This window comes from Condylostylus longicornis, unplaced genomic scaffold, assembly GCF_029603195.1.
Source record: "Condylostylus longicornis isolate FDR11 unplaced genomic scaffold, ASM2960319v2 ptg000194l, whole genome shotgun sequence".
NCBI classification, from domain to species: domain Eukaryota; kingdom Metazoa; phylum Arthropoda; class Insecta; order Diptera; family Dolichopodidae; genus Condylostylus; species Condylostylus longicornis.
The window spans coordinates 13,296-75,008 of NW_026578162.1; the positions used below are offsets into that span (position 1 = coordinate 13,296).

The 61,713-nt window shown below is 28.1% G+C and overlaps 4 protein-coding genes across 7 annotated transcripts; 1 reads left to right on the forward strand and 3 right to left on the reverse strand.

The window, feature by feature from the left end:
- The first annotated feature begins 1,759 nt into the window (after positions 1 to 1,759).
- Positions 1,760 to 18,818, forward strand: LOC129616398 (calcium/calmodulin-dependent protein kinase kinase 2). 4 transcript variants are annotated; one of them, XM_055532022.1, is made up of 7 exons: positions 1,760 to 2,994; positions 3,502 to 4,139; positions 5,052 to 5,409; positions 16,701 to 16,888; positions 16,984 to 17,217; positions 17,302 to 17,594; positions 17,905 to 18,818. In XM_055532022.1, the coding sequence occupies exons 1-7, from the start codon at positions 1,971 to 1,973 to the stop codon at positions 17,987 to 17,989; spliced, it is 2,820 nt and encodes a 939-aa protein (XP_055387997.1). In that variant the 5' UTR covers positions 1,760 to 1,970; the 3' UTR covers positions 17,990 to 18,818. The 4 variants fall into 4 exon arrangements, with proteins under 4 accessions (XP_055387997.1, XP_055387998.1, XP_055387999.1 ...); XM_055532023.1 differs by having other exon boundaries at positions 1,760 to 2,517; XM_055532024.1 differs by having other exon boundaries at positions 1,760 to 2,141.
- A 2,003-nt stretch (positions 18,819 to 20,821) lies between these two features.
- LOC129616384 (ionotropic receptor 93a) lies at positions 20,822 to 34,474 on the reverse strand. Its single transcript, XM_055532007.1, has 17 exons — positions 34,453 to 34,474; positions 33,557 to 33,598; positions 33,326 to 33,478; positions 32,431 to 32,567; positions 25,931 to 26,039; positions 25,113 to 25,474; positions 23,260 to 23,427; positions 23,078 to 23,180; positions 22,888 to 23,021; positions 22,632 to 22,744; positions 22,527 to 22,575; positions 22,403 to 22,474; positions 22,190 to 22,345; positions 21,806 to 21,956; positions 21,507 to 21,727; positions 21,147 to 21,327; positions 20,822 to 21,078 (listed from the first exon to the last, which is right to left on the reverse strand). Exons 1-17 carry the CDS (start codon positions 34,472 to 34,474, stop codon positions 20,822 to 20,824), a joined length of 2,430 nt encoding a protein of 809 aa, XP_055387982.1.
- A 6,654-nt stretch (positions 34,475 to 41,128) lies between these two features.
- Positions 41,129 to 42,250, reverse strand: LOC129616386 (uncharacterized). The gene is made up of 2 exons (XM_055532009.1): positions 42,043 to 42,250; positions 41,129 to 41,933 (listed from the first exon to the last, which is right to left on the reverse strand). Exons 1-2 carry the CDS (start codon positions 42,248 to 42,250, stop codon positions 41,338 to 41,340), a joined length of 804 nt encoding a protein of 267 aa, XP_055387984.1. The 3' UTR covers positions 41,129 to 41,337.
- Positions 42,251 to 51,661: 9,411 nt separating this feature from the next.
- On the reverse strand, positions 51,662 to 52,144 carry LOC129616389 (general transcription factor II-I repeat domain-containing protein 2-like). Its single transcript, XM_055532011.1, has one exon. It carries the CDS (start codon positions 52,142 to 52,144, stop codon positions 51,662 to 51,664), a length of 483 nt encoding a protein of 160 aa, XP_055387986.1.
- Between the last annotated feature and the right edge of the window lie 9,569 nt (positions 52,145 to 61,713).

Genomic DNA, 61,713 nt, shown 5'->3' on the forward strand with positions numbered 1-61,713 from the left:
ATATCCCAAAAGTTGATCATTCCGTAACAAAGCTAAGATAAACTCACATATAAAGGTTAATCAAAATCATTTCAGCCGAACTTAAGATACGAGCGTGCACACACGAACCGACAGGCACATAGACAAACAAACAGAGCGACATCACTCTAAAATTGTAAAATTGTAATTTGTTTACGCTTCCCTACTATTGGAAGCGTGTTTCCAAAGGAAACTCGACATCCAAAGTTTGGTGCCATCACATAATCTCCCTTGTTGTATGCAATATGGCCGATAAAAATGACGATAATGGATAAAGACAAAAGCCGGAAACAATAAAACGTAAACTAGTTGCAGAATAATATGCAATAATTAATAATTTTGTATATAAAAATATGTTTCTTTACTGAAATAGTGAATTATGAGTTCTAAATTCTGCACAATCAGTAAACAAAATATAATTCAACACCAAACCTCAAAATTATTTTGTTCTTATCGCTTTTATTATCATATCTGATTTTTAAATTTGGAATTTTTTATGAGTTTAATTTTATTGAGAGCGCAAAGAGTAACGCTTTATAGTTAAAATAATTAATACATACACCACCTGATTACGAAACTGCAAATAGAAAAGTAATGTCACTGAAAATAGAAACTTAAGATTAACTTCTGATGTTATACTCAATTTGAATTGTTGTTATTCAATGAGCCGTACAAGAGAGCAAAAATTCAATTCCATTTGAAATTTGCTTCAAAAAGTGTAGGATTTAGCTGCTTCATGAAGTTAATTAATGTACATGACCAACTTAAAAGCAATTACATACAAAATAATAATAAAACTGTCAGTTAGATCCTTTTTAATTTTTAATTCTTCAAAAAGAATTGAAAAGATACGAGAAGAAAATCGAAAATTGTGCAAAGAATTGATTTCCATTTAGCGTGCTTTAATTTTACCAACGTTAACCATTTTGAAATATTTGTGAATTCAATGTGATTATAAGAGAAATTTTTATATTGTTTTTAAATAAATAAAATATGATATTATTGAAAAAGGAATACGTGAATTATATGACAAGTTTTAGAAGAATGAAATACGGAAACACGCTAGCGGTTTTTAAGGAAAAAAAGTTTTAAAAAATCATGTAGTCATTTTTGTATTAAAAGACCCATGTTTATGTGAATGCATTTATATATACATTTATATTAACCTTATAAACCATTTTTAATATTCGAAGTGATGTCTTCGGTTAAAGAATACTCTTATTTGTTTTATACTGGTGGTATTGTTCTTGTTAAATGATAGGAAGTTGTAATATTTATGGCAATTTGTTGCTTAACTGTCTATTTTGGTGCCAACCTGGGAAAGGAGAATATAGGAAAAGTAAAACTAATTAATTAAAGATAATTTTTGCAAATTATTTAGCAATCTTCACAGTAATGAAATATATCTTATATCATATATTTGGCATCACTATTATTTTAATGTACTTTTTGTTTCAATTGAATAAAGCATAGTTTCAATGAAATAAATGCTAAAAATTTATATTTTTGATTTAATAATGTTTCAACGAACTTAACTATTTTAAAGGATATGTAAAGCAAATGGAAAATTTGCGAGATTTAAAAAAGGGTATCGTGTATACAATATATAAGAATCTGCTTTATAAAAATTTGTTTAAACAAATCGTCTTTTCTTTATGAGTAATTTTGTGTTTCTACTTATATAAATTATAATTTTAACCAAAACATTTTTTCTAGATCAATATACTTTTTTTCATTTCAGATCTCAAGATACGTGCCAGATAACAAAAACTCAATATATTTATAAAGAATCTCAAGTTCAATGTTGAAAGCTCCTAAGAATTTCCAACAAAAGTAGTTTTTTAATGTAAAATACGGCTGTTTAATTAAAAACTTTAACTCAGTAATTTTTCGCACAAAAAATATTCAGGTTACTCATATACGCAATTTAAACTAATAAAACTAATAAACCAATGAGACATCCAAAAGAACAGTTGTATAATCACAAACAATTAACTATAAGATATTACAATATGGAAAATAACCAACAAATGACTGTAGAAAATGATGAATTTTCAAATCAAAAAACAGCACCAGCAGTAGAAGTTTTAAATATAGGATCAATAATTGAAGAGAATTCAATGGTGACATGTCAACAATTATTTTTGTCATCTAATAGTGGTTTAACAAAAAAAATCGAATCCATTCAATTGAATGAATCATCATCACCAACTTTAGTACCATTATCATCAAATTCATCATCATTACAATTACAACAAAATTTAACAAATAGTGATATAAATCAACAATCAAACTTATTAGAAACTATACCAATACCTGGTGATAATTTATCTAATTTATTAAATAACATTGAATGCGATATTAATATTAAAAGTGATACTAGTTCTAAATTATTAAACTTAAAAATAAGTAAATCGAATCAAGATGTTGTAGTAGTTAATAATGATGAAGTAGTCAATAATGATGGAGTAGTTAATAATGATATTATTGTTGAAGAACGTAAGAAATCAAAAAATTCTACTGAAGATATTATAATACCACCACAACCATTACATCCAGATACATATTTAAACTTCCCGCATTATATTGATTATAATAATTTTTCAACCAATTACAATAATCCATCATCACAAAATACTAATATTTCTGATAATAAAACTATTAATAAAAATAATGTTGTTGCTTCCGCTTTGGCTTTAAACCATAAAAATGGTACTAATTCTACTTTAAATAATATAACTACTACTAATAATACTAATATTAATAACTGTATGCAATCATTGTCATTAAGTATTACTAATGTCAAAGTAATTACCGAAAATTCTGATACTAATACTATTGGAACTAGTGTTGGCACAAATATAAATGATAATCATAATATTATAAGTTCAACTTCATCAAATCAAAGTACATTTAATGATGAAAACAATGATAATTCTCTAACAACATCTCCTTCATCTTTAGTAAATATAAAAGGTCATGATAAAGAAATTTGTAGCAAAATAACACCTAAACTATCATCAGATGATAAAGTTACTAAATCAACTAGTATTAATTTAACAGATAATAGTAGTATTAATGATGATATGCTATGCTCTGCTTCCCCACCTAAAAATATATGCTTGCAAAAATCCTCCACTAATATAACATCTATTCAATTAACAGAATCATTTTTACAAACACCATCAATATCTGTAACAATCCATCATCCACAACCACAATCCGTTACCATATTTCCAGCACAAACACATTTAAATTCCCCATCATCTAGTTCTTCTTTTACTTCGAGTACAATCAGTTATTATGAAAATGATCCTTTTGTTAATCCTGCATCTGTCACTATAGCAAATAAAATACAAATGCAAAAAAGTACTTCCCAACAGCTTAATGCTTCTAATGCGTCAAATGCTTCTTCATTAAAATTTCAAGATAATATTTTAGCTTATAAAAGGTATTTATTTTCACCTAAAACTCAATCATTAGATTTAGGAAGTGATCCCGACCATCCAACTGTATTAAGATACCGTAATCCTAGACTTCAACAAGAGGAACGTTTTTATGAAGATTCTCTTACATTGAATGATGTTAATGATGCGATATTAAAAAATCATGGCCAAAAAAATAATATTAAAGCAGAAAATATTTTAAATAATATATTACCAGTTTCAAATTCAACAGCAACGTCAACTAACATATTAGGAACATCAATGGCGTCCCCATCAAATTGTGATTTAAGACGTGAGCTTCTTCAAAAGAACGCAGATGAAGCACTAAATGCTGGTAGATTATCACCGCCAATATTATGCACAATATCAATGACATCAACAAATAATTCAACAATGTCTAGTGAAGAAAGCGATACGGTAAGCTATAATACACCAACCTCAGTCTCATCAACATCCGATAATTCAGCAATAAATTCTTCTACATCAATACTGAAACCAAAATTACAAACAGCCTTAGAATCAAGACCAATTTATCCTAATGTACCATATAGCCCTTACAGCAGTCCTCGTACTAGACGTAGGCCTCCATTACGAGAATCCAGAAGAGTATCAATCGACAAATCGGGTAGTTTTTTGCAGCTAAATCAATATAAACTAATGGATCAAATTGGACAGGTAAAAAATATTTGGGAAAATATATTTTGTATTAAAAAAGAAAATTAAATTAGATTGTAATTAAAGCTTGTTTATTTCTTCAACTTATTCAGCACTTCGTCTTTTTTTAAATTTAATCATTTTTCTTCTAATTTAAAACGAGAATATTTTGCTCTCATACACTGTGTAGGTCAAACCCTGTGATTCACTCAAGAGGATTAAATTTAATTTAAAAATTTATTATCTTAAATTTATCTTACTGTTGTATGTCAAAAACTTAAATCTAGCTAATTTCGTTTACCAAAACATACTGTTTAACAAGTTTATATTGCAGTTATATTAAACTATCATTTAAAATTTTTGTCAGGAAATTTTTATTACTCTTGTCTCGGTATAAGTACTTCGAACTAAACCAAATACACAAACTCTTCAATCATTTGAATCGCTTTCCAATCAAAATGATCTACCAAAATTTAAGAAGAAAAGCTCATACAGGACATAGACGTTCAATTTTTCCATTAAGGAAATTTGCACTGTATTACAATATCAACTTTTCCTGTCTTACTGCCACTAAAATTTTACGATTTTCATTATATTAATTTTTCAACTACTAGTTTTCTTAAAGCAAAAACTGGAAAACTATTCAAGGATTTTGAATTGGATAACAGTAAGAAAAAAGCATCAAAAAGGTTTATATGCCCTCCAACTTTTTACTGAAATATACCTCAATACCAAAAATCTGAAACTGAAATTTCATTTTCAGATTTTTGGTTTTGAGGTATATTTCTCTTTAACTATTTCCTGTATTCCACGATTTTTACTTCATAAACTTTCTACTGAATTTATTTTTTTTATAAAGAAGAACAAAACATTACCAACACCTTGATATGCGTTTTTAATTTTGTTTTGCCTTCATATTTTATTTATCCTTAGGGATCATATGGACTTGTTAAACTTGCGTACAATGAAGAAGATTCAACTCACTACGCAATGAAAATTTTATCAAAACGTCGTTTATTACGTAAAGCAGGTTTAATGAGTCGTGGACCAAAAAAAACAACACAATCGCCTTTAGACAGGGTTTATCGTGAAATAGCAGTACTTAAGAAATTAGATCATCCTAATGTTGTTAAATTGATTGAAGTTCTTGATGATCCTTTAGAGGATTTTTTATATTTAGTTTTTGAACTGGTACATCAAGGTGAAGTTTTATGTATACCGGCAGATAAACCATTAAATGAAGAACGTGCATGGTCAGTTTTTCGGGATGCGTTACAGGGACTTGAATATTGTGAGTATAAAATAAATTCAAACATATTATGTGTATTAGCTTACAATAATAATAATAAAAAATAAGAATAAGCTTTTAATCTTTACATCCGGATTTTTACAACAGTTGAATATAGTTTCGATATCTAAAATAAAACGATACTTTAAGAATAAGTTTCTTATAATATATTGATTTTAATGACAGACGATTTTGTTCTGCGTTGGCATTTAAAAATCTGATGTAAACAGCACATAATCGACCGCATTGTTAAAGTGTTGCCTAGGATTATGACAATTAGCTTCAAGTATTTATTTCAAATTCGATTTTCCTGGCAATTTTCCCAGTTATTTTCGCTAACAACCAAAACTTATTCTATTAATATATTAATTTCAAGAAATTCTGTCAATTAATTCCTGAAATATGGTCAAATATGTAAAATCGGCTCTTAGTGAAAATTTTGTTATTTTTTGAAGAATCCGGTTCTGGAAAGTTACTGGCTCACTGTTTTAATTAGATTTTAAATAAAAATTTTCCAGGAAATCGGTCGATTATTTCTCTGTATATGAGAAAAAATATCAATTTGGCCCATTGTGAAAATCTACTTGCTATCACGTGACTTCCTCAAAAAGTTATATATAATTTCAGGGAAATCTGCTGTTATTTTCTTAAAAGTAGTCAAAAACGTGAAATTGGTTGGCGGTAAAGATCCAGTTTCAAATACCTGAAATATCCAAAAAGTTACTCAAATAGTCTCTCAAATAAGCTCAGATATAAAGTTTCATGAACATCGGTTCAGCGAATACTGAGATATAGATCTGCACAGACAGAGTGATAGACCGAGATATACCCCTCTAATAGTTTATTTATAACCTCACTTAAATGTGATTACTTCCTAATTGTATGCAATGCAGTTGGTACAAAAACTAACGTGCAATATTATAAAGTTGGGATATTTAGACATACAGGATGCTTCAGTTAATATCTTCAAAAATTATTCAAAATCCGTTTTGTGTCTGTTAATCAATTAATAACGTTAGAAATAAATATTTAGTTATATCAAACTGACTAAGTGCTATTGATGTTTACTAGAAATCTCAGTTATCCGCGATACAAATGTTTAAATCAAAAATTATCTTAGTCCTAAAGAAGCAGGACTTTTCCAAAAAAAAGATAAAAAGCAGAATTATATATATGAATTGGTCTTCTCTTCACTAAAAACTTATTTCCATAGAAGAAAATTTTTATCTATCTCCCTCCTTATAATAGTTATAACCCCCTAAAGTCCTAAAAATGCCATATTTGACTATTTGTTGTAACGAAGCCACAAACGTTTGTTAAATGCAAACGCAAAAATGTATAGTGAGATTTTTCTCCCGAAAAAAAAGCCCACCGAAATTTGCAAAATTTCTATTTTTCGGCGCCTTATATTTCTAAAACAGTAAGCATCTCTATATTCCTATAAATGCAAAACGCTAAAGCTAAATGTCTTGCTAACAAAAAATGTAATTATTTTTCCTAACTCACTTACTTAACCGTTCAATTATTATTTTAAAGCTTCTTTAATTTTTATATTTTTGCTTATCCTAAATGCAAGCAATTATTTATATAAATTTGCCATAACAATTAAACTATGTAATTTAAAAAATGTAGCAGATTACTTTTACAAGGAGTAATTTCACTTTTGCAAGAGAAAAGTGCTTTCCATTGCAAACATTGTTACCTAATTACTCGTCGAATGACATTCAAACAATTCATAACTTTTTATAAACTGATTGCAATTTTTATTTTACGCAAATTGTTTTTTATTTTGTTTTTTAAAAGTACTTGCATTTTCTCAGGGGAATTTTTCGTTTGTTTCGAATTCGTTGGAAATAAATTGTAATGCTATATCTATACTAAATTTTATTTGAGAATAATGCTATTTATTATTGATATGGATTATATGACTTATCTGCAAATATTAAAAGTGAATAAATTTTTTAAAATTATTATTTCGATTATTTAATTTATTGTGTATTTATGTTATTTAGCTAAGCTTAAATAAATTTAGTCCTTCGCAGCCTTTATTTGAAATAAATTTCACGAAATAATGATGAAGTTTACTAATATATGAATTAAAGCAAATTGTAGTGATGTCATTGAACTTCAAAATTCAATGAATTTTAAATAAGTTTTTTATGAGTTTACAAAAATATTAAGCAAAAAATTCGATTTTAAATATTATGGTAACATTAAAAACATCCATAAATTTAAAAGTTGAAGAAAAAAATATTGCAAAACTATTATTATTTATAAACATATTTATGTACATACGTATGTTATATTGGAAAACCACAATATTTTATTTCTTTTCCGTTTTGGGAATCTGCCAAATAATAAAATCTCTACAAAATAAGGCCTAGGAAGACGATTTCAAATAAAAATAAACCATGAGGTTATTATAGCGCACAACCACATAAAATAAACTGGTGGCTTTTAAAGTAAGGGGCAAAAAAGTTAATTTGATTTTTACATTTTAATTACCTTTCTCTTTTTGATGATCGAAACTAATACATGAATTATATAAATCCGTTGATATTTTTCTGAAATAAGGTTGATCATATTACATTTATCCTTTGTAAATACTAATTTTGCGAACCTTGGTATCCCACCAAATTGCAGTAGTCATAGATACTTTCTTCTTCAATTATATAACTAATAGACGAACACCCTGTCTGTAAGGTTTTATCAAATATTTATACATTGTGTATGTACGTTTGTTTTTTATTTAACTTTCATAAAATAATTTTCACACAATTTCAATTTAAATTTTGGTGTTTTTTTTCAGGGACTCTCAAATGTAATTATAAAATGCCATTTTTGAACGAAAACGAAAGTTTTTTGAATGTTATAATTATACTTGTTTTAAAAATAGAATTTAATAATAAGAAATACCTACAAGCTATTAAAATGGTTTTAAAAAATTTTCAAAGGTCTTTTTTAATTTGTGTCCACATTTATGTCATGTTCATAAGCTGAAGTGAAAAATTCCTGTAATAATTCTTATTTTCGCTTGAAAAAATTATGAACTTTGTTTATTGTAAAAAATAAAGTATATTGTAGGTGCGCTTGTTTTCTTTCTCAATTCTTTCAATTGAAATTATATGAAATTCAGTAGTATTTGGTACTAAACGTCTACTTATATTAAAATGTTTGTTACAGTTTGGAATCAGTATTTGAATAGAATATATCTTCGCACTTATATTTTTATTTTTTTCTCTTAAACTAAAATAAAATCTAGGAAAATTTTTGAATACAGTGCTTTTGCATTAACAGGTATTTAAAATATTTTTTTTCCTTTTCAAGTTAAACCCTGAATATACTGAAAAAACCGGTAAAAAGCTTTTCTTAAAAATCGACACATATTTTAAGATAAGGTCGTTGGAGACACAATTTTCGGCTACGAAAATTTTTGTTCGACTAAAAAAACTTTTAAGAATAATATATCGATAGGGTTCGCAAATCGGGGTAAATAAGTCTAGTTAATATGATAAATAAGCATATGCAGATAAACGAACAGGCGAAATATGTACATGTTTTTCAAAATTTTTATAATTTTCTTGAAATTATGGCACAGGAAATATATTTGAAAACGCAACATAAATTAAAACTAATTTTCAACAAGTTATAAGTGATGGCACGTACTTGTGAACACGTGCATATGCAGTTTTTTGACCTTACTAAATTTAAATATGCATTTAAAATGTATGTACGAGGGTAATATAATTTTTGAAATATTTTATAACTTTATTTGCTTTCAAATGTAAAATAATAATTAATTTGACCATTTCAGTCTTTTTTTTGTTTGGTATTAAAGTTTGACAAATTTTTTTCATAAAAAAGGTTTTAGTAATTATTTGAATAATTCATTAAGCAAGTAGATTTCTTAATTTTATAAAACTTATATTTTAATAAAAGTTTATTTTAAAAACGATAAATTCTTTCAATGAATTATTGAGTTTTTAAACGCAATCACTTTGAAAATACACAGTAAATATTCATGTTCCAGGTTATTAAAAAAATGCTATTAAAGGGTAAAATAAGTAAATTTTAAATATAATTGAAATACAATTACTAAACTCTTATTTTCTTTAAGCAAATTTATTATTTCGTAAGTGCTTATCAAAATTATTGTTGAAAATTTCTGTTTCTTTACCCTGTGCGTACCATAGCTAAAAAAAATTAAAAGTTTCTTCTGGAAATGTAAAAAAAAGTAAGTATTGAAAATAAATCTAGATGTTGCTTATTTAAAGTATTACCTCCTTACCAATTTCTTTCATTTATTTCTGCACTAACAACTATGGCATAGAAAATTGTGGATATTCTCTTATTTTTCCTTTGGAATAAAACAAAGTTAGTAAATGGTGTAAAATACCCACTTCAAATATATAAACACTACGAATTTCACAGAAAAGTCCTAGAAACAACTAAATAAAAAAAGCATTTTTGCATGACGGGTCTTTTGAATATAACTGAATAAAAAACGACAAGAAATTTAAAAACAACAGAATGACTTGATAAACAAGGATATGAAACAAAAAATGAAGTTAAAGAGAAATACATATCTGTTTACATATATTTACATAATACTATAGTATTCTTATGAAAAAAAGTGCTTCGTTCTAATGTTAATCAAGTCTTTAGAAAATAACCAACTGTATTTTTCCTTAAAAAATTTAATTTTTCTTAATTTTGTAAAATTCGCATTTTATAGGCCAATGCATATAATAATATTCCTGTTCAAAAAATGAAACAGTTAAAGTAACACGGTTTTCTGTAAATTCAATGACGTTTTATTTTACTAACCATTTTTTATACCCTGCACTTCGTGAAGGGTATATTAACTTTGGTATGGAGTTTGTAACTACTTGAAGGAGTCATCTGCGGTATGGACATATATATATATTCTTGCTCAGCGTAAAATTCTGCGTCGATTTAGACATGTCCGTCTGTCCGTCCGTCCGTCCGTCCGATCGCACGATAACTCAAAAACGAATAATGCAATCGACACCAAACTTTCACAAGTTTTTTTTTTGTGCCAAGGACGAGCCCTATTGTTATTGGACTAATTCGGGCAACGGGTTCGGTTAGCTGCCATACAACTCAAAGAGTTTATTTTGAATATTTCAAAAACTATAAATATATAATTTATATATATAAATATAAATATATGTATATATAAATATAATATATATACATATATATATAAATATATATATATAATATATATATAAATATAAATAAAACTATAAATATAAATATATATATTACAAAAGCTATAAATATAAAATTTTGTATACATGTGTCCAATTATATTCTACACATGCTTTAAAAATTATAATGGGATAGCTGCACCGGTTCGGGTGGCTGCCATACACTTCCAACAGCAAATTTTTTATATTCGGAAAAATAATAAAGTCAGATTCATGAAACTTGGCAGTCATGTGTCCAATTATAGGTCAAATATGTTTCTGAAGTTTTAGAGGAATTGCTTGACAAGTTCGGGTTCCTGCCATACAACTCCAGAAGCTAATTTTAAATATTTGGAAAAATAATATAGTCAGATACATGAAACTTGACAGTTGTGTGTCGTGTTATAGGCCAGATATATTTCTGAAGTTTTGGTTGAATTGCTTGACAAGTTCGAGTAGCTCCCATACAAGTCTAAAAGCTTCATTTGAATATTTGGAAAAATAATAAAGTCAGATTCATGAGCAGTCGTGTGTCCAATTATAGGTCAGACCTATTTTTGAAGTTTTGATGGAATTGCTTGACAGGTTCGGATACTTGCCATACAACTCCAAAAGCTTGTTTTAAATATTTGGAAAAATAATACAGTCAGATTCATGAAACTTGGCAGTTGTGTGTCGAGTTATAGGTCAGATATATTTCTGAAGTTTTGGTTGAATTGCTCTACAGCTACGAGAAGCTCCCATACAAGTCCAAAAGTTTAAATATTTGGAAAAATAAAGTCAGATTCATGAAACTTGGCAGTTGTGTGTCCAGTTATAAATCAGACATATCACCGTGGAATTTCTATAGAACAGTTTCACAGGTTTGAGTAATTGCTATACAACAACGAAAGGTGCAGGGTATAATTCAATCGGTTTATACCGACTGAAACGTTTTTACTTGTTATAATTGTTTTTTATATCAAACATCCATTGCTTAGATCAAGCATTAAGCATAAGGTCAACAGGCGCAAATAAAAACATAATTTAGTCGCATGTATGCAACTGTTAGTTACCAAGCAACAGTGTCATCATTTATAGGAAAGGGAGGGAAAAAGAGGGGAATATGTAGGGAAAAAGAGGGAAGAGTAAAAGGACAAGTAAAATAAAATGTCGAGCCCAACTTAAAAATAATAATAACAAGAAAAAACCATAACGACTAACAAAAAAGCCGACCACCAGGCAATATTATAGATAATATAGATAATATATTTAGATAAATAAAGATGAGAGAGAAAGACAAGAACAAGAAGAAACGAAAATATTACTATAAATTTAAATTACACAAAAGTATAGGTCTAAGAGTACCCTTACTAATAGTAGGATCAAATATTAAAGAATTAGAATTAACAGAACGAAACATTCTAGTGACCGGCTACCATAATTAGTAGAGTGATAGTGAACATTGTACAACTCAACAAATCTAAGATTCCTTACGTTATCCCTAATAGAAACCTGTCCTAACAAAGAAGGAGCCATAATGGCCCCCGACACGAGCTGATGGATAAACACTATGTCAGCGACAACCCTACGTGCCCTCAAGGACTGCAAATCGATCAACATCAACCTGGCCTCATACGTTGGGAATTTAAAAGGATCAGACCATCCCAAACCCCTCAAAGCAAAAGGCAAAAATTTCTTCTGAACAAATTCAATACGAGAAACATCCACAACAAGAAACCTGACAAGCATAATCAAGAATTGGCCAGCAAAGGACACATACAAATGCTTCGCAACATACGGATCAATAAACTCTCTAGCCCATCTCATTACAAAACCCAGCTCCGAATTAGCCCTGCCAAGGACCATATTCAAATGAGCACCAAAATTCAGCGTGCGATCAAGCATAACCCCAAAATCACAAGAAGAGCTCACTCTCTCCAATACCATCCCGTTAAGGCAATAGTCATGGCGGACAACAGAAGACTCCCTCCTCCGCGAAAAACTCATGACTCCACACTTACTAATGTTATGTTCCAAGATATTGACCCTACACCAGTCCCATAAACTATCCAAATCCCTCTGCAACTTTAGACAATCAACTTCTGACCGAACTGTCCTCACAATCTTGGAGTCTTCTGCAAAACTATAAAGCGCGTAACCCACAAAAGAACCAAAAGCGTCGTTAGTCGCAACTAAAAAAGTATAGAACCCAAATGGTTATCCTGCGGAGCACCAGACCAGGCGCAGTAGACATCAGACAGAGTAGAACGGAAAGAAACCTGATAAAAACCGAGAGACAAATAGGAGTAGATCCACATCAAGATACGGAGAGAGAAAACCCACGCCAGCCCACTTTCTCAGTATAACTTGATAAGGAATAGTATTGAAAGCCTTACTACCATCCGTAAAAATAACATTGGCCTGACCACCTCCTCTCCATAATATTAATAGTATCCGAGACAAACCCAACCAAATTGGTAACAATAGATCTGCCCCTCTGAAAACCATGCTGGCCGGAGTAAATAAAAGGACTACAAAAAGAGTAGAAGTAATCAACCAAAATACCCTCAAATAGCTTCGGAATAGCTGACATCTTAACAATAGACCGACAAATACTAGCCGAAGAACGTAAACCCTTCTTATGAACCGGAACAACGTATGACTCCCTCTAAGCCGAAGGAAAAACAGAAGACACCAACGATAGGTTAAATAAAGAAGTAAGAGGACCAACAAGGCTACACAACACTACAGCGCACCTACACAACACTACAGCCGGAATCCCATCAGGACCAGGAGTCACCACCCAACCTCTATGGCCCGCAGAACGCAATCAGACAATAGAGGTTGGGTGTACAATACTATCAAGAACAAAATTATCAACAGGCGCACCATCAATATTCACAAATCCAGCAAACTCCGGAGATAGACCAAACACAAAACCGGAGCAAACACACTCGAAAAGTGCCAGTCAAACAAATTTGAAATGACCAGAAGATTACTAGAAGACCTACCAGAAAATTTGAGCGAGGATGGATAACCATCAGATCTATTCTTCGAATTAATAAAATCAAAAAACTTTCGCGGATCGCCAAACATACTACGCCGAACATCATTAAGATATGCCCCATACAAATCACTACAAAGAGATCTAAAGTCATTGTAGGCCAAGTAAAACCTAACATAATCCGTCGAAGACCTCGAAACCACAAAAGCACGGCAAGCAGAATTCCTAACATTCCTAAGACGCCGCAACTCAGGGGTATATCAAGGAGGAGAAGACATACGTGACCTATCTCTAACTTCTGGCACAGAAGCACACAAACAGTCGAAGACACACAAACATAAAGAAAATAAAGAAAAATAAAGCAAAATACTAGAAGGCAAAAGTAGGAAAATAAAAAAAAAATCGCACAATACGATAAAAATATGACTTACAAACCAACGAGAAAAACGAATCCAGAAAATATTCAATAAAACAGAAATGAACGCAAAAAAAATATATTTTAAAATTATCAAACACATACGTTGACACAAAATAATAAAATTAAAATTCAAAAAAAAAATCACAAATATTAAAAAAAAGGACAAAGTTATAATTAAATAACATAAAAATGAATGTAAAAAAATAAAACGATAAAAAACGCAACACTAGAGGAAAAAATTTTTGTTTACATTAATAATACTAAATAAAACAACTCAAAAAAAAATACGAAATAAGAGCAACAAAAAAAAAATCTACAACTTGTCACCACTAAAACCAAAACAAGACTGATCAATTACTAATGTTGCATTCAAACACTCTCTGCTGTTAAGCTAAAAATTCATACAACTTTTATTTCAACAAAACTAAGATAAATGGGATTTTGATTGAAACCAAGATATTTTCTTAGAAGAATCCGAATATAGGATTATTTTAGAAATGGATGTATTGCAACTACAAACCTCTAAACAATATCAATAAATTGTTTTCAAGTTGCGCAATAAAAAGAGAGCAAAAATATAATAATTTACTTTATTAGCAAATATAATTTCATAATTATTTTAATATTAAAAAAAAGTGGCATGTTTCAAACCGCTTGAATTTGACATAAAAGTTCTAAACGAAAGCAAATTAAAAAAAAATCGAACAATTAGGAACAATTTTTATAAAAACAACGCAAATATGGGGAAATGAGTTTATTTTTTTTATTGATAAACTTCTTACCTTCCTATAAAAAAATCTATATCTACTACTTTTACCTTTACCAATGAAAGGAGATTTTGTCTTCGTTTCCTTTTCTTTTCACTGCCTTATTTTTTTTGGTAATTAAATTATGTAAAATCTTCCGGATTTTGGTTTTTTAGATAAAGCTTTTCCTTTTGTTGTTAATTTCTGCTAAACTTTCATAATTATAATTTTGCACAAGAGGAAATTCCTTTTAAAATAATATTTAGATTTTACTCATTGTAATATGAAAAAAATATCCCAAAATATAACAATCATATATAATAGATTTTACGGCCAAAATATTTAAATTCGTAAGAAATTATGTTTCCAGAAAATTTAGCTAATTTCACAAAAGTTTTATAATAGTCGTTTCCAGAGCTCTGTTTAACATGGGAGCAATTTGTAGAATTGCTTTGAGTAGAATTCGAATCTTTCTATTCGCATTCGCATAAATATGATGTGTAAGTTTTATGATAATTGCTTTACACAATTCAAAAAGTAATTTGGTAATATTTTGGTTATTATTGAAGTCGTATTATTTAAACTTGGCTTGTACATATAAAGTAGTAGGACCGCCACCTACGCGCAAAAAATAAGTCGGCTTTGTGATGTGATAGCCGATATGCCTTCAGAAAAGATTTATTTACAAGGCCATGTAGGCTATTAACATATACTGAAATTGTACACAAATAAAGCTGGCAAATTTATTTGAGTTTTTATGATATAGGGGCCGTATAGCTTTAATAATAATGAAACATTTTAATGAAATTATTAAATATTTTAATCAAAATTAGAAAAAAGGAGTTATTTCAAAAAACGAATTGGCTATTTCAAAACATTGCATTCGAGATTATATATTTTTAGATGGAAATTTCCATACAATTCTTCAGAGGCAATTATCCGACGAATATTAAAAATTTGTCATGGTTAAGTCAATTTGTTCTCGTTTGTTAATGTTGTTAATTATTTTTTACTTCCGAAAACTTCGAGATTTTACTTTACGGAAACTATTTACGGAAACGGAATAAAGGTAGCCCTTTAATAACCTTCAATTACTCTATTTTTGACGCAAAACTCCTTTTGCTTAACTATTAATTAATAATAAGAACAACTATTTATTTATTATAAATTTTGTTCTCAAAGAAAGTTAAATTTATCTTTCAATTTTGTTTGTGAAATAGATACGAAACCTATTTAAAGAATACATTAAGTTTTTTTGCTATTTAGTGTTCATATGATAATTTTCTATATCTTTATTCTAGTTGTTGAACCAGATGATTCTCTTCCATTTAATTCAACTTTTATTTTAATTCAACTATAATTTTACAACAGGTTCATTAAGTTTTCAATTTTTATTTTCTAATTATATTTACGCCCATTAAAAATTTAAATAAATTTTCACTTAATTTTTCAATTTCCTAAAAGAAATTTCTACAATTTCCTTTAAGTGCTTGAGAAATTATAAGAATTTCATTTTACTTTAATATTTAGAAAGTATTCAACCAATTAAATTTAATGGCACAATTCAAACAGGTATCGCTTAATATTTAATATGAAGTTGTTTAATTATTTTCTTTTGCTTTTCCATTATAAAATGTGTACAATAGACAATCGATAAATAAATTTTTTTCTTCATTTTATTCCATTAAAAAAGAATGAAAATAAATTTTTTCCAACATTATCTTGAATCTTACGTCCTTTGCACCTTTCGTTCAATTGTCCTCACAGTATGACATTCTAATGATAATTACTTGATAATAAAGTCAGGAAGTCAATTAAGTAGGAATATTTTTAAATCAAAAAGTAAATTTTCTTTTATTTTGTTTTCACTTTTTATTCTATATACCTTACACAATTACCAACTTTAACAACATTGCTGTTATCATCACCAGTACATTATCAACGTATTATTCATGCTGATATAAAGCCAGGAAATTTATTACTTGGTGAAGGAGGCCAAGTAAAAATTGCTGATTTAGGTGTATGTAATGAGTTTTTGGGTGAGGATGCTGCAATGAATAATGGTTCAACAGCTGGCACGCCAGCATTTAGAGCTCCAGAGACGTTATTTCCAGGACAGGTAAAAAAATTCTGTTTTGTTTTTATGCATTTAAGTATATTTTGGTATTAAATTTTAATAAGTAACAAATATTAATTTTTATCTTGCGTTCATAGTATATTTATAGTGGCAAAGCAGCAGATATATGGGCTCTTGGTGCTACATTATGGTCGTTAATATATGGAAATGTACCATTTGTGGCAAACAACATTCCGGCACTTTATGAGCAAATAAAAAATGATCCTTTGGTATTTCCAAATAATCCAAAGATATGTGATGAACTGAGAGACTTATTAGAAAAAATCTTAGATAAAAATCCAAATAAACGTATTACTTTACCACAGATAAAGGTAATTACGATTAACTTACTAAAATTCATTATAAACTTTTTTTTTTTTAAACTGTATGAATATTCATTTATTTTTATATTACAGGAACATCCGTGGGTGACTTCAAATGGTAAATATCCATTACCATCAGAAGAAGAAAATTGTCGTTTAGTGCAAGTTAGTGATGAAGATATGAGCTGTGTTGTTAAAAGCATTCCGAAATTAGATACGTTGATATTAATAAAGACAATGTTAAAAAATCATTCTTTTCAAAACCCATTCGCAAAAACTGGAATTTCTGGACGTGCTCCTCAACGTGGTGGATCGAGATTAGAGCGTTTTACTCGAGCTGGGAGATCAAATTCAGCACCAGGCGCATACCATTCACCCATAGATAGGTAAAATTTGGGTATTTAAAAAATTTAAACAAATTTTGAAACTTAATAAGAGTATCAAGTTTGAAGTAAAGTACTTACATATTATTATGTAATTATTAAAATTTAAATTTGAAGTAGATCAAACAATTAGACACATTAATAAAATTAACATAATTAAAATAAACATAACAAACAAACACTTAAAAATTAAACACATAAAATTAAACACTTAAAACAAACACTCATGGTTTCTTAAACTAAACCCAGCATTTTTTTTTTAGTTTTTCCATCAATTAAATGTTGTAATAATTTTTGTTTTCCCTTTTTGCAGACAATTGTCATCTGAAAATACTCTTCCTTCACTGAGTGAGAATGTAGTCAGCCCCTCGAATGAGTCTTCTGATAAATTAAAATAGCTTTAAGAAAATTAAAAAATATTGATATGAAAATTCTTAATGATATTTTTGCATAAAATTTTATTTTATAATTTTTAACACAAATTTTGCACAATTTTGAACAATTTAATTTCGTATTTATATATTAAGAAAAAAAAACATTTTTTTGCGATTGTTATTTTAAAAAATTAGTGATTATGTACTTATGTATAAGTTAGTGTGTAATAAGTGTTACGACAAAAAATAGCTTTAATTCATTGCATTTAAAACAAAACTTGTTTGTAAAAATATTTGTTCTATGTACTAAAATCTGTAAAATTCTTAAAATTTGTTCTAAAAAATCTTGAATTAAAATAAGGAATACGGAAGTCTTTAAAAAAATTAACTGTTCTCAATCAAGGTTTTGCCAATTTTCAAATTTTTATAAAATAAAACTTTATTCTAAGGCCATTTCGCTCATTATTTGGTTTGCTGGCATTTGTAATAGAAACTTACTTTTTTTAATTTTAAATTAAATTCAAAATGCATTAAAACTTTCGTCGTAACACACAAATTTTGTTTGAAAAAATCTTTGTTTAATTAAAATTTTGTTCTTGAATTCTTTGATTGGTTTATTATAGATACTTAATTAATTAATGTTGTTGTTGATATTTTTTAATTAATTTAGTTTTATAATTATTTTTATATATTTTTATAGAAATATATACATACATATTTTTTATATAATTTTTTACTTGGTTTTACAATAAGAAATTTGCATATACATTCATATTAATAAAAAAAAGGAACCATTTTACAAAAATTTCTTTAATTTGTTTTAGAAAATTTTAGAATATAAGAAAAATAAACAACGAATATATTTAATTTATTGAAATAATTTTGAATTGTACATAATCTAAATTATTACTTTTTAGAAAAATTATATTCAACAAAATCGAAACGCTTAAACTAATAATAATACTAATTGTTAAAATAAAATTGTAATAAAAGTAATATTTTAAAATTTTTTTAAAATTAATATTTTTTTGTCTTGTAAAATTATATTAAATAAATAGAAAATTTTAATGAAAATTTAAAAGTCAAACAATTTAAAATATATAAATTCCGCATTTCGTATTTTAAGAGTTTAAAAAATAATTTTGCATAAATTTAATATTATGATTACTTAATTATTTTTTGTAGAAATTTTAATCTAAACACTTTTAAATAAAAACTTTTATTAACTTTTTCTCGTACTTATATAAATATTTGTTGTATTATTAATCGTTTGTAATGAAATAGCCACAATAAATTTTTCTTCAGTTGTAACTTAACTATTGTATAACTATGTTGTATAACTATACTGACGTATTAGTCAATTGATCTATGTATATAAAATATTATGCTGCATATATATGTTAAAAATTTGAATTATATTTGAAAATACTTGGATCCTGTTTTGTTGTCTCTGAGCTATATAAGAATCATTTTTAGGGATTGTAGACTCGATTTTTGATTATTCGTATAATTGTATAAATGGTCAAAATACATATATTGATATCGTTTGGAACGCAATTTTAAAGAACTTTTGCACTGAAATGCACAGTAATTTTTACAACAATTTCAAATAAAACATTTCTTTGAAAATTTGCTTTATCTGAAAATTCGTTAGATATTTCCATTATGTTTGACGTTGCATCTAATCTTCTATCTCTCTATCGAAACTTCATAAATTCTAACACTTTTTATTAATTTTTAACAATTTTGAATTAACGAAATTATTTTAATGATTTTGAATTAACGAAACCAAGTACTGTAAAGTAATTTCAAAATATAATTAAATGGATTTACCTTAGAACCTTTAAAGAAATTCAATTTTAGCCGGTTATTTTAATGACAATCTTAACTTAGAACATTGGCAGTGCAAGTTTTTAATGATTTCTAAAATTAATAATTTTGAATGTTAAAATTAAGTATTAAATTTGTTAGAATTTACTGAAATCATATTATGTATGTATTTAAACTAGAAATGACACATTTTGGTTATGACTGTGAGGTTCTTGTAGCCTTACTAAAAAAATTAAAATTAAATTTTATAGCTAAATAAAATTTAGTATTATCGTTGTGTAGCACTAATAATTGATTCATACTCGTATCAGTACTGGAATTTTGTGACTGGGATATATTATTTTTAAAATTAAATACTGCCAGTGAATTATTTGAGAAATGAATATAAAAAAAAAAGGCAGTTGTACTTTCTTTGCTGCCAACTGTGAATATTGAATTAATTTAGTTTAATATTAATTTTTTAAGAAATTAGAAGACGAATAAACAAGAAATGGGTTTTTTGATAGACTTGTTTTAAAATTTCTGATTTTAAAACAGTACTACAATTTCAGATTTTTTAGTTCCTAATATTAAAGATTTTTTGTTTTGATTTAGAAGTGGCAGGTCTTACTAAATTTTTAAAAACACTTGTGCTATATCGTTAGGTATTTGACAACGCTGTTCAAATCCTTAAGTAAAGTTATAATTATTACAACAATCAGAAAATTTTTTTTATAATTAACTAGAAGCATAAAAATATTTCAACTTTAAAAATGGACATTTAATATACTAGGTTACTATGTTGCGTAACACAATGTATTGACCAATATGTCTCCAACAAAGATAAATAACATTAGGCAATTTCTATTATATCAAGAGTAAACGAGACCTTTTAATCAATCATTCTGTTCAATATAGCCCTTTTTTGTTTTTTCTCCAAGAATTTGGAAAGCCAAATCTCTATTAAAAAGAATGTAAATGAAACAAAAAATCCTGAAAAAAAATTAAATATTTTTACTTTTTTTCTTAATCACTGTAATAATAATTTTAAGCTGCTTTAATATTACCCAAAAACATTAATGCAAAACATCCTTGCATATCCTTAAGATCAACTTTATGATTTACTATTTGCCTTGATAAACTTCTTAAATTACATTTATCAGGTGGAGGTAGATATTTTTCATGCCATCTTTGAATAAATCCCATTTGAAGTAATCGTTTCAATTCTTCATTAAATAAGTCCAAATAAGGACTGTCTCTAGGCATAATTAGTCCGATTTGTTCATCGAGGAAACTTTGAGGTGCTGTGACGCAATAATGTAGAATGTATATTGATTTTACAATCTTAAAAAAATGAAATTGTAATACACACCTAAGACAAAAGTACAAACTTTTTGTTTCGTAAAATGATTTTGAATTGTCATTTGTAAATTGGTTTTCCAATCTATATTAACACGCTGTCCATCTTGAACAGAAGCAACATTTTCTGATATTTGATCATTATATATTGTAGCTCGTTCAACAAATTTTTTAAAATCTTCTCTTGTAGAATCCTTAAAATAAGGTTAGACTTATTTTAATAGATTTTATTATATGTATACAAAAAAAGATTCAGTTTACTAAAATACAATTCTCAGTATACATACATACAAACAGAAACATTAGCTTTGTTTATTGAATTTACTGTAGATTTTAATAAAGCAAAAACAGAAAACTACAAAAATATTTTTACCTTTGAATAAATCTCAAAAAATGTATCTTTTCGAAGTCCATAGGTTTTAACATCAGAATTTTCTAAAACTTCATTAATGTTCGTTAAACCCTTTTCAAATTTAGGAAATGTCAAAAAAGCAACTAAATTTCCGCAATATGTTGTTATGAGAACAATAACTGCAATCCACCAAATTCCAATAATGAGCCGACCGCTATCTGCTTTTGGTAAATAAAGTCCACCTGAGACATGTTAAATAAATCCCAAAAAAAACATTTATATAGAAAAAATGAATCTGGTTTAAACTTAACAAATATTACCTTGTTGTAAGAGAGCTCCATAAATGTACCAAAAGCAATTTTTCATTTTTTGTAAACCTTTCGTTTTCAAACTGTCCAAAGCGCCGTGTTCATTAACCACAAATAAAATTGGTGCTGTTATTATCACTGAACAAATTAATCCGACCCATACCTTAAATGAAATGGATATTAATTTTCTTTATTTCGAATTCTCATAATGAACATTTGAAAATAAAGAAAATTAATATCCATATGGAACTTCGCTACTTATTTTACAAGTAGGTATAACCTATTTAATAACATGTTTTAGCAAGTTTTATAAACTGTTATAAGCATGTTTTGAAACAATTGCCCAATCGGAGTCCTGGACAAATTTTGTACAAAGGCAGTTATGATAAAACTTACTAGTGTTGTAAATGGTGCTGTAAACAAGTAAATACGGCTAATTTCATCCGGCTTTCGTATTAAGAAAGAATACTGTTGCACACTAATTGGAATTGTAAAATTAAAATTGTTATTTTCAAGTTCTTTTATAGTAGTCGCAACCGCCACAAATAAAAACTATGACATGGTAAATTAATATACTGTTATATTATGTTATAGAAAAAAAAAAATTACGTTAGTTGCATCAAGCATGACAGGCAAATTTGATGGTACTATATTTGTAATAGAACCTGGTAAACGATTTTCCTGCGAATGTATATGAATTTTAAAGCTTTGAATTTTGAAAAATTATGTATACCTCATCATTTTGGTTGACTTCTATACTCGGAATTTCATGAATATCATATCTAAACTTTATTAATATTAAAATAAATGAAGCTATGATTGATACTCAATTTCTTACGAAAAATTTAACTTTAAGCTTAACTCCTTTATTATTTCCATAACAATTCCTGCTGATTTTGGTATATCTAGCGTTCCATCCTGATTTTTTGAAATAATTTGCCATGGTGGATTCTGTAAGAATTTTTTAACTTACTCTATGTGTTTATAAAAACATATTTAAGCTAGAAAGTTAGAATATTGAGGGTAGTGTATTGAAGATTATGATTAATTATTTTTGCTGTATGTATTACTTTGTAAATTACGTTATATCTTACGTTATGGGTCAGAATATTCACGGAAATGTTTCGAAATTTATGTTCAACATGAGGAAAAATAGTATCTCTAATATGGAATCCGAACATGGAATTCCAAATAGCTGCTTTTATTAAGCCGAAATTTTGAGAAGCATCTAGAAATAAAGGCATTAAAAGTTTGCCATTTAAAGTAACGAAGTAGCATTGATACTTAATCCTAACTTCTTGGCTAGATAGCCAGAGCCCCATGATGAAACTGAATGAAAAATCCATTCCGAACAGCCTGCACACTTACTAGATGTAATTAAGTAATTCTAAAAAATTTGTGGTAACATTATATTTCTTTAAATGAATTATTGTTAAAAATGTAGATAATTGTTGCATTGTGCTTACTCTGATGAAACGTAACATTTCTCTTTGTCGTTCACCTTTTGTCAATCTTATGGCTTCCCATTCCTCATCTGATATTTGCCCATACAAAGCACTTTCTTCGCTTATTATTTTAGCAAGAGATTTAACAAATCCAGTAAGAAGCTCCGTTATTGTACAAAAAATAGATTCCTTTTGTTCAAAAAAATTGAAACATAGCAATATGAAAATACTATAAGTCAAAAGGATTCTGATAAAAGTTGTGCAATTATTTTTGATATAAATCATGTATGTAGCAATAATTTTAAATGTTGAAATAATTTTGAAGTATGAAATTAAATTTTAAAATTACTTCTAAAGTAAAATTGCCCTTTTACTTTAATATTAAAATCAAAAAATATCACTTGGTTCTAAATAAATTAGTACCTACTAAAATTTGCTCTGCCAAAATATCAAAAACAAAAATATTTGAAATAGCTGAATTGTGTACTTCGTGTACTAAAAATTATTAATTCATATGTGTATAAAAATTTTGGATAAGATTTCAATTTATGGTTTGGGACTTTACTAATTTTTACAAACCAAACTTTTAGAACTAAAAAAGCTTAGAAACGCTTAAAATAAAACATTTGTTTGAAAATTCGGCGGCGATAAATCGTGAATTAATCTAAAACAAGAGAATATTGGAGACAAGAACCCACAAGTTTTTTTTCCTGTCATGATGTGGCCAGATCAAATTATAATGCATCTATACATGTACACGTAAACAATTATGTTTCCTTAAAACATTCAATTTGAATAACTTTAAAATAATTTTTTTTTTTTAACAATGGAGAAAAATTTATGCGCCGACAACACTTCAATTTATTTAATATTTCAGCTCTTGTATTAAAAAGTGGTTCGGGGTAATGGCTTTTCACTTTGTAACGTCATAATATATGATGAAACATGAAACTTTAGTTTTACCACTTTTGGCCAAAAAGTTATTAAAGGACGAAAAAGAACTTTGGAAGTAAGATTTTTAATAGCTCATATACATGTTTATATCATTCCATTGAAGTCATCAAGATCGACCGAAGGTCAAGTTAAATATGTTTTCTTGCATATGAGCAATGTTATCTTGCATATGAGGGACTCATTATAGATTCCAAAGGTACGGTTTTTTTTTGAGAAAAATTAATATTTAAAATTTGTGAAATAATGGTGGTTTTTTCAAAAATATTATTAAATCTGGTAAAATATTCTACTCAACTTTTTAGCTTATTAACGACTTGAACGGTTTAGGAAATATAAGCTTTTAAAAATTTTCAGAATTTCGTTTTTTCGTGATTTTTTTTGCTCTTTCATATGACTTCACAAGTGTCTATTATTTGGAACTCAATAGGTAATAATACCTTTTGTTACTGACAAGAGCAATTTCGATATGTTGCCTTAAATCGTGAAAGGCCAATTTTTTTTTCGAAAAATATCATTATACAAATGCACGCTGGTATTTGGTGTTACAAGACCTTAAGTCTGTTGGGAAACTGTCTTCATTAATAGTATACGACTGTTATTTTCAATTTAAGCAAAACAAGCTTAATCTTGTTGATAGAAAGTTTTCATTCAAAATAAGTCATGTGCTGTAAAGTCATGTTCCGCACTCAGCGCGGGGATTCACGATAGATTTTTATACGTGGTTGCGTGCCACTGTTATCCCGCACTGTACAAATCTGTAAAAAACTACAAGTCAAAAATGTAAGTATTTTTTAAATCATTAGTAATCGATAGTGCTTAGCATAAAAATTCTCTCTTGAACCTTATGAAAAAAAAACTTTAAGAAAATTAACTAGTCTTAATTAAATACTAATATAAAAAAAATATAAAATTTTGCTAACCTGACATTTATCTTTAGTATTGTTACTGGCGAAAGCAACATTTGCACCTTCACTTATGTTTTGTACTAGAGTATAAACGTTGTATTTGATATCTGAACGGGCTGGTAGGAGAAATAACCATTGATTGAAACTGGTAAACATTTTTAATTTTGAAGCAGCGTTAATTACTAGATCTGCATAAGATGTGAACACAACAAATTTGTTATATTTAAAAACTGTATATTTTTTTAAAAGCTGTTCTATTGACATTTCTCGCTCCTCTTTTTTATTGCTCGCTTTATTAATAAAAATAGATATTGGACTCAATCGATTCTTTGGATGTTCATGAACTAAGGATGCTATAACATATGAAGTTTCGTCTTCTAAAGTGAAAAACAATTAAATTTGCCGTTAATTGAAAAATTTAAATAAATCACAAAGTATTAAGGTTTAATATAACTATTTGTTTCTAACTATATGTATTAGTTTCCAATTGACGAAGATTTTATGAAAATATGACCTTGAAAAAATCATAATTATATGCACTGAATGTTAAATTATTCACAACTATGTATTTGGTTAACTCAGACACATTTGAATTTATCCATAATTGAAGTGCTGATATAAAGAGGAATATAAATTACACAAAATTTAGTTTGTCTATAAGGTACTTTTTAAAAATTCTGAAGGAATTTCCCAACTTTTTACTCCCCGGAACAACATCATTAAAAAGATGAGGAGAGAATTTTTTCGTTTTCTTATAAAGGGAAGAAAATCTTCTTTCTTTTTTTAAAAGAAAGTTTTTTCTTTTCTTATCTCCGAAAATTGTCTTATATTACCAATTGATTCATCATATATCAGAGCTGCTGATTTCCATTTTAATATCCTCTGTGTTTTAATATCTAAAATCATTTGAGCGATATCTATACCTCTTGTTGTTAATGGAATCTGAAAATAAAGGTAGATTCTGTTAATTGAAGTTGAAATCAATATAATAAGAGAATTTTTGTATATTATTATTGTAAACGCGAACCAGTTTATATAAACGGCTAAGTCCCAAAATAAAGTTTTCTAAAACTTGATTTGCTTCTTAGAGGAAGACAGAATAATAGTAAGGCTTAAAATGAATTGTACGAGTTTTAGTTTTAATATAAACTTAGTAATATTTAGTTATAATATAATTTTACTTTATACAGGGTGATTCCTGAAGGTATACAATAACATATGCTATCGTAAAACAACATACGAGTATAAAATTTTGACAAATCTTGGTTTTCTTCCTATATCTTCTTTACTATAAAAGATTTTTCAACCCTTAGTAACTAAATTAAAGCTTAGGAACGTGACTTTTGTAAAAAAATTGCAATAATTCAATCTGGTTAGAAAAAACTGAAAAAATAAAAAAGGGGAAAAATTTGATTTGATTCAAGTTTGATGCTTGGTATTCTGACATAAAATATAAATAACTAAACCTTCAGAAACTGATTGTTTGAAGTCTTTATCTTTTTCCGAGCGGAAGTTATAATTAAGAAAAATTTAATAAGTAGAAATTTCGTGAAAACTCTTTAAAATCTCTGTAACACGGAAACCCTTGAGATTTTGCACCTAGGCCAAACAAAGGTTTTACCCATTTTCTCTCTAACCTAGGCATATCATACTCATTTATCATCACGGGCCATTTTAGGGTTTCCGCACATTACTTCGGGCCGCACAATAAAAAAGAACTTAAACTATTAAATTATACACAAATTGTGATTTTTATTATTTAAAATAAAAAGTAATATGTGCTTCCAAACATGGCAAAAACACGCTTAACTAATATTAACTGATTATATTATGTAATAGTAATTGAAATATTGGGAAATTGATTTATTTATAAATAATTATGAAATTTAGTAATTTCCACTTCTCTAATTTTTTGTTTTAATACAGAATATTCATTTTAACATCTATTAAAATCTAAAAATCTTCTTTCAAATTCAGTTTATAATAATTTAATCTGATTAATAAAATTCCAAATTTACTTAACTGATTTACAGTTTACAAATAAAAGAAAATTAAACGGGCTCAAATTATTTTTTGATTTATAGACAAACTAAAAATTCGCTTTCCACTTCTCGAAATAAACTAACGTAAAAATTCGGCTCCTGCTAATATTTACATATAGTTGTGAACTTTTCGCATATGCAGTTTGGTTTTTGGATGTGTGATAAATTCTCGCAGAACCTTCAGTCTGGTTTCACAACTTTCTTTTTGGTGAATGAATATTTGTCAAGAATATAAGAATTAAATTTCATAATTTTCAAACATAGTAACGGGCCGCAAGATCCAGAACTGCTGGCCACACGAGGCCCGCGTCTTTTGTATGCCTGCTTTAACCAATGATATATGTTGATGTATCTTTCTGAATCACCCTGCTACTACAGTTGAATATAAGCAGGTAAGCGGTAGCTAGATTAAATTTATGTTGTATCTATCATGAATATTCTAGAAATTTTAACATTAAAACGTGCAATTAATGTTATCAATTATATTCTATAATTAAGTACGTTCGAAGCTATATTGTCGGAACACATTTAAAATTGTATTTTCATGTGAAATTTTTTCCATATTACAAAAGAAAATATTCCAATTTTTTTTTCGTAGCGAATTGGAAAAAATATGTTTATTAGTTGCCCTTTTATTTATAATAGGATTACATCTTTTTAAAATATGATATAAAATATGTACGCCTGTTGCTTGCATATATTTTCTACACTCTCAAAGAGTGTAGAAAATTTTTAAGCAATTTGGTGTGTCCAAACAACAAGTTTTTAGAAATTCTAGTTAACTGTAATATCCGAATGATCTTTTTTTTTCTGATGATGAAAAAATTTAGAAAGTGTTTAAACAAATTACCAATTGTTATACTACATTTAAACGATCTTCTCTACAATTTTTTGAAATTTTATGGTTTTTTGGTATTTGGATGTGTGAATAAATATATGTATATATTTACTTATGTAAGTACTTATTGTGTTATAAATTTTTAATTACAATTTACCTTAAACAAAATTTTCACTTTTTGTTTTAATTATCAAGTGTAATTAAGACGTAATTTATTGTTGTTATATTATACTATAATATATATAGAATTACCACGTTTGTATATAAAATTACAGAAATTTTTAGTACATACTTGCATTTTTCTTGGCGGATTTTTCTTCTTTCTTTATATTATGTTTGGTTTTATTTTGCTGAGGTGAAACGGTTTTTAAGTAGGTATGTTTAATTATGCCCAAAGTTTAGTATTTTAATACATTTGGAACGAATTGAGTTTTATTAAGAATTTTATTGAATTTATACTGTCAGATTTAATATGTTTGCTTTGAAATTACCTTAATATGTGTTATACATAATTTCAATCTATATATATGTTCGTGCGCATTATAAAAACTACAGGGTAGGATCCCATATATTCTATTTCATTTGTATAACACTAAGGCGCACGTACAGATTCTTAATTTGGGACTTTAAACTGATTTGTCTACGAACGTTTTTCAAAATCTAATTAAAATTTTGTGCTCTTAACTTGATAAATAAGCAGCTTATACATTTTTTCGAAAATGACATTTGCAATTATAGCATATAAAAAGAAAGATACACAGTCAAACATTATTAGAATTTTTAATATGAGTTTGCAAAAACAAAAAAAAAAAACAAAAATTAATAAAAATTCCAATATTTTTTGTTGTTAATAAATATGAGAATTATAAACTGTCGTGGTATAAAACAGACAGTCAAAAAACACCGGTAGATTATTGTAAAATTTTTTGGTGTTTAGGTAATTATCCTTATTGCGAATTTCATTCATAGCATTGAACTCGGAGAAATTACGAATTTCATAGTAATTTTTTTCATGCTAATTCCGAAGTACATGTAGAGTTATTGTATTCTGAAAAGTTATAGAGCAACTATAAGTAATTCTCGTAATGATTGTAAATAAATATGAAACTTTTACTAAAGAAATTTTCAAGAGTAGAAAGCGATCATTCAAAATTGGTCAGTTTAAGTTTCTGTCCACTTGTAAATATTTATGTACATTGAGTTAATATTAATACAGGGTAAAATGTATACAACAAGTCAATTGCAATATACTAGCTTAAAGGAATTTCTGAAAGGACATCTATTAATATATATTTAAGTAGCCAAGCAAATAAGCTTAAGGATACGAGATCATTATTGTTTTTAATTGAATTTCTTTTTATATGTTAATTAACTAATTTTTACAGTCCCTGTTGTGTATACAATAAATTTTGCATATCGAGTTTTCGGTGGGAATGCACTTCTCCATAATAGGGAAGTGTAAGTAAACTATTTTTAGCAACCTGTCGATCTGTCGGTCTGTGTGTGCACACGTGTATCTTAAGTTCTGCACAACCGATTTTGATGAAATTTTATATGTAAGTTTATTTCGACCATGGCACGGATTGATCAACTTTTGCAATATATCAGGTGTCGGGATGTGCACTTTTTAGCGGGCCTGTTTTACATTTTCGACCATTTTAAAGAAACTATTCAACCAATTTGCTTGAAATTTCATATATAAGCTTCGCTCGACCGTCCGTGAAACCTCCCAATTTTCGGAAGAAATCAGGTGTTAGCAACTAGACGTTTACTACGGGCCAAATACACATTTTTGTGTATATCAAGAGAAATAATCAACCGATTTTATTGAAATTTATTATTAAATTCTTCGTACTAAAATAATTAACATACAAATTTTTTGGAAAGATCAGGGCGCGAAAACTGATCTGCGGGCCGATTTTATATTTTTCACCATATGTACGGAACGAATTGATGGAATTTCTTGAAATTTGATATTTGATTCTGGTTGTTACGGAAATTAACTGGCGAGCATTTCAGGGAATTCAGGTAGCACAAAGCAAAATTCTACTAAGAGCCAAATTTACATTTTTCTAGGTATGTTAACTATACGATGACTAACTAATCTAGTGGAAGCCACAACAGTTTTCTCAAATAATATGGAAAATGGGTATCAGACGGACGTGATTTACACAGACTTTAGCAAAGCCTTTGACATACTACTACATGAAATTATTATTTTAAAATTGAAACTCTTAGGATTCCCTGACAACTTCTTAGCATGGATAAAGTCATATCTTTCTGGCAGGACAACAGATTTCGTTCAGCAATTTCCTCGCCTCTTTCGTCTAACTCTGGTGTACCCCAGGGTAGTCACTTAGTGTTCATAATTTCAATTAATGATGTTGTTTCGATGCTAACGCGCAGTAAGGTATTAATATATGCTGATGACATGAAAATTTTTAAAAAAATAAGCACTACAAATGATGCGTTGTTTCTTCAAAATGATCTTAACCGCTTCTACGGCTGGTGCTCAAGTAACAAACTAAAAATCAGTGTAAGTAAATGTGCACAAATGTGATATTCTATGCAAAAACGGCCATTTTTTACAAACTATACTTTTAATGGCCAAGCTCTTAGTCGAGTTGATTCAATAATGGACCTGGGTGTTTACTTCGATAGCAAGTTATCATTTATAAACCACTATAATCATATCATTTGCAGATCAAGCTCGATGTTAGGTTTCATTAAATGCTGGTCAAAGGAGTTTAATGATCCTTATGTCTTAAAATCATCCTACACATGCCTGGTCCGTTCCCATCTTGAATATGCTTCACAAGTATGGTCACCCTATTATGATATACATATTAATAGCATTGAGTCTATTCAAAAAAATTTTTTGAGAAAAAAAAAACTGCGCCTTCTTCCTTGGGAGGACCCCACCATTCTTCCACCTTACGAGCACAGACTAAAATTAATTGACCTACCCACACTGGGTAAAAGACGTGATGTCGCGGACTTGTTATTCATTTTTCAGCTTATGAAAACTGACTTAATCTCCCCCGACATTTTAAATAAAATTGTGTTTAATTCCAACCTTAGGTCTCATTCCCCGGATCTTTTCATGGTTCCTTTTCATAGGACTAATTATGGGAAACATGAATTTGTCAGCAGAATGCTGCGTTTATGCAACAAACACAAACACAGACTTGACTTTTCACTGAAGAAAGACACGATGAAAAAGCTTCTATTTACTTATAGTTAAGTATAATCCTTTGCTTTATTTTAACAAATTCTTGTTTTAGCTTTTCATTGTCTATATTCATATTTAATGGAATATTATTACTAATAAGTTTTATTTTGTATAATTTTTAAATTTAATTTTTAAGTCAAAAATTTGTTCTGTCTAAAAAATATGTATCTGTATATTCATTCTTTAATTTTAAGTTATAAATAAATAAATAAATAATAAATAAATAATAAGCTTACTAATGTTCTTAAAATTGAAAAGAAGTATTTAACAGACATTTTTATAGTATTCTTTAACATTTTCACTTAACTAGACAATACACATTGCCTTTATGTGCTGACCACATCAGATTTTTTTTGTTTTGTAAAAACTATTATTAAATTAAGAGCACAACTATATAGCAAATTTCAAAATATTTTTTAAAAGTTTTTACAAAATACTTGAACTAAATTTTATGAGATTTAAATATTTTAATATTAATGTTCGGCAATTGCAACTAAAATAATAAAACATAGATTTTGAAATTGTGAAAATCTCTTTCGGATTCATAATCTGTGCGAATAAGATTTATAGGTACATTAAATTTCATGTGCACAGTTTTGTTTGAAATATGTAGAAATAAAAGGAATATTCACAAAAAGGGTGAATGTCTTTCAATTTTTACACAAATCTGTTTTAAAAAAGTTACTAACACCCTTGAAATATTTGACTTATATAAACAAGAATACTAATATTAATTATTTCAACTTTGTTTTAGAGAACTTTGAAACTGAATTCTAGCCTAAAAGTTTAGTAAGTTTATTTTATTTATTTGTATTCGCTTTATTTTTGACTTAATTTTCGGGGTATCTTACACATTTCATTTTTATTGAACTTGTAACACAAAACTCAATACCTTGTAAGATAGAATTTTGGTCTACTTTTGGTATAATTGTTTTGTACATCTACATGAAATTTCAATTATTGTATACACAAGTAAATCCATTGTAAGCAAATATATGCTCTTTTAATATATACATTGATACTACTTGAGTTTATAACATAAAATACCTGAAAGAAATTTTACACATTAAAAGTTTTATCACAGAGCATAAAACTAACACAATAAGTTTATATGCTTTACGCAAATTTAAATAGCAATTGTTTAATTTAATAAATTATTTATTTCAAAATATATAATGAGAAATTATTATGCAAAAATTTTAAACAAAAGATAAAAATTACCATTAAAGCTTGATCAATTGGTAAACGAGGGCAATCAACTTCAGTTACAGCTAATAATAATATTGAATTAATTTCAGCGGATTCAAAGAAGGACCATGTTTTTTGACAATCTGATACAGTAATAGCAGCAATAAAATCTGTGCAAAAATTTAAACAAATAATTATGGGTTTTGAAATATATAATAAGGAAAAGGAAATTGGGATCAATACTGAAATTAAGATCAATACAAACTACGCGAAAAGTGGGTTATGAATTAAAATTAAGTGTTAATTTACTTTTAATTTTTTGCTTAAAGTACAATTTTCAGATCTTATCATGCAATTAATTCTGCAGTGAAGATAAAAAAAAATTCGTAAAATTGAATAAGACATGCACTTATAGATGTAAGTTATTTGTTGATTGAATTTATCACTAATTGAAGCTGAATAATTGAATTTTTGTCTTATTATTTTGTACTATTCTACTCTATTGTTTTGACTATATGAAGAGGACTTTTTTGTATTCGCTCACTTTACTTACATATTGAAGTGTATAGAAAATTAAATACTAAGTTATAAACCTTTAACTTTACACTATGTGTAACAAAAAAAAAATACTTAAACTAAAAATTACATAGTTATTTTATATTTCACAACATGCATATTTATCAAAAGCAAAATCATTACAATACACTCTTTTGCAATACGCTATATTTAATGCTTATAGTTTACTTAGTTAAAACACATGAAGTCCAATTTGTACAGAAAACCTTTTTTTTTTGTGACATACCTAAGCGTTTTAAATCCTTTAAGCAACATCATAAATACTATGTACATATATAAATTAATAACACTAGAGCTCAATTAAGGGAAAATTTCAAACAAAATTGATCCTTTTAAGGTTGACTTAGCTTACCTTTTTTTAAACGTACTGAGCCCCAACTAAAATAGCGAATATTTAAGCCGCCATATTTTAAATTATCGCGTACAGTATCTTCAGCATGTTTTTTAACTAAATGTAAGATATTATTTTCTTTACTGTTTATATATTCTTGATCAACAATCACAGCTGAAAAATTTATAAGTAGTTAAGTTATTTGAAGGTAACGTATAATGAGAATTCCTTTTTGAAAAATTAATAATTTACCTAAACTAGCATTTGCTGTTAGAAACGATGAAAAGTCATTTGCTTTTGATTTTGAAATGGAAATTAAAAAGAAGTTTAAAAATAAAAGCAACTTTTCCATTTTAAATCCGAAATATGACTAAAAGTTTAATTTTTGTTAAATGAAATCAGAAACCTTGTAAAAGTGTATTTTCAATTATAAAACCTAATTATCTATTTATAAATTTGAAAAATTTTCTTAAAGAACAAAAAAAATTAAGGACCTACTATCTAAGTCTTTAAGACTTTTAAAACGGTTGTGTTATATTCATATGGGGTTTCCAGCATAAGTAGAAAAAATGTAATTTTGACTAAAACACACGCAAGAATTTGTGTTACAAATTTTTGTGATAGCTTCGAAATCACCTAAATAATTTTTAATTCTTTTGTGTTGATTAGAAATAAAATAAGAATATAAATCTTGTCTGCTAGCCAGATCTCATCTTATAAGGTTTCGTTGTTGAATAGTTCGTACATTACAAACCGTCTTTTGCATATCAATGCTATTAATTTATAAACAAAACATTATTGCATGCCGCTTATTATTTGATTATACCAGGTTTAGCTAATCTTTTTGATTTAAAGACTTTAAATTGGTTTCAAAATTTTGAAGAACTGCCTTTTATGTGTAACACCTACGGGAGGCTCAAATGTTCTTTTCATTAAAACCCATAACTTTCTTCTTAATTATAATGTATGTGAGCGTGCATTGGTTACTCATAAATAAATGAATATATTTCTTTAAATTTTTAATAAGACAATTATAACCGTAAATTAAATTACACATTGCATGACCATTGATATAAAATAATTTAAGAAACAAAAGTAAAACCTGCAAAACTAGTCAGAAAACAAAAAAAAGAAGCGTATTTTCATACATTCTCTTTGAATACTCTTCATCGTCTTATCGTATGTGTGAACTTATGTTATGCATATGCATGCACGAGTACATGTTTATATTGATTCTCATACAGGCAACATGCTTAAATCTATGTTCACAGGTATAATATATATGTACGTATGTACATAAATAGTTTGTATAGTTACATTAACAAAAATTACTGAATTACAATTAAATTACTTTGAATGCTTACCACGGAAATCACGAATCGATAAAAATACTACTATAAAAACTATCAAATATTGTTTATATATATGTGTGATATTTTGTTATATAAAGAACTACCAGCATATAATATATACACACTCAAATACAATGTGAACATGCAATGTGAATGCAATGAGAATGTCCAGAAAATCTGGCACAAAGCATACCTTAAATATACACGAACAAAAATATATCACATGAGTAGGAAAATATTATTGGCGCTATGGTTTAAAAATAAAATGAACATAATAAACTAAGGCAAAAAATAACGAGATCGACATTATTACAACTTTTTTGTAAAATCATCAAAAAAAGAAGATGAAAAACAGATGCGAAATTTAACAAGTAAAAACGTTTCAGTCGGTATAAACCGATTGAATTATACCCTGCACCTTTCGTTATTGTGTAGCAATTACTTGAATCTCTAAAATCATTCTATAGAAACTTCACGGACATGTCTGACCTATAATTGGACATCCGACTGCCAAGTTTCATGAATCTGACCTTATAATTTTTCCAAATATTTAAAATTAGCTTTTGGAGTTGTATGGTAAGTACCTGAAATTGCCAAGCAATTCCACCCAAACTTCACAAATATATCTGATCTATAATCGGACACACAACTGCCAAGTTTCATGAATCTGACTTTATTATTTTTCCAAATATTAAGAATAAGCTTTTAGACTTGTATGGGATCTACTCGAACCTGTTACGCAATTCCACCAAAACTTCAGAAATATATGTGACCTATAACTCGACATACAACTGCCAAGTTTCATGAATTTGACTTTATTATTTTTCCAAATATGTAAAATAAGCTTTTGGAGTTGTATGGCAAGTACCCGAACCTGTCAAGCAATTCCACTAAAACTTCACAAATATATCTGATCTATTATCGGACACACAACTGCCAAGTTTCATGAATCTGACTTTATTATTTTTCCAAATATTAAGAATAAGCTTTTAGACTTGGATGGGAGCTACTCGAACCTGTCAAGCAATCGCACCAAAACTTTAGAAATATGTCTGACCTATAATTGGACACACGACTGCCAAGTCTCATGAATTTGACTTTATTATTTTTCCAAATATTTAAGATAAGCTTTTAGACTTGTATGGGAGCTACTCGAACCTGTCGAGCAATTCCACCAAAACTTCAGAAATATATTTGAGCCATAATTGGACACATGATTGCCAAGTTTTATGAATCTGACTTTATTATTTTTCCAAATATTTAAAATTAGCTTCTGGAGTTGTATGGCAGGTACCCGAACCTGTCAAGCGATTCCTCTAAAACTTCGGAAATATATTTGACCTATAATTGGACACATGACTGCCAAGTTTCATGAATCTGACTTTATTATTTTGCCGAATATAAAAAATTTGCTGTTGGAGTTGTATGGCAGCCACCCGAACCAGTGCAGCTATCCCATTATAATTTTTAAAGCATATGTAGAATATAATTGGACACATGTATACAAAATTTTATATTTATACCTTTATTAGTTTTTGAAATATTTAAAATAAACTCTTTGAGTTGTATGGCAGCTCCCCGAACCTGTTGTCCGAATTGGTCCAATAACAATAGGGCTCGTCCTTGGCACAAAAGAAAAAACTTGTGAAAGTTTGGTGTCGATTGCATTATTCGTTTTTGAGTTATCGTGCGATCGGACGGACGGACGGACGGACGGACGGACGGACGGACGGACGGACGGACGGACGGACGGACGGACGGACGGACGGACGGACAGACGGACATGTCTAAATCGACTCAGAATTTTACGCTGAGCAAGAATATATATATATGTCCATACCGCAGATGACTCCTTCAAGTAGTTACAAACTCCATACCAAAGTTAATATACCCTTCACGAAGTGCAGGGTATAAAAATTGAAAGTACTGAGCTTTTTCAAATAAAATAAATAACAACAAAAAAATAAATTGACGAACAAAATGTTGGTAGGATATAAAGTAAATGACCTGGAAATGATATAGTGCAGCAATTCATTTAAGCGAATGGAATGTTTCCTTAATAATGAGCTATAACTTATGTACCTATATCCAAAAAAGTGATTGTTAGGCAACCAAAATTATTTCTTTTAAAAATATTCTCTTTTAAAAAAGAAATCCTCCAAGTATAAGACTTTACAATGTTTTTGCTACGTTTCAAGTGGAGTTAATCGATATACAGGGAGTTTCGTATAAGGTGGTAAATAATTTCAGGGATGATTCTTTCATCATATTCCAGCAAGAAATTGCAAGGGCGTGGGGGACGCATTATTTTGTTTTCCGCAAAATTTCGAGTTTTTTAAAAAATTTAAACTAAAATTCTGACTTTGCTGAGGTTTATTTCCATAACTATAGCTCAAATCAAATCGATTGTAAGACCGAAAGAACAATTAATTGTCTCTAAAACAAACCTCCGTCGGTTATTTTATGTGCCATGCTTCCGAAGTTATAACCATTTATTTATATGCAGGAAAAATCTGGGACCTTTTTGCCAACAGGCGTAGCTCGAAAACGAATATATCTGCGCCAACCCCCTTTAATACAATATTTTACTAGAAATTCTTTAAATAATCATCTCTGAAATTATTTTCTATCTTATGCGAAAAACCTTTTATAATATTCGAACTGACTTAAATCACTTTATTAAAGTAATCCTCTTTTGCCCTTCAGCTTTATTTTTTTCTGTTTAGAATTTAAATTGATTTTGTTTTAGGCGGTTATAATCGTTTTTTACATATTCTTAATTTAGATTTATTGTTATAGTTTGTATTATGTTATGCGCTTTATCTGTGTATGAACAGATACAGGTTCTTCTTACAAGGGCTTCTACAAAATATTATTTGATTTGTGCTACATACTCTAGTAGCTCTAGTTTCACATTTTTAATTGAATTTTTTTCTGTAATATTTCTTTAGAATTTTTAAATGAAAGTTTATAAATTATACAACATAATTTTCTTTATTTTTCAAGTTTTAAATTTGTGAGGTAATAGAAAATCTCTAAATCCAAAAACAATTATCTTTTCCTTTCTTTCTCCTCCTTCTCTAAATAATAATTTGTGAACAAACGAATTATGTTTTATAGAGGCATTTAAGATGAACTATGATTGTAAATCATGATCTGCCACAGGTACACAAAAATTATGTGACCAAAAAGTGACTGTAGAATGATATTTTGAAAAGATTTATTTTTTTGCTTTTAAGGAAGTCACAAATTAATCTCATCCTAGTTAAGTGGCTTTCATTATTTTCTTACTTAAGTAAATGGAGCTTTGTACTTTTAGATAAAAAACGATAAAAAATAGAGTTGATCATGGCATCTCTGTGATACCCATCCGAACTTGTTATTTTACAAGGGGGAATAAATGACATAGCTATGGGTATGGAGCAAACAATGACTTACACTGGTCTTATTTAACAAGAATTGAAATTTTCAGAACTCGACACTGATTAAAAATGCATGTCTATGTCACAGATTTTTTTAGCACTACCAACATAGTGGTGAGTTTATAATACCCCTCGAACATACATTTGCACGGAAATGATAGTTGCCATGTTATACTATATTAATTTATGCAAAATTTCGGTACTGTATGTTCAACAGTTTCTAACATCTGACCAAAAAACTATAGAAGTTGTATGGCAGATAACACATAAAAGTCCCAATAATATACTTCTTACGCGAAAGCTCTATATTACAGCGTCAATAATTTCTTAAATATTATCAAATAAGTTTTAAAGTTGTGCGGCAGTTACTTGAATCACATTGTACTTAAACAGGATTCCGACATCTAGTTTTAAAATTTATTTCAGACCATTACTTCTTAGCGTTACAAACAGAAGGCAAATTTATAATCCCCTTCGAATATACGTTCGTACGGACATAACTACGGTTACATACAATATAAATCTTAATATCTATAAGCAATGTTTTAAGGAGTGTTACAGGTAAAAAATAGGTAAAAGGAATTAAACTACTTTCTTGTACTTGACTTACATATGAAAATTAAATCGTTTTTAATTGATACTTGTACATATTTGATTTCTGAATTGATTACAAAAATCATTTCATTCATATGAAGTGAACCGTTATAACTTTGAAAATTGTAAAAATATGATAACTGCATACACGTTGCAACCTGTAACCAACCAAAAATTTTGATTAACTCTACTTATGAAGACACAATAACTTTACTAATAATTGTTTTATAGAAGAGAAGGTTTCGAATAATATGCAAAGGTATATTTAGCAGTGCAAAGTTAAGTTTGAAAACTTTTGAATAGTTTGAAATAATTATTTCTTACGAGTGATGTGTATGCGAAAAAAATAAAATATTATTTAAAATAATAAAAAATTTAGTTGTTAAAAATTTTAACATTTTTTTTAAATTCGTTTATGATATTATTATAATAAATCGTTCATTACTTATTTACATGTTGTTTTCTTTTCGGATTATTTCATATGCGTCTCTTATTACATATTTAGATTCGAACCAAAATATCGAGGATATTTATAAGCATTAAAAATATCACAAAACAGGTAAGGTTTTAAAAAATACCTAAAAACCAAAAAACAAGATCTTTAAATCTTATGTAATAAACTTTTATGATACAGTTCATAAAGCAGTTTAATCTCAATTGAAAGACTAAGTTAAAAATATTTGATTCCGGTTGAGAGTTTTTTGCTCCATTTACCTAATCCCTGACAATTTTATTATCAATATAATTTTGCCTGCATAATATGCATATGTATACCTTATGTATACCTTCATTCATATATGATAGTCTTTATTAAACAATCGGTTAAAAGATTCACTTTTTCTTTCATTTGTTAACATTAAATTATTTTAAAAAAAGCCCAAGAATGAAAGCAGACAATAAAAAAAATATTGCAATATGATCAAGTGGAACAGGTTGTGATACAATATACTTTTTATGACGTTTTACAATGTTTACGATTTCTTATATAATTCTTTTGTGCAAAACACTTTTAAAAAGAAAAGAAAAAGTAAAAACCAAAAAAAAAGAACTAAATCAAAGCAAATATATCAACTACAATATCTGATCGGACTAGGTCACAATGGTCAAAGAAACTACTTACATTATTTTTATTCACACCGTTATAAAAATGAATAACAATCATATAAAGTAAGTGAAAAAGTAAAATATGGAGCAAAGTAATTACAAGTTAAAGGAGGTAACATTGAGCAGTCAAAGGTTATGTGCTTACATAAATAATGACTCATAAAAATAAAAGACATAATGAAATAAGAATTAAGAAAATTGAAAAAAAAAAAAATTTTTTAATGATGGTTCGTAGTTTTTTTGCTAGTGGAATATTTAATAAATTTTAAAGAGGTACCTACTTATGAAAGTTAATTATATACATATTTCTCTTTACATAAAATATGTATATAAATAAACCGTTAGAAGTAACGATATTTTAACATGAAATTTTTCACCATTTTTTTTATATAATTTAGTAAATTATATTTACTGGAACTTTTTGGACAATCTTTCATAATACCCTTAGAAAGTCAAGTTTTTATGTACATTACAAATTCAAACCTTTTATTTTACAAGACAGATACTCTTTAAATTGCAAATGTCAATATTGTAAACTTAGAAAAAAAACGGTAATTTTCTGGAAGATTTAAAAAGAAATTTAAAGAAAACTAACTAAAAATAAGTAATAATAGCATTAACCAGAGAGTTACTCTATAGATTTGCTGTATAGACATGCTCCACAGATTTAATAGTCTGCTAAGACGCACTTATTTGACAGGAATGATCAAATTTATTGAACAAAAAGGAACACTAGGTTCTTTTTACCTTTGTTTAAAACGATGGGAACTTAAAAGTGCTTACTTACTCATTTTAAAACAGATGTGTACGGTTTTACTTTAGTATTTTTGAGAAAACTACTTACTATTCGCTTTCTAGAAACATTCATTAAAAATTTAGCTTCTTAAAATTAAAAAGAAAAATATTTTTTTTTGATTTTTTGTTATTTTGTCACCGTCATTTTTTTATTGCAAAAATATAATAAAAAAATGAGTAATACAATTATTACAATCTTTTTTACAAAAGATTTTTCTACATATAATATACAATATTTTATCAGGCACCATTTATATCTATGCATATATGATGCTTTGTATTTACAATTTAAAATGTATAAAAATACATGATACATGAATATATATTTATGTTTATATATACATAGGTGTAAATTTTTTTATATTCTTATATGGTTTGCGTCTCACTGTTTTTATGAACTTAAATACTAATTAAAGCAAAAATTATTACTTATACAAAATTGAGAATAATTCTAAATAGAAATATTTATATACAAAAGAACAGTCATCTCGTTTCCAAAAAGCAAAGATAAAAAAATCCTTTATTTAGAGAATTATAGTAAGAGAATTGTAGGAAAAGGATTTTTTTAGTTTTTGTTTTTGGAAATGAGTTTTTCACAATTTTCGTTTAATTGTTTTTTTTTAGGTTTTTTTGCAAATGTTTTTTGTTTTTCTTTTAAATTCGGTTATCATTTCGTTTTTTTTTTCTATAAAAGGACTAGCTAATAGCTTCACATATTTTATTGCAGCTTTTTGTTTTTTTATGTTCGTTATCGGCTTGATTGAATTTAATATGGTCCCGATTTACCAGGTGGCCCATAAGATGTTGATGGTCCTGATCCTCCGCCAATATCATTGCCACCAATATCACCACCGATACCAGTACCACCGCCAATTCCACCACCTATTCCCCCACCAATTCCACCACCAATTCCTCCACCAATTCCACCTCCAATACCGCCACCTTCCTTTTGTGTTTTGTACTTAATAAAGTAAACTTCTGGTTTAGATGGTTGAGTTGGAGCAGCAGTTGGAATAACAATATCAGGTTGTTCATCGGGTTTCTTAACCAAAACATAAACCAATGTTTTTTCTTCGTTTTGTGGTGCAACTGGAATAATTGGTTGTTGGTAAGATGGTGGAGATGGTGCTTTAATGAAAATAATTTTATAATGTTTTTGAGATTGAGCTTGAGGCAAAGGTCTTTGTGGGCGAATTTCTTCTTGTTCTGGGGGAGGTACATGCACATATATGTGTTTTTGAACTAAAGTACCGCCACCACCACCTCCAAATCCACCACCAAAACCACCACCAAAACCACCACCACCTCCACCTCCACCGCCACCTCCAAAGGATCCACCTCCAAATCCTCCTATTCCGGATCCTATAAAATATAAATTATTTTCATTATTTTAATTGTCTTTTTTAAATTCTTTAGTACTAGAAATATTTGAATATTATAAAAAATTGTATTATCTAGAATATATGAGTACCTCCGAAACCGCCACCACCTCCAAATCCTCCACCTCCGGATCCTCCGTGGCCACCACCGCCGAAACCACCACCGGATCCTCCACCATGGCCACCGCCACCGAAACCACCACCACCACCACCGGATCCTCCGCCAGGACGATAGTTATATCCAGCTTCCGGCCTGGCGGCGACAAGTGTTAAACAAGATAATAAAATAAAACTTTTCATTATGCGTTTGTTGAAATCAAAAAATAGTAATTGAAAAGCAAACAAAAATGTTTTTATTTTATAAAGTTTCTAATAGTTTCGGTAACACCAATATTTTTTTTTATTTTTTTAAGCGCTTATTTAAAAGCGAAAGATGTTTACTAATCTAGCTTGAATTATGAACTGACATATCATTCGACTTGTAACTCCAATTTATATCAACAGAAAGAAAATTTTTAATCAGAAAATATACGTACATAATTTTAAAAGTGGAAAGAAAATGCTGCTGCTGACGGCTCCAATTCACTCTCAGTTTCATTTAAAATACTTTTTTTTTTTCTTTTATTTTAATACTTTTTATTTTCCTCCTTCATAATGAAAATAATGTTAAATTAAATTTAAAACTGTAAATATGTGAATGTGATTGTGTGACACTATACCATAAGTTGTAAAATCTTGGAAAAATAAAAAAAAAATACTAAAAGAAAATCCGAAAAAAAACTAAAGAGCACCTGAAAATAAACAAATGAACGGCGATGGCGCATTTTACATAACATGGTTCATCATCAATATAACCATGATAATCACAATTCACAACCACTAAAATAACTGTAAATAGTATAGTATAGCAATGGTACAAAAAGAATTCAAAATTTAAGAGCGTGCTCTGGGCTTTGTAAATGTTTTGCTGAAGATAGTACAAGATGTTTTCATTTACTTTTTATCATTTTCTTATTTTTGGGATTATAAATAAAAGGAAAAGAGGAAAATCTTTTAGAAATTACCTAACTCGAAATGGAATGATGATACATTAAAAAGCACAACGACAAAAAAATGATAATAATTATTATGAAGCTATGAATACGGGGATGAAGCGAAACAATAAAATAAGTAATCGAAGAAAAAAACTTCGTCTTCAATACAAAATCTCATAGTTTCGAGAAATAATAAATATAATAAAGCATTACGAAGAGATGATGCGAAAACTACCTTAAGAAAAAAAAGGAAAATATACAGTTAGTTAGACTGTTTAATAAAAAAAAATATAAAAAGAAACATAAAACGGTTATTGTACGTTCAATTCACGAAACGAGGAAAACTGACATTCACTTTTTAATTTTTTTCTTTTGTATTTTTCATGAGTTCCCAAAGAAATTGGCGTCCAATTTGATATTACAATATTTTTTCAAAAACAAAAACAACAAACAAAGAAATCACATTATAATAAATGAAGATTTTAAAATTCCTCTAAACATGGAAGGGTTTTTTCATACTTTTCTTTTCTTCTTCTCTATGTATGTACATTTAAACATTTCCGCAAAGATTAAATTCAATGCACTAATGGTAATTTTTTGTCGGTAACACAAAAAATAGTGAACAAGAAGAGAAAAACTAACTCTTTAGGTACCGTTATAATATTAGACATTATTGGAATTCACTTTCAATTATGTTTTTATTTTTTACATATATTTTGTTGCTATATAAGAACTACTACAAGAGTTAACAATACAAATCTTTGAGAACATATATATGTTTGTATAACAGCTGTAATTTAAAACTTATAAAATTAATAGTGTAATTTACTACCTTATTACAGAAAGCTCCAGTTGATTGTGAGGAAAAACTTTTTCTATGAGCTCTGAATTCCAACAATATGACGTAAATATGTAATAAACGAATCAAGTTTGTGATTGACTAACTTTGTTTTGTAAATTAAAGTGGTCTTCAACGAGAAACAAAATGTATAGTTGAAGTGAATATGCAAAAAAGTTTGATATGAGAGTTCAGTTTTGATAATTCAAAGAATTGTTTTTCACATCTTATTAGGACGCGCAAAAAGCATAATTGATATTAAATTAAAGTAATATATGTATGTATATCTACACATTAGCTTATTTATGTATATCTACATATTAACTTATTTTCCAGGGCTCACGAAAAATTTAAATATATATATGAACATAATAGCAACCGTTTTTATGCTATGTATATTCAGCCTATAAAAGTCACAAAACCGTATAAAAATCCACAGGCTTTAGAAGATTTCAGATCCGTTAACTATACCTCTACGCCTTTTGTCTTCGGAGGAAAAAATGTTGAGCCGACTTTCGAAGAAAAGCTTAATATTGCATATCAAAAATTATGCATAATATTGCATATCATGGAAAATGTGACTCATTAAATTCCTGAAAAACAAAAAATTTTAATACAAGTTTTGCTTCTTGCCTTTGAGTTGAGTCGCTTTGTTTCTTAGCTAGTATTTAAAAAAAAATATTTCCTTGAAAGGCCAACGATAATATGTATAATGTTATAAATATATCTCTAATATTTTATCTCAAAAGACAGATAGAGTTTATCCCCAAAAAATGGATAAACAATGGACGGAGTGAAGGTTAAACTTTCTGTTAGGCAAAAATCTTGGATTTAGTTGGACCCCATTGCTTTGTTTCAATATTAGTAAAAATAGTAATCTAAGTAATAATTAAACTTGAATCATCTTTGTTTAAATAATTTCAAATATCGCAGGATATAAACACTTCTAATCCTAGAGAAGATGTATGTAAAGAAACGATTTACTCTATGCTTACTTTAATTTATTTAAATTTTTTAAATAATTAAATTTGTTTACTTGTTTTCTTTGAATTCGCTGATAGTAGAAACTGTATTGTGAAATTCTATTGTTTCTATTAAAGTGTATAACCATACGCCTTTATGTTGAAACTAGGTTCAAATTTCATTAATCAAAATTGTCAAGCTTTTTGCATCTCTAATTTTGTACAGTTAATCAATGATATCTCCAATTAATACAGTTAACCTGCAACAAAAAGATATGTAAACATTTTTTTGCGAAATAATATTGTTTTAAGATATATTTGTGTAGAAAATCTTGGGCGGTGCATAGACTTAAGCAGGTGACAGACGCGCAGATATTGTAAAAGTAATATGGACATTTTTCGAAAAGTTTGAAAAAATGGCAACATATAAAAATGTTATGTAGCTAATTTATGTTAATTAGCTAATTTATTGTTTAAACAGACAGAATTAATTATAAAATTTCAAAGAAAGTTTATTGTTTTCCAAAATGTTGTTGACAATTTTGATAATACCCTGATTCTATTAAATAAATTATATATACAAGCTGGAATGGAATATATATACAAGCTACCTGACAGATCTTAATTTAGCTGAAAATGGTTTGTTTACGTTTCTTTAACAATGATTTCTCGTCATGTGAAATTTGATTACAATATCTCTAAAATTTATTGTATACGGTTGACAAAAAGTTGATTTATGGGTTCAGGGGATATACTTTTAGCAGGTATAAAAATAAACTTGATTTCTTCAGATTGTACTTATATTTATGTACCATTCTCATTGAAAGATTCATACCACACTCTCAAAAGTTTAATTTGAAAAATACTTGATTCAAATATAGAGCAATTTACATTTTCTGGATAAACACACAACAATACTTATACAAATGTATGTATAGCATATAATTTTTTGTATGTATTATCAAAAGTAAGTACTGGATTCAACTTAACGAATCTATATTGATACGCATGAAGAAGTCTGAAACCAGACCTTCAAAAACTTAAGTCTCGTTTAAGGCATAAAAAAATGTTAATGGAAAGGTGTGGAAATGGAATATTTTGTGCTAAGTTTGTTTTATAACGTTACTGTCTTTCAGCGTATATATATTAAAAATTAAATAAGTAACGTGCATAATAAATGCAAAATTAAAAGTAAAGCATTTCAATGGAATTTTACGGTTTTTTTCGTTTTTGGATTTTCTGCTGCGTATTATGTCCAACTTGAACTTTTGCAAGACTCGTTGATTCTTAAAATCCCAATATAGTTTTAATTTTAGTAAATGAAATCCAATGAACTTTTGAACTAAATTAAAAATTATAAAATAATTGATAACAATCTTGATATAACTTGGAACGGTGTACAAACATACATACATATGTATGTATAACCTTCAATATAGTGGACATACAAATACATACGTACATGCAACATAATTATTTATATTATGATTTTGAGTATTTATATAATTGTGTTTACCGCATTGATTAAAACGTATAACTTTTGATTAAAATTTTTTTTCAATCACAAATTTATAAAGTACCGTCATTCGTGTACGTACAAACAATGTAGGTACATATATACTTACGTATGCCAAGTATGAAAAAGAAAAATTACTGAAAAGAGTGAAAGTAACCATGTAAGATTATTAGCTACCAATAACAAAATACTTATTAACTTGTGTCAGCATGACAAAATTAAAACAAAAATAAAAAAATAATCAAAAATTAATTTATAAGAGTGTTAATTTATACAAAATAAATTCGGTTCAAACCGAGGGTTTATAAAATAGCACTTTTCCCTTGAATAAATCAAAGTACTTTTCCTTAAAAGCAATCCAATCTACTAGCTACCTATTTGAATTATTTTTATTAATATAAAAAATTTATCATGTTATTGCATACATTTACGATATGATAAAAAGGAACTGAGACAAACGTTGTCAAATGTTTGTCATAATGGTCAAATTCAATACTTAAGCAAGCTGGTTAAGATAAATTTTTTTTTTTTCTACTAGGTGAAAAAATCTCGAAAGACGAAGAAGGACGGCTCTATCTGCCTTTTCCTCAGACAGCGGGAGAGCGTGACTCCTACCTTAAAAAATCACCTAAATTCTGAACGGATAAAACTGGTCCTACAAACCAACTATTACCTCCGCGCTAAATTTCGTGTTAAATCGAATGGTCTTGTTCGTTTAAGTCTTCCTTGACGAGCCCTGTGCCTTGTAGCACAACTCCTAAATTCATCCACAACCAAAGGAATTCCTAATGCCCCGTAGAACTTTATTCTGGAAGGTTTGAATTTTGTTAATGTGAGTCTTCTTGGCACAACCCCACAGTTGAATGCCATATCGCCGTATTGGTTTAATGATTTGGTTATAAATTAATATCTTATTATCAGTTGCCAAATTGGACCTACGACCTAGGAGCCAATAACTTTCTCTATATGTATTTATTTTCTAATTCTTATGCTTCTTCTTTATATGCTCTTTCCACCTTAGCTTGACATCTAAAGGCATACCTAGGTATTTTGCTGAGTTATGGATTGCTACGTTCGTTCCATTTACGTTAATTTGTGATGGATTTACTATTTTCTGATTGGTGAAGTTTATGTGAACCGATTTTGTTTCATTCAACTTCACCCTTCAATCTCTAGTCCACTGGCTTATTTTGTGAATTGCCTCCTGTATTTTTTTTGTCGAATCGTCAATGTTCGCTCCTACGGCCAATATTGCAGTATCGTCAGCAAAAGTGGCTGTCGTAGCATTTTCTATTTGTGGCAAATCACTCGTGTAAAGCAGGTACAACGTTGGGCCCAATATAGCGTGGAGTATTCAGGATCTTGTTTAATTCTAAATAATCTATCAGCTAAGTAAGATCTCAAAATTTCTACTCAAAATGACGATGGTAACATTTGCATATAAGGCCCCTGTGCCACACCCTGTCGAATGCCTGTGCTACGTCTGGAAACATAGAAGAGCAGATTTCTTTATTTTCCAAGCTTTTTTCTATAATATTAAATATTCTATGGACCTGGTCTATTGTAGAATGGTTTCTTCTAAAATCAAATTGATGGTTCGGTATTAGGCCCCTATTTTCTATTATTGACTTCAATCTCCTTAATAGCAGCTTTTCAAAAAGCTTAGACATTATTGGTAACAGTGAAATGGGTCTGTAAAACTTTGTTTCCCTCAAGGATTTCCCGGGTTTGGGCACCATAATTACCTCCGCGACTTTCCAAACACAAGGAACATACCCAAAATCCTTAGCTGCATTCATGATTTTCGTCAGATGTTCGAATGCCTTGTCTGGTAGCTCTCTCAGTACTTCCGCAGTAATAAGATCAAAACCTGGCGATTTTTTCAACTTTAGGAATCTTATCTCTTCCACAACCTCTAATTGAGTAAGTGGAGCTATGCTGTCTGCTTCAATTGCGATAGATTCTACCAAACTTACATCTGAGGTTATTCCGTTTGGCGTGAATATGCTTTCCAAGTGATCAGCAAACAATTCGGCCTTCCCTATATTGCTTCTCGCCCAACTGCCATTTGCTTTCATCAGTTGCGGAGCGTGCCTAATCAGTCTCTTTTTGCCCTCTGCCGCCTTCCATAAGGAATAATTCGTTTCCCTCGTAGCTGACAAGTTCTTTATATAATTTTCGTATGTTGCCGATTTAAATTCTTGGATTTTTCTTTTAAGCACCTGGGAAAGTCTGTTTAAAACAGTTTTATTATCAGGGTGACGCGAACGCTGCCATCTACGTCTGGCCCTTCTCTTTTCACCTACTAAATCAGTTATTTCTCGAGGATAGCTATTTGCTGTCATTTTGTACTTTGACATTTTTGGATTGTTTCATGCAGCTCTTTGTATGATTTTAATAAATCCTTTTAACTCCACATCTAATTGCTCTCTTGATTGTATATTAATATTTACGTCAATATTGTTTATTATTTCGTATCTAAAGTTCACCCAATCTGTAGTGCTATTGGTTAAGATAAATAATTATATTTCTCGATGTTACAGTATTTATTATTAGCTTTTTATTAGTTCCTAAAAATCTGCTAAAATTTATAATTTATAACTACGAGTATATTCATATAGCTTTGAAACAAAAAATTAACTAGTATCCACTTACAATATAGGTCACTATTTGATTTAAAAAAAAACGACAAATTTTAAATTGATAATTCTAATATCTTAAAAAGTAAATTAATTTAGAAACAAAATAACACAAAATTCAAATTATGGGCTTATAATATATGGTGAATTCAAGAAATCTTCGAATTATACCGTACATTAACAAACATAAAAGGAAGTACGCAATTCTGTCAAAATTTCACGAATTTTATTTTGATAGTTTTATTAAAAAGTAATCTAATGCGGTCAGCATATTACCGACTGCAATGTGTATTGTCTAGTTAAGTGAAAATGTTAGAATATTATAAAAATACTTCTGTCTAATTTAAAGGGCATTAATTAAGCTTTTGGTTAACATACCTAGAAAAATGTAAATTTGGATCTTAGTAGAGTTTCGCTTTGTGCCATCCGAATTCGCTGAAATACTCGTCAGTTATTTTCGGTAACTACCAGAACTCAAATAGCGAATTGCAATAAATTTCATCAATTAAAATTTATTATGTTCATTGTTTTAACACTCTAAATTTAAATATTAAATTTCAAGGAAATTGGTTGACTATTTCTCTTTATATTGGCAAATATGTAAAATTGGCTCGCAAAAAAGCTTAGTTCCTAAGGCCTGATATATCTTAAAAGTTGATCAATCCATGACATAGTAAAACAAACTCACATATAAAATTTCATGAAAATCGGTTCAGTCGAACTTGAGATGCACGTGTACACACACAGACAGACAGACCCACCGAAAACTCGACATTCAAAATTTGTTGCCATCACACCTACCTTATTGTATATAATGCGGTCAAAGCATAATTATATTAAAGCATTATTATAATAACAAAAATTCTGATGTGGTCACTAAACCGATCGCAAGGGATATTATCTTGGTTAACAAAAATATTGCACACCATCATGAAATTATTCATTAAACACGTCGCTCAAATTTTAAGGACCCCAGATTTAAAATAACGGCAGAAATGTTTCAAAACGTTCTGGGCGACCTAGGCGACAGATTTATATTGAGGGGTGACTTCAATGCCAAGCACACCGATTGGAGTTCAAGACATACATCAACTAGAGAAAGAGAGGACGGCAATTGGCGGCGCAGGGTGCCTTTTAACTGCGAAGCCAACGTATTGGGCGACCGATGTTAATAAATGTCCAGATTTAATAGATTTCTTCATAAGAAAACGGATTGCGAAAAACTTCATTGAGGTACATGATAACTATGATCTTAACTCCCGTCATTCGCTGCTTATTCTTAAACTTAAAAAAGACAAGGCAAATGCGTTTGCGAATCATTTGGCCGATATATTCCGTCCACATGACGTTCAGGACGTACATGAAAATGAGGAATCTGCTCTTGTTGAATATAGCGTGACTATTCCGCTTGTCAAGGAAAGATATTTTATAGAGGAAATCAAGACTCTTAAATCTAAAAAAGCTCCGGGCTTCGACCTAATAACGGCCGATATTTTGAAAAAATGACCCTAATAAATGCATGTATAAGGTTTAATTACGTGCCTGACATTTGGAAAGGATTATTTGGCAGAAATAATTATGCTGCACAAATTTGGTAAACCTATAGACAAGGCGACTTTTTATAGACCAATCTCATTGTTGTCGATGATTTCAAAACTGCTAGAGAAACTTTTATTGAGAAGACTTCAGTCTATAATAGAAAGTAAAAAGTTAATTTCGAATCATCAATTTGGTTTTCGCCGGAACCACTGAGTCATGAATCAGATTCATAGAATAACTGACCTAATATAAAATTCACTGGAAGAAAAAACAACATGTTATATCATATTTTTGGACGTAGCCCAGGCCTTCGTTAAGGTTTGGCATTGTGAATTAATAAAGAAACTTAGGCAATTACTACCAAGGCAGTATGTTAACGTGCTCGAATCTTATTTGACTAATAAGGTATTTCGAGTTAAACAGAAAGATGAGTACTCTTCTCATTGAATGCTTAAAAATTTAAATTACTGGCTCGCAGTCAAAGTCCAGTTCCTGACACCTGAAATCTTCGAAGATAAAATATAAAAGTTCGTTTGGAGCACTTTTTTTCCAATTGTTTTTGGAAAAGTGCCAAAAACAAACGAATCTGTACAAAATAGTATATATTTGTAATTTAAACGCAATTACATTTTTTTATAGAACAATATGTGAGTACAGTGTACATACATATGTATGTATGCTCATTACATTACATATATGTATGTACATTGCAGATGTACAAACCTAAAGCAGATAAGGAAAAAATAATCAATTTTGAAGATTCTTAAATAAAAAAATATTTTACAAATTTTCTGAACGCATTTAGAAAATTTTTATACATCAAAAAAGATGCTATTAACGCGAATGTACATAAGCGGGGTAATTTCACTTGTATCTGTACTCTAACTATATTTACATTATTACATGACTCGTTTTTCGACCCAACTTCATTAAATACAATTGATTAGTTTAGATCAGGGATGGGGAACCTTTTCTCTATATAAGGCCAAATTTTAGTCAATGCAAAGTCAATCAGGCCGCAAAGTTTAAAAAAAGTCCAAAGGTTATAAATTTTTGCTTTGTGTAGGTTGATGAAACCAAAATTATGTCAGAATATAAAAAATAACATAAAACAGTTTATTTCATAAATAAAAATAGATAAGTAAGTATGTACATTATTAATAAAATAATATGGTTCATTATTTCAATGACTTTTCTGTGATTGTTTGTTGCTCGATAACAATTTTATATTTGGTTCCAGCCTCGTTGTCTTCAATCTTAGTTGGTCTTCCAAATGAGCGTTAGTTAATTGGGATCTCAAGCAGTATTTAATTTGCGTCATATGTGAAAATGTTGATTCACAGCAATAAGTTGTGCCGAAACAGGAGAGGATACGACGAGCATGTTCACGAAGTTTTGGGTAATCAACGGCATTCTTCCATATTTCAATTGGATTCTTCTTATCGTTGAAGAGAGATTTAAATATTTGATCTTCTGATAATTCGATTAATTCCATTTGCAAATAATCAGTTGCCTTCAAAACATCTAACAAGTGTGGTTGAAATACCAGCTGCAGTGTGGTGTCATGTTGTTCAAAATCTTTAAATCTATCGTTATATTCTTCAATCAAGCAGTCTAAAACACCTTTGTATTCTTTAATAACGCAATTTCGTAAAATGTTAGTCATATCCTCTTCGTCGCATATCTTATTAAAATTATTGAAAAAGTTTACTAGCGTGGCGGTGGCATACAATTATTCTGAAAGAAGCCCGGACATAGGATTCAAATATTAATATGGGTTTGTTTTCAAACAAATGTGTATGTAAATTTTGAATCCAAACGTTGTTAGAAATTTCATGGCTTTGAATTTTCCAATTTTTAGTTTTCAAATTTGAAAGTTTATGTGCACGGTTTATTTTTCTAAATGTTTGATTTGTTTTCGAAAATTTGGCAGCAAAATTTTAATTTTTAAGAAATATAAGAAATAAATTTTTTTAAGGACAAAGGCCACTAAAAAACAGTTAAAAGGCCGCAGGTTCCCCATGCCTGGTTTAGATGTATAAAGTGACCATGTGTTTGAACCATGGGAAATCCGATCTTATTTAATGAACATTTATTAAATACATATCGTATATCTTTATTATTACAAACAGTATTATTATTATTACAATTGTTATTACAAACACTCACAGGTAATTTTTGTTCTTGATATCATATACAGATTTATAATTAAAGATCAGTACACTATTTAGCAAATCATGAGTTTTATCGATTTCATTTTATGAATGATTTATTTTTTGGTTAGTCAAAAATTTTGGTTTTTGCAAAAAACATTAATGTTTTCGAATTTAAAAGCTGGAAAATCAAAGTGTTTTATCATAGGAACATAAGCTTAAAATTATAACCTTTTTCAGGAGGGTACAGTATAGAAGCTTTTTAAAGTTACAACAAAACTTAATATTGGTTACAAAATTTATTAAATTTCACTAAAATAAAAAGTAAAATTAAGTTAAAATAAATAATTTATTCATGAAAACAAAAAATCCAAATTAGTGTTTTTATTTATGTGTTAATAAAAATATGAACAATCGAATGATTTCAAACATTTTTAATGTTAATAATTTAATTGTGTTCAATTGCACTAAAAATTTATTTATGATAAAATCTGCAACATAAATTAAATTTAAATAGCACTATGTCATTTTTATTACCAAAAATATGTTTGGAGAAAACGATCTATAGAAGTTAGCGGTTTGCTAATTAATTAATTATTGTTTTCTGTTTTTATAAATATCAAAAGAAGACACATAAATTGTGGTAAACTATAGAAACTTTGCGCAGACGTTGACTGAGAATATGTCAATATATATGTCAATATTTTCAATCAATGGAAAAGGTTAATTAATAAAATCTGTAATACATAACGCAAGTAACACATAATTTAAGTTGATTAAACAGTAATTGCAGTAAGACTAATTGATTATACCAGTATTAGATTTGCAAGTAGAATAAAATTTCTTTGTACAGTGTTAAAAGGTTTGCTATATAAATTTAAAAAATATCAAATAAAACTCGAGCAGCAATATGATGATTGTGAAGATATGCATGATGTTTTCAATTTGATGTTTCTTTTTGTAATTTTATAAAAAAAAATAGTTGAAACGCCCGATTGCTGCGATTTCCGAAGAAAGGGAGTGGCGTTTTTTTATTTGTTTTTTCTAGTGCTTTATGCGAATGTATAAAGATCTTTTTTTTGATGCCAAAAATGGTTATATTAAAATTTTGCTTATGTTTAAGATTACCGGCGAGCTTAAGGCCTTCCTCTTGATCACCAATTGTATTTAAATAACTTTCTTCTTAACTCTACAAAAAGCTATCAAGTATCTGTATACTGTATATAGCGTTAGGACATGTTTTTGTGTTGGAATTTCGATCACAGAGCTAATTTTCAAAAATCTTACTGAACAAAAGTTTTAGATCTCGTAGACATATTTTCAACAATACACCGTGTGATCAAATTTTTCGACTTTCAATTTTAGCACAACAAAACTCAAAGGATTTGAATTTTCAATAACTTTGTATATATATATTCTGCCAGTAAGTGTTTTTAATTTTTTAAAAATAAAAATAGGAGAAAGTAAAAGTAATATCTATGGAGGTGAATTTTATGAACCTGGGTAGGATCTTTACCTACCTGAGTTAAAATTATTTAAAAAGTGCAGAGAAAAGGCAGAACTTAGAAAAAATTAATTTTATTATAAAGTGCACAGCATAAAAAGTTGATGTCGAACTGTTCATTTGTAATCAAATTTCATTCGATGTTGTGACTCGTTATTACAACTATAATTTCATACTTACTCTGTGTGACTTGGCTTATTAACTGTAGACAATAATATTCTCTTTCATTGCAAATTTTTAACCAAATAATTCTATTTTGGAGTAGTTGCCAAAGCAACAATTGAAGAGTTATAACCACAAACTTCGAACTAACTAGGGACATTTTCCAGTTTCACACACAATATATTAAGGATTTACATGATCATCTATACATATATATAATGTTCACTATATAGCTATTTCCTTTTCAAATGCGGATGAATTCCAAATATGAGACTACAAAAACCTGGATACATGTATATTATGTAGTCACGTTTTGAAAAATATTACCATTTGTTATTATGAAAATAATTATAAAATTGTTTTGAAAAATTGCATATTAAAAGGGTTATAAAAATTTTATAAAAAAAAAATAAAGTTGATCATACCAATGGTTTGTAAAACAGCACTTTCCTCTTTTACAAGTAAAAATACAATCTAGCTATTAACATTCTAATTAAAAATTATTTAACTTTTACGTTATTTAAATGAATTTCATTTATATACTGAAACATATAAAAGATTGTATGCATGTAGGATGAGGTAAAAATAACATTGAAATCGTTTTTTACACAATACCCCAAATTAAGGGATAATTGCGTGAATTCAGGAAAATAATTATATTTTTTGATGGCATGGCATTAATCGTCAGCTTTCACACTTACAGAAATTTGAAAAAACTTGAAGTTTCGGAAATATAAGGTGCGAAAAATCAAATTTTCCAAATTTCAAGCAGCTATAATTTAAGAAAGGGTGGAGGTGGAAAAAAATTTTCTTCTAACGAAGTAAATTATTTATTAATATCTCAAAGTCGCTCAGACTCTTACAACCTGCTTGCTAGACGAAAAACGATATCAAATATTCGAAAAAAACGGGTTTTAGATAACGGTTAATTGCGGCCATTTTGCCTTTTAATATTTTATTATGCTGTGCCGCGGTAGAAAAAGTCCGACACTACTTTTCTGCGTTAACAAAATTTGAAAAATGTTTATGGTTTCCTTAAAATAAGTAGTCAAGAAATGGCATTTTATGTCTTGAGGGGGGAGATATGTAAAAATTTTCTTTTACGGGAATAAATTTCTAGCAAAGATCTATGTACATATGCAATTTCAGCTCTCTATCATAAAAGATATAGAAGTTTTGAAAACGCGTCTACGGACGGATAGACAGAGTGAAACTAATGAGCACTCAAAATTATTTTGAAAATATGCGTGCGTATATATCTATATGTTTTTATATAAAGAGGAAATATATAAGAGTTGTAACTGTTATTTTAATACGCTACAAAAACTTAATGTTTACCATTTCCATGGTGTATTTATTTCTTAAAATATGAGTGCATTTTTGTTATTGATGAATATAAAATGAGAATAACAAAGCAAGGAAGCGATATAAACATAAAAAAGAACCTGTGATCTGCGAAATTGCTTTTGTGTTTTTGGAATGAAGCTAAAGTAAATAAATGTAAATTTATGTGCATAGACCTACAGTATATATATACATATTGTATAAGCAGTAAGGGTATATTTACTCCCAAAAATTATTTATTGTTTCATGAATATAATCAACGGAAGATCTTTTCATCTTAGATCATTTTCTAAACTGAGTTGGAAATTTATGTATCATTCATTTAAAAGATGGAAGAGTTGAAAAAGTTGAAAAATGTTAAATTACTGTTAATATAGTTTGATGCTAATACACAAATGGAATAAAAAATAAGAAAGTAAAGATAATAAATTAATTCGATTTTTATTGACGTTAAGATTTTAAAATCATATAGCAAAAATGTAAATTAAACATTTACTTGTACAAAAACATAATCCGTAAAATTATAATGTATTTGCAAATGTTACCTGAATGTGTAACATATGTATGTATATAGGGTCTTTGATAACAGGCATCATTCAAAAATACAACGTGAAAGTTGTTTTCGTTTTTGAAAAAATATGGAGCAATCAGCCAATTAAAAATCCCAAATAATGTTTTTTAACATTAATCTTAAATTTCATCGTCGTCAATTTTGTTTACTTAAATATTTTTCAATTTTAAAGTGTGCTTTATTACTAAAGATTATCCATTAAAAAATTGTACTTTCTTCTGCTTGAGAGCAGTGAAGACTTCACTAAACCGTATGATAAAATTGTTTTCCAAATTTATAAACTACAAAAATTATTGATATTACTTTTATACAGAATTTATATTAGTATAAAAAGTACATTTGAAATTCACATTTACAAAAGTTAATTCACATTTGACACCCTGTACTACCGAAGACTTAATTAAGATTTAAGTTTTCAAAATTTCTTGCCCGTCATTTTTTTGTTTATGGATTATTATTGAATTACTGCATGTTTAACAATTTTTTATTACTTAAGTCCAAGTCTTTAAATTGCTTAGCAATTTGTAGTTTTTTATTGGGTGGCTATTGTCCCTTACAGTATGTTTCCTTTCAATCTTTTTTACGAATTTAATAGTATCTTTTATGTATAGTATAAGTATTGTATAAAATTATCCAATCAAGTAACAAGAGAAATTATATTTGTCTTCCATTGATAAAACATACATATGTACATACTATGAAAATAAGTTTTAGATGATGCAAACATAAAGACCTTCCTTATTCCATGCAAGTAATTTTTTTGATGAAGAAGGAATACATAATGTTATTACATATGTATGTATGTATGTACATTCATATGTACATATTATGTTTGCAGAGAATTTTGATAATTTTTAACACCTCTTCAGAAAAGCACGGATTTAAATTTGGAAAACGGGATTTGGTAAATATTCCTAAAATAATTTACTTTAGTTAATAAAACCAATTATTAATGTACATATAAATACTTGTGTACATACATACATATGTATATGTATATTTACTTTTATGTGGTTTCTGCGGAATCATTAAATAAAAGTTGTACGATTTTGTCAAAATCGCAAAAAAATTAAATTTTAATTTAATTTTTGACGAATTGCATCTATTTTTTTTCAAAAATTTTGTATTATTTGACATTTGAGAACTTAAAAATTTTGATGTATGTATTATTTATTCTATAAAAATATAAAAACATATTGTTGTATTGTATCGAAAAATGTTTTTTTTCATAACACTTCAGTGTTAATAAGATCACTGACAAAACATCAAAATTCGGAAAATAACACATCGTCAAGTTTTTTTGTAAATATCTCAAAGGATGATACACTGATACAAATGTCTCACAAAAACGTCTTTGATTAAGATTTAAACTTAATTCATCCTAAAAGTCGATATTTTTTCAAATGTGTTTTCACAATAAAACATAAATTAGTGTTAGATCCCTCTGCTATGTTCAAGAAAAAAAAGGTTGGAAAAACTTTACGCTATGTTCATCGTGTCTTTGCGTTTTTCCGCCTCACCTTTTATTTAAAAGACATTTCAACAGTTCAACACTACAGACAGAATGTAGAGGTTTTGAAGATAAATATACATATTAGCGAAATTATTCTAGACCTTTTCTATTCCTCTAGAAAAAATATTTACTGGTCCTACAAGTTTTAAACGCGAGCTTAAAGGTAAAAATTTATTTCTCTATAATATTTTAGAGAATAATATATCTAAATAATTTCTATAAAAAAAAATTAATAAGTAATTTCAAAAGCTATTGGATTGAATTAAGTCAAGTATGATACCAAGTGGTTTTACTTATAAGCTCATTTTTTGAAATGATTCTCTAATTTTTAGTTAGAATGATTTGGATGTACATTATTTTTCTAGAAATCTAGAACAAAATTTGCTTCTCCATGTCCCCCTCCCAAATCGAGTTTCTATTTATTTCTTTAAATAAAAAATGGTGTTAATAGCAACTATTCACTTAAATCATAACTAAATTAATTAGTTTTATTAATATTTTTTAGCATTTTCCCAAAAAAAATTTGAAAAACGCTTATTAGTTCCACTTTGTCTGTCCGTCCGTGAACAAGTTTACAAAACTTCTAGATCTTTAAAGACAGAAAGCTGAAATTTCACATAAATAAATCTTTACTAGAAACTTTTTTCATAGATAAAATTTTTTATCTATCTTCCTTCCTCTAAAAGTTATAGCCCCTCAAAAGGTAAAAAATGCCATTTTTTGGTTATTTATTTTAAAGAATTTGCGGATGGCTTTTTCGTCCACAACATAGCATGGTTGAACTTTAAAAAAACAAAACGACTATTAAAAATAACTGTTTTCGTCAAGTTTTTGATACTGTTTTTCCTCTAGACGGCAACAGGTAAGAGTCTGAAGTTTTTAAAGTATTTAGATACTTGAAAATGGTTTTGGTAAAGTCCGAAAATCGTAAAATTCCAAATTTCTATAAATACAGAAAACTATTCAACCATTGGTTTGACCAAATTTTATTACTAATAGTAATTTTATTACTATAACTCTATACTATTACTATAACCAGATTCAGGTAAAATTTAGGAAACTCATCCCATGAATAGAATGTGCTTTTTTATTTGTTAGTGAAATTTCTAGATCTATACTAAAAATACTTATTAAAAATTCTATTTTATGAACCATGAGTTTGATCGAGTACATTTTGAGGTGGTACATAAAATTAAAAGGACACTATGACGACAAACCAAAACAAAAATATCTATAGTATTAGTAGGCTGTTTAAACGACACTTATTTTTACGCTTTTTTATAATTTTATATGTACGATTCAAGCATCTGAAAATTTGATATTTAAGTCTACTAGTTTTTTTTAGTTAAGTAGTTTTTAGTAGTTAAGTAATACGAATTAATGCCTTTATCTTCAATTTTCATTTTATTTAATCACAAATTTTTTGTGTTTTATCTTATATTTTTATGTACATATTAATTTTTAAGAATTGAAAATGGCGAAACAATTTGCGATTTACATACATACGAGTATGTATATGTTTTGAACTAAATCACACTCCGAATTCAAATCAAAAGAAAATATTTCTACTGTCTCTTTCTTTCTCAAGAGCTGTTTATAAGGATGACACAACATGATGACATAATAAAGAAAAAAATTTTCATTTCTTGAAAAAAATATGTTTTCTTTTTCATTTTATTTTCACTTCTTTTACATATTTTTTCGTTTTTCTTTGTTTTATTACATTAATAATAAAGGTTGTTGAGCTCTAGAAATTGGCAGAGGTTACAAGTTGAGAGGGGTGTTGAAAAAAAACATTTTTTAATAAAGATCGAATTTATAAAAATATGTATGTATATACACGCAAATCCCATTAAAAAAAATGCTATGGTATAAAATAATGTCGTAAATTTCAGATTTCGTTGTTTGACAAAGCGGAAATCGTAAACGGAAGAAAAATTATTTAGAGGCAAATTTTTGCATATCTATATATAATTTATTTTTTAATTTTAATATTGCTATAAATTTTGTTTAATTAGGAATTTATACAAATTTTGTTGTTTAGCTCGACTTGTTAAGTAAGATTTTTCGATTTTGTATTAAATTGTTGTTATTAAATTACTTTTTGACTATCCAAAGTTTAGCATTGTTGGTCGATTTAAAAAATTAATACACTATGTAATCTGCTTAAAGAGTATTTCCAATTCAAAATATAATTTCAAATAAAAAAAATACAAAAAAGTTTGTTTAAGTACATTTAATCCTATCTATATACATATTTATTCGTTTCGAATTTTTAAATTTACATTTTCTGAATGGAAACGCTTATACCATTTGCAATGTACAGCGTAGCCACTTCCACTGCTGATTAGTATTAAAGAATTATGCTGAGTAGGTATTTATAGAAATTAATCCGATTTTCAATTTTGAATTTCAAGGAATTTCGGCAATTTTTTAAACGTTTTTCAGAGACGTACGTAAATTTATAAATACTTAGTTGGATATATCGTTGATCTTAACATAAGTCGAATTTTTTTTTTTTTTATAAATTTTCTAATTGGCTAAATCAGACTTTTTTTTTCAAATTTTTGATAATAATTTTTTAAATTAGGTCACACAAAACCGAATTGCATATTTAAATACATATTTTATTATTTACAGAAAAAACAAAATAATAATGAAATAATAATTTAACTTAATAGAAATTTCTTAATGCAACTGCAGTACAGATGGATGACGTAATCATAGGAACGAGTTAAAGGAAGAAAAATTAATTAAAAAATTTTTCTCCTCGAACTGGACTCGAACCAGTGACCTACCGCTTTCTAGGCGGACGCTCTACCAACTGAGCTACAGAGGCATGAAGAAATATTTTTAAACATATTACTTCTTAAACAATTACTTGTTTACTAGGAGGGAGTAAAATATAAGGGATTGTAATATGCAAAATTATTGTATGGCCAATGTAATTATACCAAACCAAGTTTATCTAGAAAAGTTGGCTTTATTTTTCCCCTCTACTAGTATCATCAGATATTTATTTTATACATATACTTCTTTTAAGAAATTAAAAAAAAATTTGTAAGGGAATTGTCCTTTTTTGTTTTACTTGAATAAGCTCTATTTATTGTCACATTTCTTAAAATACATTTTAAGAAATGTGACAATAAATAGCTCTATTTTATATAATTCTATATTTAGTTGTACACTATATTTGAACCACACTTGGTAAAATTTTTCAGAAAGAGCCCATTTTTTGTTTCATATTGAATAGTAATTCAGCGTCTTTTAATTTGAGAATTCTTATTTAATTACGATTGACGTTGGCATGAGATACATTTTCAGTACTTTCAGTTCAGTATCGTCCCATATTAAGCAACATTTAATAACGTGTTAAAATTTCTGAATATACTTTTTTTAAATACTCTATGTGAAGTAAAATTGTAGGTGTTTTTTGTTACTTTTTTGAGTTAGATTCTAGTGCCAATTCTCGATGTTAGAATTGAATTATATACATTTAAAAGGTCTCCAAAATTTACAACAAGTTTATATAAATCTATTTATAATGCTAAATGATACAGAATTGTCAATTATTTTTTATTTCAACATAAAAAAAACAACAAAAACATTTAAAACAGTAAATTATTAGTTTTATTGTAATTTTAATTAAAGAAAAGAAGGCTCCCAAGATGAGCTTCCTCTTCGACATCAGGGATGGACGGACACAAAGAACACGTTTCATATTTTCCAGTTCCGCAATACCCTGATATCCCCTACAGAAAAGAATGAATGAGAAGTTATTATATATTATTTTTGTGTGCCATATCTATAAGATGAAAAATTTTAAAAAGCTCAACTTGTTTTTGTTCGGAAATTTTTTTAATAAATGGCAGTATTGGGTTTCATGTTCCAAAATTGTTGAAACTTTTGTGTCTCAGCCTTATAAGAAGCTACTTATCCGCAATACAAGCATTAAATTACTACTGCAATTTAAAAAAAATCATATACA

Excerpts from the sequence above, each read along its gene's own strand:
- LOC129616398 (XM_055532020.1), top strand. The coding sequence starts at position 1,971 with ATGAGACATCCAAAAGAACAGTTGTATAATCACAAACAATTAACTATA. Across the intron at positions 5,410-16,700 it reads GTTACAGGGACTTGAATATT|TACATTATCAACGTATTATT; the intron begins GTGAGTATAAAA and ends TATCATCACCAG. Across the intron at positions 17,595-17,904 it reads TACCATTCACCCATAGATAG|ACAATTGTCATCTGAAAATA; the intron begins GTAAAATTTGGG and ends CCCTTTTTGCAG.
- LOC129616389 (XM_055532011.1), bottom strand. The coding sequence starts at position 52,144 with ATGACTAACATTTTACGAAATTGCGTTATTAAAGAATACAAAGGTGTT.
- LOC129616386 (XM_055532009.1), bottom strand. The coding sequence starts at position 42,250 with ATGAAAAGTTTTATTTTATTATCTTGTTTAACACTTGTCGCCGCCAGG. Across the intron at positions 41,934-42,042 it reads AGGTGGTGGCGGTTTCGGAG|GATCCGGAATAGGAGGATTT; the intron begins GTACTCATATAT and ends TATATTTTATAG.
- LOC129616384 (XM_055532007.1), bottom strand. The coding sequence starts at position 34,474 with ATGAAGAGTATTCAAAGAGAAT. Across the intron at positions 33,479-33,556 it reads AACAGCAAATGCTAGTTTAG|CTGTGATTGTTGATCAAGAA; the intron begins GTAAATTATTAA and ends TAAATTTTTCAG. Across the intron at positions 21,328-21,506 it reads TTTTTGAGATTTATTCAAAG|GATTCTACAAGAGAAGATTT; the intron begins GTAAAAATATTT and ends CCTTATTTTAAG.